Below are 72,089 nucleotides of genomic sequence, written 5' to 3'. Positions count from 1 at the left end.
TCATCTATTAATTAACTTTTAATTAATTTATTAAATCTTGTAAGGATTATCTAATTAAATTAAACAATTAATTTAATCCTAATCCATATCCCTTCTAGATTTCGAAAATATGGGGATAGGATAATTTCCTTATTTTTCTCAATTATCCAATAAGGCAACTATTATCCAAAACAAAGAAACCCTAATCTTTATAGCATATTTCGAAATTTCCAAGGGAGGAGGCTAGGGTTTTCAAAACCCTAACCCTAATTTCGATTAGGGTTCTTTGGAGGCTAGGGTTTTCAAAAACCCTTTGATCCACAACCCTAAAAATCGAAAAAATGGCCTTTAGGGTTTAATAGCTATAAACCCTAATTTGCAATTCAACAATTATAACAATTCAATTTAAAACAAACAAAGGCTCTGATACCACTGATGGGTTTTAGGTAAAACAAATAAACTAGAAAACAATTCCTAAGTTCACATGCAACCTACTTTGGATCTATGTTTTATCTATTGAACATACAAATTTGAATTGCAAAACAAGAACCCTAGAGGAGAGAGGCTATAATCGAAATTTACAAACTAGGGTTTAGTAATTACATACCTTTCAATTGTTATAGTAAACAATTGATAATTCCCTTGATCTTGATCTTGATCTTCTTAGAAGCTTAGCACCCCAAGTGTAATGCCTCTAATGGAATCACACCCAAACTAGCAAGAAGGAAAGTAGAGGAGAGAGGGGAGAGGGAGTATGCAAAATTTCGGCCCTTAGGGTTTCTTCAAAAGAAAGAGTGGCCAAAACATGAACCAGGAGGCTCCTTATATAGCTGAGGGATCTAGGGTTTAGGGGAAACCCTAGTTATCCTTTGCTTAGGGCCTAAGCAAACCCAAGGGCCTTATCCAAGCCCCTATGGACGAAATTATTAGGGTTTCCCCTAAAGATTTCGTCCACCCTTATCCAAGGGGGTTCTAGAGCCTTCCACTCAACTATTAGATAATTGCAAACTAGTCCCTGCACCTTATAATTAATTCTTTTAACCCCAAAATTAATTCTAATTAATTTCTGGCTAACAATTAATTAAACAAAATGATTTCTTATTAATATATTAATCTTTTAACATATTAATAAATTCATTTATATTAATTTATTAATCTTATAATAAATTAATATCTCTCCTTTCATAATTTCCTTGTCTGGTTGCTAGGTTTGAGGGCAACCCAAAAGGACTGTGCTGCTATCAATTCAAATACATACCAATTATAGTTATGGGCTTAGACACCTAATCCAAAAATATATTCATTTATGAATATTACACAGTATATTCACATATGAATATTACAATGTATTTTCACAAATATATAATTTTTATATGTTATTCACATATGAATAACATACAGACTTGCATATTTGTTTTCTTTTTTTAATAATCATATACTGAGAAAACATATTCATATATGAATATAACGTGGTAATTTAGTTCATATATTTTATTAAACAGTTGGAGTGTATACAATTTAACTGTTTTTAAAAATGTTAAAAACATGATAGTTTGACTATTTAAATCTTACAAAAGAGTAGATTGATAGAGAATTATATGAAATTTTTCAAAAAAAACAATTTGATATTTTTCTAACCTCAATTTTCAAATTTTATTTGATAATCGATGTTGAATGAATGATATGAAGTGGATTTTTGTTGATTATCGATGATGTTGATCTAGTAACGTTGTGAGTATAATTAATCATAGATGTTGAAGATCTGATCGTATTTAAGCACAATTGAAGGTTGAATTAAAAGAACCAAAAACGAATTTTTGTTGTTAACTGTTGAATCGTATTGATTATTGACGAAGATCGATGATTGATTAGCACTGGATGATGTTGATGGTGGTTTAATTGAAGAAATCTGGATGATTGTTGAAAGTTGGAGAAGAAATTTGGATGATGAACGATGAATGGGTTTGAACTACAGATACGTATTTGAGATTGAAGGTTGTTCTCATATTTACAAGTTTGTCACCGTGTCTTTTTATGCTTGAATAAAATGAGTGGCTGAGAATGATTCCCCCATTCTCAACCTTTTTTATTTTCTCAATTGAACCCACATATATATATATATATATATATATATATATATATATATATATATATATATAGAGAGAGAGAGAGAGAGAGAGAGACGTAAGTTCAATTGAGAAAATAAAAAAGGTTGAGAATAGAAGAATCATTCTTACTCACTCATTTATTTTTGCCACAAAAACCTCCATCCTGCAGGTGGAAATGAGAAAGGAATACACATGTGTTTTCCAACAAAACATGTTTCCTTAAACTATGTTAATCATTATCTTAATATATACAAAAACATCATTTTTTTTTCGTTTTTTTAATTTTTAAAGAGCTATTTTTATCGAAAAATAATTTTAAATATATCAAAATTCATAATTTTTTATTCTCTATAAATAGACATCCATATTGTTATAGTTTTAAGATAAATTAAAAAAATTATTTTTTTAAGTTTTAGCTATCGTTATTTATAAGTGAATAAAAATTCATCAGATTTTTACTACAGTACATTCGTTATTCACTTATAAATAAATAAATATGATTAATTTTTTTACTTTTAAGTATCATTTATAATACTTATTCATATATGAATAGCAAATTAACTGTAACAAAAATCTGATAAATATTTTATTCATCTATGAATATAAAATATGATGATAGCTAATACACGTTTTATTCGTATATAAATATAATATACGACGAAAGATGATGTCAAAAAATATATTTTAAGTAACAAAACTTTATTACGTGTTATATTCATATATGAACGATATTCAAACTATAAAACAAGTTAAACATACGTTTTATTCATAAGTGAATAACGAATGTACTGTAATATATTCACTTATAAATAACGAGAGCTAAAACTCTAAAAAAATATAAATTTTTTATTTTATCTTAAAACTATATCAATATGGATGTCTATTTATAGAGAATAAAAAATTATGAATTTTAATATATTTAAAATAATTTTTTGATAAAAATAGCTTTCAAAAAACAAAAAAAAATGTTTTTTGTGTATATTAAGGTAATGATTAACATAGTTTAAAGAAACATATTTGGTTGGAAAACATATGTTTATCCGTTATTCATTTCCGCCATGTGGGTGAGAATGATTCCCTCATTCTCAACCTTTATTTTTCTTAGTTATATATATATATATATATATATATATATATATATATATATATATATATATATATATATATATATATATATATATATATATATTCTTCAAAATCTATAAATTCACGTATATATACTTAACTTAATGATAATTAATCTATATATATATATATATATATATATATATATATATATATATATATATATATATATATATATATATATATATTCTTCAAAATCTATAAATTCACGTATATATACTTAACTTAATGATAATTAATCTATTTAACAATTAAAAACATTATTTTTAAAATAGACTATAAATAAATTACTAAAATACCCATATGCAATCCTTCGCATAACCGATATCCTTATTCACAATATAATTGTTCATGACCTATAATGTTTTTGCTATTTTTTTTTTAAATAAGCATGAGATGATTCATTACCAAATTCAAAAGAAAGATTTACATAGACGTTGCAGGTAAACGAGCAACAAGTTGTGTTGCAACCCCCTTTTTAGATGGCAAAACTAATTATTTTAAAAACAACATCTATAGATCTTGGAGTCATAACATTACTATGCATAACACGTTAGACTCTATTGAGTAGTTCCACAGCTTTTGGCGTAATCACCAGCTTTTGTTAATTGAATTTGCAATCACTAGGTTTTACTCTAGTTTTGCTAATTTATCGAGTATGTAGTCACTATGTTTCGCCACTAAAATCAATTGGTAATATGCAATCACCAGGTTTTGCTAATCGATTATATAACATACAAAGCGACAAAGAATCAAGTCATAAATAATCATATCGCGAATAAGGAGATCGTTTAAACGAGGGATTGCAAATGAGTAGTTTAGTAATTTAGTAATAATATAATTTAAAGATAATGTTTTAACTTTTTAAATAGATTAGTTATATTAAATCAAGTGTTAGGTGTTTACACCCTATTTCGAGTCATTTCATAATCTGGGGCTGTGACTCGAAGATCAATTATAATAAGGCTTTGGACATTGGGGAAAGAGTGGATTAGACCCTTTTGGATGATGCTAATTTAGAGAGTTCGGTTTGCACTTTGGAGCCCAAGGGTATAATAGTAAAAGTGATGGTTCGGGCCTTTCATGAATTAAAGATTTTAGTTCGATGAATTTTAAGTCAAAAGTAAACAGATAGGGTTGTAAAGATCCTCAATACCTTTTTGTGGATATAAGGATCATCGAAAACGGAGTTGGAACGAAGAAGTTATGATCATTTGAAGTTATGAGGATTTTGGGCCAAGCCGAGTACACTGGGCGTACAGGGCGTACGCTAGGCGTATTGGGCTGGGATGATCGCAGAGTGATATCCAGTATGTTGGGCGTACCTGGAGTATGGTGGGCATACTCCAGTCAGATGCAAAACCTAATATAACGTCCCAAAACTTAAGACTAAAACTTTTTATTTTTAAATTAATAAAGCTATTATCCAAAACATCATCATAGAAATCATGGTGAAACAAAGTGTATCAATAACATCCTAATACATCAGAGTAATCATAAAATATGGAACGAGGTGGTGTGTGTACTGCAATCATCCCAGGATCTTCTCCTTTACACTAAAAGTACCTAAAAACATAAACGGAAAACCGTAAGCACAAAGCTTAGTGAGTTCCCAAGATAATACATACCATACATAACAAACATATAATGGGCCCCGCCCGACATTGAGCCCCGCTCGGTATACAAATATGTCAGTCATCGGGCCCTGCCTGGTATACATATAACATATAAGCATATAGATACATAACACATGCAATAATCTCAAAGATAAATAGTATACATAATGGTCATCAGGCCCCGCCCAGTAAACATATAAACACATAACATATGCAAGAGTCACGCAGACATCTAGCATCCTAAACATATCAACCATGGGTCGACATTGGTGCCTTCGACCCGCTAAACAAAGTGAGGAAACTCACCTCTAGCTGCTAAAACACTCAAATGAATCTCGGTCTGCTGGTCCGAAAAGTCCCCGCGCTAACATCATCAAATAATATCCAATTAATAATTGTATCTTGACCCATAATCAATAATCTAAGCTACTTGACCCATATCTCAAGTAAAAGACCAATTTACCCTTTTTCTTACTTGGCCCAAAACCAAGGCCCAATCCAACTAATCAAAAGGCCCAAAATCCTAAATGGCAACCTTAAGCCCAATATGGCCCAATCTTCCAAATTCGGCCCAAAACCTTGTAACGCCCATAGATTAGGTCTAGTCAATTTAGAGACAATAAGCATCAAAAATGACTTTTTGATGGAAGATTATTTAGAAGGATTAATCTTAACCAAGTTGTAGTATATGTCTCAAGGTTTCCGAAAATATAAAGAACGCCGAAATTCGAGTTATAACGAAGAAGTTATGACTTGTCGAAGTTTCGCGACATAACCGGCACGACACAGCGCGATGTAAATAGTGAATTTACGTTAGAGAGATATTTATCCAAAACAATCTAAATGAGAATTGAAGATCTCATCGATAGTAGTGCAACGACGGAAAGACGGACGAAAACGGAGTTCAGATGAAGGAGTTATGAATTTCGAACGAAGTTTTCCTGTCCCAGCCTACTAAAAATAATATATAAGTAATATATTAAAAATAAAGTCAAAATTAGCCAATGGAGTCTAAACGAGAGTTGTAGAGCATAATCTCACCTTCGCATCAATATAAAAACGTCGAAAACCGAGTTCGTATGCGAAAGTTATGAATTTCTGAAGTTCAGGTACAAACCCCAAAGTTGTGTCAGAGACCACAACATGGAAAGCAGTGCCACGACGTGGCAAGTCTCCTGACACCTCCGGGAGTCCCCCAGATGCAACTTGCAATGACGTATGCAGTGAATACCAAGCCCACGACGTGGAAAAAGGGTGCCACGACGTAGCAAGGGCCAAATTTGTCCTATAAATAGATTTGAAGGGCCATCCGACTATGGTTGCTCCATCCCTTCTCTCCCACTCCCGATACACCCTCTAAGCCTTATTTTAACCCCCCGAAGCTCCGGTATCAACCCCGAGACCCGAAGCAATTCCCGAAGCCCGAAGATCCTAAGAAGAAAAGAGTTTCCGAGTCGAAGCTCTGCCCGCGAGAAGCCCGGTGTGCGAAGTAATCCTGATATCACCGAAGAATACTACTCTTAGAGCTGTAGGGCAGTCCGAGCATCGTCTAACCAAGTGAGTGTGTGGTTACTTTCTTCTAACACATAGATATGAAGTATTTGCTATGAAATACGTGTTATGTGTTTATATATTGTTTGTTTATTTTAGATGCATGTTGGATGAATGTTTTATACAAGTTTGTATATAATTTAAACTATATATGTAAATTATATCTACAAATATGTTGGGTAGAACATGGGTAGATGGAATACTTGGTGGGTGATGAGAGATGGTATGAGTAAACCCTGGTGACTATGGAGTTAGCGCCTACTATTGAGTAAACCCTGGTGACTATGGAGTTAGCGCCTACTATTAAGTAAACCCTGGCGACTATGCGACTTAGTGCCTATCGAGTAAACCTTGGTGACGATGTAACTTCGTGCCTATTAATTAAACCCTGGCGACTATGCGACTTAGTGCCTATCGAGTAAACCTTGGTGACGATGTGACTTCGTGCCTATTGAGTAAACCCTGGCGACTATGCGACTTAGTGCCTATCGAGTAAACCTTGGTAACGATGTGACTTCGTGCCTATTGTATAAACCTTGGTGACTATGGAGTTAGCGCTTGTTGAGTAAACCTTGGTGACTATGGAGTTAGCACCTGATAGCTATGGAATTAGTACTTGAGAGATAAACTTTAGCAGCAGTGGACTTCGTGCCAGTTCCTTAGGTCAATCCTTAGGAATGATTGAATGAATGATAGTTGATTCTTAGGGTAAAACCTTAAGAGTAAAGAAGATAATGGGGAAGGGTAGTTGGGTTAATTGTTAGATAATTGAATATAATAATAATATTATTGTGGGTTGAAAACCCTATATGCTCACCAGGCTCCCAAGCCTGACCCACTCAGTTTTCTTTGCATTACAGGTAATGGCACAAGGGTATAAGTTGATGGACTTGACGAGAGAATTTGGATTATAGATCAGTAGTTATAAATAACTTTTGTAAGGTCTATTATATATTGTTTATGCTTTTGGTCTGTATCGGAACATGACATCCCGAGGTTTTATTATTTAATGAAAATTACATTCTCTTTGAGAAACGTTTTGATAAATTTTATCATATTTTGTTTTTGAGACAAATTACGCAACTATTTTCCTTAAAAAAGATTACTCTTATTTTAAAACAAAGCATAAACAAATTGGTCTTTTCTGGCCGCGAAATTGGGGGTGTCACAAACCCAGCATGGGCCTAAATCCAAGAGAGCCCAAAATACTAGAAATAACTCAAAATTAGAAGTTTGGTGGCCCAACAAGGCCCAACCTTAAAAGTCCAAAGCATGGCCTAATTTTGAGAACGTCAAGCCCAAGAGCCCATTTGCAGAGTATGCGAAGTGTACTCAGCTCGTACGCCCAACATACTCCCCAAACTACCAATCCACTCCATTAAGGACTTAATCAGTTAAGACCTCTTACCAAACTCTTAGATCTAGTCCTAAAGAGTGAATTAATACGTAAATTTGGCAACTTTACACCCATGGATGACTTAATGGGACCCAACACTCAAAAAGAAGCTTAATAAAGCTCTTAACACTTGCATGGACCAATATCTTTCATAAAGTTTGCATTTTTATGAACAAGGGACCTCCATGGAGCTAAGATCTAACATCCATGGCTTCTAGAGTAGATCAAAAGCTTAACTTTAGCTAAAAAGACCCAAAAATGCATAACGAAGTCCGAAAACTAGATCTACCATAATGAACCATCAAGTAGAGAGCTTTATACCTCAAATGGCTTACAATGATGATGATGTTAAAGTTGGATCTACAAGCCCAAGCTACTCCTAAGCAACCACCAAGAGTTCTTTTTCTCTCACTAAAACACCACAAAAATCTCACTTTCAAGCTCAAAACTCACAAGAGGCGCTTAGGATTTCGTTTTTAGGGCATAAGGTGATGGAGACTGATCAATGGTGTGTCCAAGACTGAGATAAGTTGTTTAAATAGGGTGAAAACCCTAAATTAGGGTTTTCCCCTGCACCACGTACGCCATGCGTACTCCAAGTACGCCCCGCGTACGTGGGTGAAACCCACGATTAGCTAAAGGGCTAGTACGCTAAGTGTATTCATAGAGTACGCCCCGCGTACTAGATAGGGACCAAAATATTAACAATTTGCATTAAAGGCGATAAAATGAAACTTACCAAATTACAAATGTTACACCTAATTTGGGGTCTTAGACCCTATTTAAATCTCTTAATCATTTCCAACCCTTCTTATCTTCATCCTCCATCCCTTTTAACCCTATGTTCGAAACCCTAGCCCCATTTGGAAGGATTTTGAGCCTTGGAGTAATTTTGGGTGGATTTTTGGTGCATTTGGAATAAGAAGAAAAATCCTTGGAAAAGTGTTGGTTGTCTTGGAGTTTGTAGATCTAGGCTTTCTCCATCTTGATATAGCTTCTGGAGGTAAAAAAAAAATCATCTTGATGGCTTTCTCATGTAGATCTAGTTTGGGTTATGATTTCTCATGTTTTGGTCCCATGGTTCTGGTCCTTATGAGTAGAAGTTACTCCAGAACCTTTGAGAATCATATTTGGTCTTTGTTGAGGTCATTAAATCATAAAAATCAGATCTTGATGAGTATAGTCCTTCCATGCATGATTTGGTGGTCTTTTGATGAAGTTTGAGACTTATGGATTTCTTTTGGACCCCATTAAGCCACGAAAAGTCATAAAGTTAGGAACTTTATGACTTAAGACATCCCTTAGTGGTTAGATCTGTGTTTTGGATGTTTCGGTCTTAAGCATTAAGTCCTAAAAGTGGGAATTGGTCACCTATCGAGTATGTTGGGCATACTTATGCGTACGCTCAGCGTAATGCATGGATTTCCCCGATTCCTCCCTGTGATAGGTTGTATGTTTGGCTTTAGGAAGCAGTACGTGGGGCACACCAGCCCGGTACATGTGGCATACTCGAGAGATACCCTTATTGGGCCTTAGGTCTTTTGGGAATTGGTCCATGAGTTATTGGGTCAGTTATGGGAATGGTGTGACATTCCCAAATTCACGGTCATTTTAAAAATTTTATTTATGCTTATTTAAAAATCAAAGTATTCTTTTTGAAGAATATTATTACAGAATTTGTCCCAAAAATATGACAAATTTATTATCAACGCATTTTTGAAGAAATGTATTTTATTTATATTAAAACATTGGGATGTCATCATCAATATAGAAACATAAGCATAAATAGACCTTACATTCATTTACACTAGTTATGTAGATCTCCTTTAATCTCTCATTGTAATATATCTTCGCACCGATATCTATGATACAAATAGACTGAGTGGGTCGGGTTGGCAAACCTGGTGACTACATAGGGATTTCAATCCCATAATGTTATATATATATATATATATATATATATATATATATATAATAACTTGAAATATACTATTTTCGCCTCATATAATCAATTTTACCCCACCCCGTCGATCCTTACAAAGAAACGGTCCATACTCTCAGATCTAAAATTAACAATTGTACCTAATCCATACTCTCGGATCAAATATGTCTAATCAATGCTCTCAAATTAATGACAAATGACTATGCCCACTCCATACTCTCGAACTAGGGACAAATAACTATGTCTAATCCATGCTCTCGGATCAATGACACATTTTAAAGTTCTACCCTCAGATATATCACACCCGTATTCATAAGAAGATTCTACCCGATATTCATCTTAATTAATTTAGGTTTATTGTAAATCATCATATATTATCAGAAATGCTCTTAACACGTAATTCAGGGAATATCAAATATTTCACACATAAACATATATTTATTACTTTAATTAATACTTGTATTAAAATCATGTTCATGAAAGGGACTATGCACTGACTTGTTAAAGTGATGACTCATAATCCGAACGATAGCGCTTCGCTTTTAGCAATTGTCTTTTCCGTCGACGTAACCTAGTATTATTGTCACTAAGTTTTAGTCTAATATTTATTGAGACTAATTATTAGTATAGATTTATCGTTAACACAAAGTCTACATTCAAGATCTATCAAGTAAGGAACAACCAGGTAGGATCATATCGGAGGTAGGTTCTGTTTCGTATACGAAGTAGATTGTTTGGAAATCTCACTTTAAACACCTCACTAAATTACAGCCTAGACATCATCCCCGTAAGTAGATCAATAAATATAAAGACTTGGAATCACTGATAAATCTTGTTTATAGGTTCATAATAACGACTTATGACTATAGATATAAGTTACACTAAAACCAAAATAGTGTAGCTTAACTTACAGGGCTTTTAACGAAAACCGAGAAATTACGCGGGCAGAACTCCGACTCTAAAAACTTCTTTTCGTTGGCTTTTTGACGACTCAGAGTTTCTTTATAGCACCCTAAAACTAGGAGAAATCTAACAAGAAAGAAAGAAGGATTCTAGAGAGAGTTTAGAGGAATAGAGTAAGAAAATATGAAGAATCCATCCTCTATTTATAGGGGTTTGATCATAGAGTAGGCCCTAAGTTTCGTCCCTATCTTCTGCGTACGAGCTCTATTTTCTATGTTTTTATATCCACGCTTTGGTATTTACAATTACTACAACTTTCATTTAGACTTGTCGGCTAATTCTCATTCTATATCAGATTTACAAATCTGTATCGAATTCATCACGCTCAAAGAGTAGGGACTAAGTTTCATCCATATCTTTAACATACAAGATCTATTCTCAACGTTCATTATATCCACGTATTGGTATTTTCGAGTGCTACAACTTTCATTTAGACTCCATCGGCTAATGCTCATTCTATCTCAGATTTACAAATCTGTATCGAATTTGTCGCGCTCGAAGAGTAGGGACTAAGTTTCGTCCATATCTTTCACAAACGAGCTCCATTTTTTACTGTCGTTTTATCTTTGAGCTCCTATTAACGAGATATTAATTCTCTTTTAGATTGTTTTGGCTAAAAGTCGATCAATCTAAAATTCGATTTTTGGGTTGTATATTGTATGCTAAATCTTAGAAAATTCATAACTTCCTCAAATGAAGTCAGATTTGGACGTTCTCTATATGAACGATCTCGGATTAACGTCTACTACGACTTTCGTTTAGTTCGCTAAGGCTAAAAAGTATTACGTCAAAATTCACTTTTTACGATACACAGTGTCGTGTCAGTTTAGTCGCAAAACTTCGATGGGTCATAACATCTTCGTTATAAGTCGGATTTCAGCGTTCTTTATATGTACAGAATCCTTGTGACATATACTATAACTTTGGTTAAGATTATTTATTCTAAATACTCTTCTATGACAAAGTCATTTTTAACGTTTATTATCTCTAAATTTACTAGCCCGAATCTGCGATCGTTACAAATGGTAAAATGGTATTTTACCCTTTGGAATGATAGAATATGAATTAGACCTTGGATTATGGGACATTACCATAGTTATTGAATAGGAATAATTTGGTTGTGTTCTGTGTGAGGAACCCGGTAGCAGCACGTGTGTTTCAGTTATCTCAGATCGAGGTGAGTCTCCTCGCTATACCTGTGGGTCAAAAGAATCAATGCCGGCCCACTAGTATTTGTATATGCTAGCTGTCTTTATGACTCGTGCGTGGTATGTTGGGCTAGGCCCATTGTATGACGGGATAGGCCCATTATATGACGGGGTAGGACCATTTTTATGCTAAATTGGGCCCATGGAACAGGAAGGGCTTGGACCAATGTATGTTATGTAGGATTCTAGTTGTGTTTGTGACTCTTGCATTATATGTTGGGATAGGCCCATTGGTTAAGAAGGGCTATGCCCATTATTGTGGGTCGACCCCAATGTGAGGGCTAGGCCTAAGTATATGTATGGTATGTGGTATTTTAGGGAACTTACTAAGTTTTGTGCTTACATTTTATGGTTATGATTTTAGGTACATCGAGTTCGAAAGGGAAGGGTACGACTTGGTCTCAGTGCATACACCCATGTTTCTGTACTTTATGATTTTGGGAATTGTACTCTGATAAACATTTTTACTTTGACGTACTTCTGAATGGTTGATAAGATTAAATGATGTTTTCTGTTGAACTAAAAATGAAATTTTTTACGTTATAACTTTTAGGACGTTACATTAGGGTATATATGTGAGTTTATTAGTTTTATAAGGATATATATATATATATATATATATATATATATATATAATTTGAAGTTTTATAAGGATATATGCGTAATTATGAAATTTACTAGGAAATAGACAAAATTTTCTATTTTTTTATCATTTATTTTGTTTTGGTCAAAAATATGCAAAAAGAAATCAACCAAATTCGTAAAAGTTGTGGTGTTGTATTCAAAATATTAACCAAGATTTCGAGGTGCTAGACACAAGAATTATGAGGAAAACCCTTGAACCCGGGTGAGATCGCCGACATAAAACCTCAGGAGCCGAAATATCTGGGTTGCCTTGGTAATTTCATTGAATCGAATGAGTACAATTAGTATGTTTTTAGTTGTAGAATACAAGTGATAAAGAGAGTGATTTTGTGTATGATTTTGAGACATAATTTGCCTATTTATACATAATGCACTAATGACTATAAGCCGAATTCCTATAATCTCAACATAATCTTCTTCCCTAAAAGTCCTCTTGATCAGGTCATCGTCATCCTGAAAATCTTGAAGACCAATTATTTTATTCATGTTTTTCACAGTAATTATGTGACATCCCTTATTTTCCAGAACTGAAAAAAAAAACTTTTTCTTTACGCTTTGAAAAACCATAACATCATTATTTGCTGAAAACCTCAGTATAATAAACAATTTTGTGTAAATTGTTTCCTTTTATAAAAAAAACTATCTTTGAATAAAGATGTTGTTTCGAGATAAAAAAATCTAAGGATGCCACTATCAATACACAACATAGTTACAACATAAAGACCTACAATCTTAAACTCTATTACAATTCTTATCTTTAATCACTCATCGTCCTATTCAAATCAGTCTTAACACCGCTACCTATGATGCATGTAAGTGGAGTGGGTCAGGTTGGGAAACCTGGTGAGTCACATAATGTTTTCAATCCCACAACATTATTATAATAATAATTTATAATTATCAAACCTGCAAAACCAACTATTACCAAACCATATCATATATCCTAGATATCTTATAAGGTAATATCTCCTTAGTTAGCCATCTCATTGATCCTCACATACTAACCCTATGTAACAGCCTCATGGATTTTATCAAAAGGATAATTGTGAACAACAAGTTGCTTTGGGGATTCCTTGGCAGCAAACGAGGATAAAAAGTACAACAAATGAGAGGAATGAAGTGCTCAAATGAGCATATGATCCAGTCTCCTCAAATCGGTATAATTCATTAACACCACAAGACAGTTAAATCGGGGATGGTTATCAACACCCGTTATATGGCTTAGACTATCCTAGTAGTGGTCCTCCGATGCATCATATCCACCAGTTAATTAGATGACTCTGACATACATAGTAGTGGTCTGAGTCTCGAAGCTCGTCCAAACATCACGAAAAGGGAAACGCTCACACACGAAGCTTATAAAAAGAAAGCAATGTAGGATACTAACATAGTACTCTAGTACGCTCATGTACCCTGAAACATTGTAACATCCCGATTTTCAACATAAATTTTTCATTTTTATTAATTCAAATATATTAGAGTATAATTACAATACGTGGAAAACATGATACGAATGCGCATATGTACAGTCGAGCCTTGCCTTTCTCATGATCCGAAGAGATACATAAAACATTTGTAATAAAATAGGTAAGCACAAAGCTTAGTGAGTTCCCCAAAATACCATATATATCACAATACATATACATGCATACAAATAAAGACTCATGATTGTTTGCCGATCCACCGTTTAGCTCCCGACCTTTCGCCGATCCACCAATTTTATGCATATTTAGACCTACGGTCTTCCTGGCATTTCTTCGTCAATACATGGGTCTATAGGCTCCTAACATGTCGTTGTTTCTCCTTCAAACCCTATTCTAGCCGTAATTAATAATTCAAATACAATAACACTTTATCACATAGAGGCTATACTTCGGCTCTTCTAGTACAGGCACATGGGAACTATCGGTCTCTACTCTACTAGCTCATATATCCTAACATACATCGATATATTTTGTAACACACAATATAGTGAGATAACTCACATGGAAAATTACTCAGACGACTAACAACTATCCTTCTAACGATCCAACTGGTGGGTAACACGGCTATGAAGTATTAAACTATAATGCTATAACTTATTAACATTTATGAAAATCCGGTAGAAATTAGATTCTTTAAAAATTCCAAATATACTTTCATGGGTATCAAATCAGGATCATGTAATGTCCCTAAAATACCGAGTAACATTTTTATCTTCATTAAGTTAAATTCCATTCATTCATTGTTCCAAAAGACGATCAAAGTTAAAGTATTCTAAAAACATTAGAGTAATTTGTAAACATTTAGTACAGAATAAAACTCCAAGGGATGCAGTACGATCAAGTCAGACCCTTCCATTTGAAAACGGAAGTACCTGAACATAACTGTAAGCACAAAGCTTAGTGAGTTCCCCAAAATACCACATATAACACATATGAAATATAATAGCACGTGGCTGTGTCGGGTCCGTATCGTCCCTGAGTCCATAATGACTCCATGTAACAACATGTAGCTGTGTCGGGTCCGTATCAACCCCGAGTCCATAATGACTCCGAGCCCAGATTGGCTCTATACATATAACATACAATCATACTAGTAATAGTTACAAAGATAGAAAGCATATACAAGCATATTAGTAAGTTTCACAAAGACCACAACCATCATACAACATAATCCAGTGGGTTGACATTAGTGCCTTCGACCCACAAGTATAGTGAGGAGACTCACCCCACACTCTAAAAGAATAGTTGCACCGATCACTACTCCAAAAGCTATTTCTACCGGTTACCTATACGATTAACAGGGTCCCAAATCTCAACTACTATTCAAATTACCCAAAATGACCTTAGGTCAAAATCATTCAAATTCATGGTCAAAGTCAAAAACTCAAAGGTGGTCAACACAGACTGAGTATGTCTAGCATACTCGGTCACTACGCTCAGCATAGTAGATCCCTTCCTGATTATGGGGCTCTATCCTGGTACGCTCAGTGTACTACCAGGTACGCACAACGTACTTGACCAATTCCATTTACCTTCATTAAGTGCTTATTTCATTAAGATCTTACGTCTAAAGATCAAATCTAGTCCCAAATAACATTCTAAGTCATAAAGTTTCCAACTTGATGGCATCCTATGGCTAGAAGGAGTCCATACACCAAAATCCTAACTTAATACACAAACCAAAGCATCATGACTCTTGCATGCAGGGAAGAAAGGGACCAAGATCACATTTTTTATTACTCCTAATAGCTCCATAATGAATAAAGTTTCCAATTTTATCCATTAGGATGGTCCAAACAACCAAGATCTAGTCTTTAAGTCTCAGAGGGACAAAAAATGCATCTTTCTCAACTTAATCCATTAAGTCCAAGTCTCCAACCTTTAGATCTGAATCAATATGATGTTTAGATGGACAAAGTTTCCAACTTTATCCATAAAAAGGTCACAAAATTTCAAGATCTAAACTTTATGCACTAAAGTGACCAAAAGCTCATAAAACCAAATAGCTTTTGGTAATTGTATTGTGTATATCATCACGTAACATGTACAGGAGATAAATATATAATAGATATAATTACAATTTAGCCCCTATAGTAATATTATGTTGTCTAATATTCCCCCGCAAGCTTATGTCGGTTAAGGACATTGAGCTTGGATCGTAACCCCTCAAATCTTTGTGAAGATAATGGTTTAGTGAATATATCAGCGATCTGATCATCTGTGGATATGAATTGAACTGAGAGACGCTTTGCTGAAACCTTCTCCCTAACAAAGTGGAAGTCAATCTCAACATGTTTTTTGCAAGCATGAAATACAGGATTAGCAAACATATAGGTGGCACCAAGATTGTCATACCAAAGAACCGGGGTTGTCATGACTAGAATGCAACAGTATCGGCAAGAGCTTTGTATTCCGCCTCGGTGGATGACCGAGAGACAGTATTCTGTTTCCTTGCTGACCAGGAAACAAGGTTCTTCCCAAGATATATAGCATAGCCCCCGGTGGATCGACGGTCATCCGGGCACCCAGCCCAATCAGCATCAGAATAAGCAGTGAGCATACGATTATGCCCATCACCATAGGCATGAAGGGTAGTATCTCGTGAGGGCGTGAGACATAATCCAAAGGTGCTGGTGCCTTTAAGGTATCGGAGAATCCGTTTAACCGCTGACCAATGATTAACGGTAGGAGAATGCATGAACTGGCACACTTTGTTGACTACATAAGAATTATCTGGCCTAGATAAGGTGACATATTATAGAGCCCTAACTGTCTGACGATATCGAATAGGGTTATCAAAGGGAGCACTGTCACCAAGAGTAAGAGAAGTGCCGGTAGGAAGGGGAGTGCTTACAGGCTTGGCATCAGTAAGCCCTGCATGTTGAAGAATATCCAACACATATTGTTGCTGAGATAAGAAAAGATCAGTGCCACAAGTTGTAACAGAAACACCAAGAAAATAAGAGAGAGCCCCCATGTCTTGAATAGCAAAGGTCTCACTAAGATTTCGAACAATATGATCAATAGCCCCTGATTATTACCAGTAATAATAATATCATCAATATAAACTAACATGAAAACTTGTATAGCCTTAGCCGAGAGGATGAAAAGAGAAGGATCAGTGTGAGATCCTCTAAAGCCGAGAGTATTGAGAGCACGAGACAGGCAGTGGAACCAGGCGTGATGAGCTTGTTTCAGCCCATACAAAGACTTATGAAGCAAGCAAACATGATTAGGTCTGTGTGAGTCAACAAACCCTGGTGGTTCGTGCAGGTAAACGGTCTCATGAAGGTCACCATGAAGGAAGGCATTTTTAACATCGAGTTGTCTGAGGGGCCATTTGTTGGATACTGCAAGAGAGAGAACAACTCGAACCATGGTAAATTTGACAACCGGGCTAAAGGTGTCATGATAGTCAATCCCGGGTTGTTGATGAAAGCCTTTAGCAACAAGACGAGCTTTGTAGGACGAAACTGAACCAGTCTGGTCCTATTTGATTTTGTAGACCCACTTGCAATCAACAATGTTAATGTTAGGTTTAGGAGGAACAAGAGTCCAAGTGCCATTCCGAATAAGAACCCCATATTCATCCGCCATTGCTTGTTGCCATTTGGGATGTTTAACTGCAACGGAAAAGGTTGTTGGTTCCTGTTCATGGTTAGTAGTGGCATGAAAGGCCGAGGGGTCAAATGGTTGAGTTTTTTTTCGGGTGTTGACGCAGATTAGTTGGGCGTGGCCGAGCATTGTATGGGGCCTCGGCAGGGGACGATTGGGCGACGGAAGGAGCTGTCGGAGGGTCAACAGGAGCGTTTTGGGTGTCAGTAGTGGTCGGTGGTGCATCGGTTAGAACAGGGAGGCGGCGTCTCCGGCGTTCATAGGTACGAAAAGGTATGTTGTCATCAACAACGGAACTTCCTAAAGGCTCGGTGGAAATGGGTGCTTCAGGTATAGTAGGTGAAGGATAGGTTGACACATAAGGGTCGTGTGAGGTTGTCTGAAGTGGTACGGGTTTAGGTGCCAATAATGGAAAGGATGTTTCATGAAACCGGACATGTCGAGAAATGTATATCTTGTCGGTGGTAGGGTCAAGGCACCGATACCCATGATGAGAGGAGTTGTACCGAAGAAAGATACATGTAATGGACCGAAAATCCATTTTGTGTTGATTGTAGGGTCGGAGATTAGGGAAACATTGGCACCCAAAAACTTTAAGAAATGAGAAATCCAGTTTACGCTTAAAGATAGTTTCAAATGGAGAGACATGAGAAGTGGTACGAGAGGGCATCCGGATTATGAGATAGACCGCCGTATCAAAGGCAAAATGCCAATAAGTAGTCGGGACCCCCGATTTAGCAAGTAAAGTCAAGCCGATTTCAACAACATGACGGTGACATCTCTCAACGAGACCATTTTGCTCACTGGTATGAGGACAAGAGAGACGATGGATAATGCCCATAGAGGTAAAAAAATTAGGTAAGTTTGCGAAATTCACCACCCCAGTCTGTTTGAACCGACTTAAGTTTAGTAGAGAATTGACGTTCAGTCACAGCAACAAATTGTTTAAACACATCAAAAACATCAGATTTACGTTTTAGAGGGAAAATCCACATAAAGCGAGAGAAATCATCAACACGTAATAAAAAATAGTTGTGACCATCAATGGAGTTAACAGGGGCCGGACCCCAGACATCACAAACAACAATATCTAAAAGTTTTTTACTATTAAAACTTGAAGTAGATAAATGAAGTTTTGATGATTTGCCAATATGACACGAGTTACAAAAAGAATCTGAAGATTTGCTAGAAACAGGAAGAAAATACTTAGAAAACATAAAGTTCAAAAGTTGTGTATGAGGATGCCCCAGCCGTTGATGCCAAATGTCAGAAGAAGCTCTAATAGAAGTGTATGCAACTTTGGGAAGGTGCTGGAAGGATGGAAGACGAATGGAGTAAAGACCATTGTCACTTGGACCCGTGAGGAGGGTAGTTTTGGTAATTTTGTCCTTCACAGCAAAAAAAGAAGAGTGAAATTCAAAGAAAACATTATTGTCTAAGCAAAACTTTTGAATAGAAAGGAGATTTTTTTTGATTTCCGGAACATGAAGAATATTGGATAATGAAAACGTTTTAGAGGGTGAGAAAAACGAATAGAACCAATGTGAATAATAGGTAGACCCATACCATTGCCGACGTGAAGAGCATCCTCACCCAAGTAAGGTGTGTGACTGTCAAGGGATGAGAAATCATGAGAGACATGGCTGTTGGAGCCGGTATCGGGGAGCCAGGTAGTAGTGTGATAACGATTTTCAGCAAAATTGGCAGTGGGATATGAATGGGTTCGCATGGTGGTAGGATCTCGGTTAGGACATTGTGAAAGAATGTGTCCAATACCGCAGCGGTTACAGGTGCCAAAGACTGTGTTTTGTGTAGAAGCCCAAGGAAATTGAGTCCGATTTCCCCCAGATGGTTGTGTGTGACTGCCCCGACCTCTTCGTGTGTTGAAACTGCGACCTCGAGACGATGGAGGAAGAGTGGTGTAAAAAGCTTGAGGGTTAGAGGGAGGAGCCTGGTTCTGCTGTAAACCAAGCTAAGATAAGAGTTGTTGGAGAGCTTGTAGTTGATCAGGAGAAGTAGGTAAACTTGTGGGGTTGGACCGGGTGGCGGTGGTAGCTGCAAATGCTTGAACTGGAGGTACACTGGGTATAGACTTCCAAATCATGAAGTCATGATCAGCAAGTAGGCCATGAAGATCTCGGAAAGTGGTGGGGGTTTTCCGAGCAAGGAGGTTAGACTTGAGTCCATTATATTCTTCACGAAGACCTGAAATCACAAGCATAACTAAATCTTTATCTTTAACCGGTTCACCAATGTTGGCAAGAGCATCGGAGTACTCTTGGGCTCGTAAGACATAGGTGGAAGGTGTTTCATCAGGTTTCATCTCGAGTTTGAGGAGTTGCGTTTTGAGTGTGTATTCTCGAGAGGATGATTGAGGAGCATAGGCTCGTTGTAAAGAAAACCAGAGATCTTTGGATGTTGTACCTTTTGCATGAGGATAGGAAGCTTCAGAGATGGTTGATAGAAGAAGCATATGGACATGGGCATCATTGGCGATCCAGGCTGCATGTGACGGGTTTGCTTGGGGTTCGGCTGTAGTGGTTTTTTTCGACACTGGTAGAGATGCATTGGGACATGGAATATTGTCATCAATATATCCATAAAGACCGTTGGTAACAAGAAAAGGTTGGATCATTGTCTTCCAAAAACCATAATTAGTTGGAGATAGGGTAAAAGGGAATTTATGAGAGTTATGTGAAGTCTTCTCGGTTGTGGAGAAGGGTGTGATAATCACCATTGATTTGTGTGGGTGTGTTCTTGAAATTGACGGCTAGGGTTGTAACCCTAAGGAGGCCAAAGTATTTTTGGCTCTGATACCAAAATAGCTTTTGGTAATTGTATTGTGTATATCATCACGTAACATGTACAGGAGATAAATATATAATAGATATAGTTACAATTTAGCCCCTATAGTAATATTATGTTGTCTAATAAAACCAAAAACTAGCTAGATCTAACAAATACATCATCAAGATTCTAGCTTTATACCTTTTGGAGTTGAGAAAAACAATGTAGGCTCTGGATCCACAGCTTGAGATTCAAAAATCAACACGCTCGAACTTCTCTTTCATCCAAAATGCACTTAAAACATATAGAAAGACTCAAGATTTGATGTAGGAGGCTAGGGTTTCGAGTTGGTGACTCAAGAGGGTGGAGGCTGATGTTAGGAAGGACCCCAAGGGGTTCGATTCCTTAAATAGGGCTGAAAACCATGAAAATAGGGTTTTTGAACTGTGACGGTATGCCCATGTACCTAAAGTTACGTCGAGCATAACACCCTAAAAATACGACTTCCTTATTCAATACTTCCAACGTACTCCTGGTGTACGCCCAACGTACTGCCAGAGTCTCTTCTTCCAACTTAACTTCAAATAGTCACAACTTCTTCTTTCCAACTCCATTTTCGACGATCTTTATATCCACGAAAAGGTATCAACGAGCTCTACAATTATATCTTCATACTTATGACTAAAAACATCTCAAACTAAAGTCCTTAATTTATGCAAGAAGTCTGAAACATAACCTTTCCTATTTTACCCTTCAGCTTCCATCAAACAATTCAAGGCTTAACTCACTTGCCCAACATCATACACTTCCAATAGATTCTAAACTTCATTCAATTGAAGCCTAAGGCCTCCATTTGATCCATTTATTATCCACAATCCTGAAATAAGAACTTCTCAAAACAGGATGTTATAGATCAGCCATGCAGGACAGTTAGGAAGCATGATCATTTCGACATATAGCTTTTTTGATTTCCAACAACCAAGTAAATATGCCTATTCTAGACACCTTTCCCGTAAGTAAACTGTAACGCCCGGGTTTCAGGGCTAAGCATTTTTGTCAATGTAATAGTCTAGGTCAACTCTTGTAACTCTTTTTGAAGTAATAAAGATGAAATATTTGAGTATTATGTGAATTATATGTGTTTATTATTTAATTATAAATGTATAATTAATAAAGAATAAAAATGAGCGTCAAAATTAAAGTGTGAGATAATCCCGATATCTCTACATAAAGTTGTAGAATATGTCTCAAGGTTTCCGTGCATATAAGGAACGCCGAAATCCGAGTTATAACGAAGAAGTTATGACCCGTCGAAGTTTCACGACAGAACCGGCACGATACCAGGAAGCGTGAATAGTGAATTTACGATAGAGCAAGATTTAGCCTTAGTGATCTAAACGAAAGTCGTAGAATATGTTAAACTAAGAACATCGATAAAAAGAACGCCCAAATCTGACTTCGTATGAAGAAGTTATGAGATTTTAAACAGACCAATCCTGTCCCGGCTTGTTAAAAATATAACTTTAAAAATAAAGTCAAAATTAGCCGACGGAGTCTAAACGAAAGTTGTAGAGTACGTCTTCACCTAGGTGTGGATATAAAGAACGTCAAAAACGGAGTTCGTATGAACAAGTTACAAATTATAATAGCATATTTACGTATTAAAATAAAGTATAAATCATGTATACGTACACATATATATACATATGTATATATCATTAGAAAGGTATCGACGATGCGGTCATTATAAGACTAATGTTGAGTTCTTTCGACATTAGTTTAGTACAAATATCATTAAATCCATTTATAATAGTATTATAGAGGGGTGTTTAGTTGTTTATATAACTAAAAGGTCATTAAGTAATTATGGAGGGTAGTTTTTGAAAATTCAATTAGTATAGATAAGAGCCTTGGGCTCTCATATTTCTTGCACCATTCTCTTGATTCAAGAGTCTTTCTCTCCTTATCCCCCGAGCATTTCGGTCCCTCGTGATTCGACTTCTCTTTCTGTAGCTTAGTATAGTACGGTGAGCGCTGAAGCGCTGCATGAATCTTTCTTAGAAAGATTCAGCGACGAAGTTCTGCCCCTGCAGAGCCCGACTCCTAGCTAAAACCCCCTTGTAAGTAAGTTATGCTTACCTTATTTTAATATAGCTTATATTTAAAATTAGTATTGTTATTATGAACTTATAATAAATATTTGAGCTATTATTATAACTTATATAAGTGTCGTTATAATATTTTTTTTTAACTACTCGCGGTACGGAGAATCTGGTTTAAAGGGCCGCATAGGGTTGTTGGATTTCAGAAGTGCTATATACCAAAATAGTCCTGTCTTCCGGTGTTTTATGTCTGGTCCCTGTCTGTACATAGTGGTTGGAAAATATTGTTTAACGCTTATATAATAATAATAATAATAATAAGACTAATAGTTGGTCACGGTAAATATTAGACTAAAATTTAGCGATAATAATGCTAGGTTTCGTCGAAGGAAAATAGAATCGTTAGAAGCAAGCGCTGCCCGATTTTGGAATCATCACCTTAACAAGTAAGTGCATAGTTACTTTCAACTTACACATAGATATGAAGTATTTTATATAAATTACGTGCTATGTGTGCATATTATCTGAATACTTGCTATCTATGCTAGATGAACATTGTTATACATGTTTTCAATGATTTAAACTGTATATGTATTTTATATCTACGAAAATGTTGGGGTAAAACATGGGTAGATGCAATAGGTGATGTGTGATAAAATGATGAGAGGCCTCGATGTTGATGTTGTTGATTCTGTCATCTAGCGGAGTATGGATGACGACCACGGACTCTTCTAGACAGTCCAGTGGAACACTAGCAGGCTCGCAACCTGTAGGTGTTTGTGAACGATATGTTCACCAGTGTACTCCATCCCCCACATGGTTGCCTTTAGGACATTTATTGCTGAGGAATCCCCTTAGCAGTAGTGTCCGTCCCGATGATGATCCTTAGGCTAGGTCCCTTATGATAGGTGTTTAGGGACGTAAAGTGAGTATAACGGGAACGGGTAATCTGGTTATTGTTGATCGATGAAATTAATAAACTTATTTATTATGGGTTGAAAACCCTATGTGCTCACCAGGCTCCCAAGCCTGACCCACTCAGTTTTATGTATTACAGGTAGTGGCGCATGAGCATAGGTGTGATGTTTTGGACGAGGGATTACGGATATAGGCTTGTAGATATGAAATAATGTAGTAAGGCTTATATTGTACTGTTTATGCTTTTGATCTGTACGAACATGACATCCCGAGTCTTTTAATGAAATACATTTCTATGGAAATGCTTTTGATAAATCTTTATCATATTTTTGTTTTGGGACAAATTCCGCAACACTTTCATTTAAAATGTAACTCTGATTTTTAAACAAAGCATAAACAAACCGGTCTTTTCTGGCCGTGATTTTGGGGATGTCACATAAACCAATCAAAATATTTAATTGGAATTAATGACTAATCAGGTACTTATAGGTTCCTAACAACAACTATAAACATAATTATAAGTTACCCTAACAGCCTAGTAAACGTAGCTTGACTTATAGATATTTTTAGCGTAAACCGGAAAATTACGTGGGCAACACTCCAACCCAAAAGCTCCTCTTCATTGGGTCCTAGATATCTTAGAGCCCCGCTAAAATTGTCAAAAGTCCAGAAAAAAAGTCGAACTTAAAGAACCAGAGAGAGATGTGAGAATTGGTGTGAGGAATAAGGGAAGACAATGCAACTATTTATAGGAATATATGGGGGCGTCGTGCCTTCTTCTTGGCGCACCACGCTTATGTGTGGTGCTGGCCAATCTGATTTTTGATACATGTCGCCTGCTAATTTGTCTACATGGCCTCCTTCTAGAACATGCCATGTATCTTGCTTACGTGGTGCCATGTCGGCTGGTCGGTGGAAGAGCCGAACTTTCTCTTTGCGACGTGGAGCCTCTCGGTGGTGCCATGTCTTCACATCATGCGTCTTCTCGAAGCATGCATTCCTTTGCAAAGTGATTCTTCCCATGACAATAATTACTGTCATAACCAGAGTCACCCAACAACTTCTTTTCTTTATTCTCCACATCATTCTAAGATTTCTTAAAATCTTCCTCTCTAGGCCTTTCAAACTAGAGTTTCCCTTCTTGTATTTGTTTCTGAAACGAAAGAAATTCTTCTTAAAGAATTTCTTTGGATTAGACACCATTAGAGCCTTTTCTTCTTTATAGAGTTCATTATCCGAAATATTAGATTCGGAATCATCAACTACTGACTTCTTACCTCTAGCAACCAATTCCAGAGATCCAACACCAGAGACAAGTTTAGCTTCCTTAGTGACCTCATCTCTATAAGACTTCAGAATACCTAAGAGTTTTGCCAACGAATAGCTTTTGAATTGCTCGTAGGCTTTAAAACTGGAAACTATAGCCTTCCATTCGGATCTAATATCTTTCATAAATGTGACCTTCTGTTCAATGTCTCTTCGCTCAATATTATATTTAAGCATTCCGCTTAACAAGTGATTGTAGCGATTGGCTGCCTTTTCTAAACTCTCATCTAGTTTTTGCATGAAAGAACCAAATTTTGACAGAAGTGTCGTCTATACAGAATGTTGCAAGTCGTCTTCACCCGAATACAATTCCTTCAATCTATTCCAAATACTTTTTGTTGTATCACATGCAATAACAAGTCGGAATGTGTTAGGTGAAAGAGCAAATCGAATTATTCTCATCGCTTTTAGATTGCACATTAGCTTGATCTTGTCATCAGTATCAGGGTTGTCTGAAATGATTGTATCATAATCCTTTTGGGGTTTGACTTTTTTTCATTACTGAGGACTTGCATGTTTCTTCAATAATTGCATGCGATATTGTTGAGCCATGTTCTTCGATTCCCAGTATGTAGTCTTTAAAGTGAAGCGCCCACCTTATAGTCATCTGGAAAAAGAATAGGAATCCTTATAGTTGAATCGATGCTACTAGGGAGATTAAATGAAAGAGAGTGAAGATCGTCGTTATCCATAATAGCAAGAATTCAAGAAAACAAAATATAGAATCATATGTGTAAACTAGAATTGAGTTCAAGGATAAACTAGAGATCTAGATCTATGGTTTACAATCGATTGAGATGATTGAGACAACAAGAACAAATTTGCAAAAAATGTAAAATCCTAATGCAAAACTCGACATAAGAATAGCGAATTGGTTACACTATCTCCTGCTCTGATACCAATTGTGAGAACAATAAAGATCGATAGATTCTATATTAATGATATGAATTAAAGACAAGAAACAATGATAATCTGAAAAGTAGCGAATGATTAATTATCACAGCTCTAACAGAGATCTTGAAGACGAAACTTTTCTGTGAGAGCTGCCAAAAAGCGTAAGGGTGTTACCCTAAAAGATACATGCATGCTATTTATAGACTAAGACTATCATAGTAATTTTGAACCTGGATAGACCCATTACGGAATAAATAAAACTATAATAGCATACATTTGACACAACATTTATTAGACCTAACAGTTGGTGTTTGCGCGGGCCTAGTAGCAAACAAGGGACACTGAGCCTTCATATGGCCCACCTGCTCACAATGGTAACAAATCATGGATCTTCCAATCCCTATAAATATGGCCCACCCTGCCACATTTGTGGAATCTAGAAGAAGATCGACAAGCACCCTCATGAACCTTGCCGCACTTACCACAAGTACGGCCCCTCTGTCCCCCATATCGTGAATCAGCGGGCTTGAACCACTTTGATGTAGACTTCCCACGTCTAGATCTCTATCTCAATATCTCACCTCCTCGTGGCATCCTGAAGCTCAACGAGGGTACTATAATGCTGGGTAGAAAAAAACTGTCGGGTATTTGTATTGAGCATGCTCAATTACCGCGTCATTTGAGCCTACTCCTAAGCAGCAAACTCGGGACAGAATAAATCCCTCTCGGTGAACATCTTTGTGATATCCGTTATCTGTCTTAGATCCATATACTCCTGAACCAATCTCTCCCTCTTCACTTAGGGAACATATCCTGTGCGAAACATCTCGGAAAACTGCTCCAGAGTAACAACAGTCCTCTGCTCAGGAGTGTAGGGACCAATTACTAGGTTTCACCAGCCCTTCGCACCCAGCCGAAGGAGGTTAAGGGCACACCTGACTTTCCAGTCCTCTGGACAGGAGCAGGTGAAGAAACAACCCTCAACATCTGAAATCCATCTCATAGCCACAAATGGGTCCTTGATCCCATCGAATTCCTGGGGCTTCATGTTGTTGAAGTCCCAGTACTTAAATTAACCCCCCCCCCCCCATCCGCAACAGCAACGACTAAAGTGGCTACAGCAGTAGCAGTCTCAGTGAGGGCATCATAGAGATCATCGAGCAGCTCGATCATAGTTATCTTGATAGACCTAAACAGTCCCGGAGTAGAACTCCGGACAGTAGTAGCCACCTCAATGGCAATCAACTCTCGAATCTGATCATCAGTCAACCCTAGCCTATCATGGCCACCATCTCCAGATCCAGAACCAGATCCTCTCGTGAACACCATACTAAACATGTACCAATAAATACATCATAATTACCATAATTATAATATTACAACCATCACATAGAAGCTAAACCCTAGGGGTGTGTGACTTCCTTGCTACGCGTATGGGTCATGTGCTTCCAGTAGTACGAGCCCATACAACCTTCCACACCTACCTACCTTTGTCACAAAGGATCATCACAAACTACCCTAAAACAAACTGCAACTAGGATACACATTTATCCTATACTCACTCTCTCTATAATGGCTAATCATTCATTAGCTGACTGGCTACTCGCATACTGACTCATGAAACTTCCACCAACCCTGTAGTCACTCGTGCAGGCTAATCATACATAATGTTGATTCCATAGACAGTTGAATACTTGATTCTACCCTAAGCCCACAACCAGATAAGGAACAAGAAATAAGGCTAAACCAAACATTCACAGGCTATAAAATCTTAGTTATGTACAACCATGATGAACACACTAAGCAACTACAGTTATGATTTCAATTTCATATATTATACATAAAGTTCTACTAGGCTATCTGGCATCATACATCAGGCAATTCTATCATGCAATTCCTGAAGTTCCTTAACATATCACTAGCATGCAGTTCTATCATAGAAATCATAAACAAATAATAGTGTCGGTAACTTGGGGTACACTTTCTTTCTCCAGCTGATCGTACACATCTCATTCTTCCTTGGTTACTTTTAAAAACTCTTATAGATCCCTACTTTCATTCCGGAGTCACACAAATGCTCATCCAATTATCTCAAACCAAGGCTCTGATACCAACTAGTAACATCCCATAAATTAAGGTAAAATTTTCATTTTTAAAATCAAACCAAAAACCATAGTTGTTTACAAAACATAGTTCCCAAAGGTAATAATCACGAATCAAAGTATCCCAAAATGAAATATCATAAAATCAGAAAAATGTGCACGATCACGCATTTACTTCACCCCTGTAACATCCAAAAAAATCAAGGTAAATTTTTCATTTTTAAAATTCAACCAAAAACCATAACTGTTTACAAAACATATTTCCTAAAAGTAATAATCACGAATCAGAGTATTGTTAGGTTTTACGCATCAAATACACTCTAAAGTAGGTAGCGGGAAAATCAAAACTACGATATACCTAAGTGTACGTGCAGCCTATGGATCTATGGTTTCATACTAATTTAATCTACCCTAGAAAACCAAAATACAAAGGAAAATCACATACCTATTTTGCAGCCAAAGATCATCGCGCTTGACTCCTCGTGCGTGCCACCTTGTTTGGACGATGAGGACCCAAACCAGAATCCCTCTCTTGCTTCACACCCAATGAACTCAAAAGAGAAGAATAAAAAACAACTAGGAGGGTATGAACTATAAGGAGAGCTCTTCCACAAAGAGGAGAAAGAAGTGGCGAAAAATCAAGCCAAAGAATGAGCAAGAAAGAATGAATCCCTAAGGCCCTATTTATAGCCTTGGATACTTTCCAGGGTTTTATCCTCAAGCCCATGTGGGACGGATAACCCTATGAACGAAATTCTCCTTATCCAAAGGGAATGTTCATCCCTCGCCCTTCTTCTTAGGGTTCTGGAATATTCTTGATTAACCAACTATTGATTAATTGATATTCAACCCTTCTATTAATTAAACTGTTAATTAATTCTCAAATTGTTTTCCAATTAGTTTCTAATTAATTATTAAACCATAATAACTAATAAATTAATTCCTCCTTTATTTATTCCACTTAATTTCAATCTTGAGGGAAACCCAAGAGGACCCTATTATTATTAGAAATATTACCAATAGTTAATGACATTTGACACACTTTCCAACATGTATCCTAAAATCAAGTATCATAAAATCAGAAGAATGTGCATGATCATGCCTTAGCTTTCCTCTGATCATCTGAAGTACCTAAAACATAAAACTTAAATTGTAAGCCAAAATTTAGTTAGTTTCCCCCAAACACCACACAACAAAACATATACGAATAATACATGTTGGGTCGACAACCACCTGGTTGGATTACTCATGGCCCACAACCTTCCGGTTGGATTGTCCGGCCTACAACCTCAGGGTTGGATTGCTCCCTTCTAGCCCATAACCTCAATGTTGGATTGCCATCGGCCCACAACCTTTCGATTGGACTGCCTGACATTGTTGACTGGCAACACAAAGCATTACAGTCTCAATTCAACCACACTATGTCGACATGTAAAACAAATAAAAACATAACAACAACTAGATAATCATGCAGATCTTAACAGTTCACTACAAAGTAGCAACATTCCAAACCAGAATACACAATCTATTGCCAATATTGGTGCCTTCAACCCATAAGTACAATGAGGAAAACTCACCTTACAGTCTGAAAAGATAGCAAAAAAGAATGTTGCTTCAACTGTCAATTCTACGAGTTCCGATAAATTCTTGTTTAGAAAACAGTGACATAGACTCAATTCACAACTCAAAATACCCAAAACACCCCTAGGTTAAACTTAGTTAAAATCCCAGTCAAAGGTGAAAGGTCACAAGTAAACCAAGTCAGCTCAGGCTAAGTACGATCGGCGTACTCAGCCATTACGCCCTGCGTAGTGTATTCATTTGCCCAAGTTATGGGATCTTTACCAGGTACGCGCAACATACCCTCAAGTACACCTAGCATACTCAGCTGCCACTTTTTGTCCTCTATTAAGTGCTTAATCTATTAAGTCTTTTCATCCAAAGCCCAGATTTAGACTCAAATAACGTTCTAAATCATAAAGTTTCCAACTTTATGATCTTGTATGGCTATTAAGAGCCCAACACCAAAACCCTTACCTATCCTAAGGTTCTAAGCCACGAAAATGGATCCATGGAGGGATGTGAGCAATCAAGATTCCCATTTTATAACTCAAAACACTCTAAAATATCCAAAAGGACAAATCATTTAGTCCAAAGTAACTCCTACCCAAATAGACAAATATTATGAGACTAATAAGCACAAAACTCCACATTTAGCAATATCTAACGAGATAACCAACAAGTTAAGAACTGTATACCTTCTAGAGATTGCTCAAGGAGTGTAAGACTCAGATTTAAAAAGATTGGAGTTCCTTCCTTGCTTTCCAATGGATTCTTTCCTTCAAAAGTGGACACCAAACACCAAAAATGAGCTCAAAACACCATACATGGATATTACGGTTTGTAAGGAAAGAAGTGGGCAATGGAGGCTGATGAGGGAGAACATATTGGGAGTTAATGACTCTTAAATAGGGCTCAAACCCTAAAAATTAGGGTTTGAACATTGACCATGTATGCCTAGCGTATGCACACAGCTCCGTGTTTCTCATTTAAGTGCCAAGGGACCAACTTTGCAAAAAAAATCATACTAAGGGGTCAAAGATGTAAATTACCTGAATGATGAATGTTACACCCTCGGTCATCTAAAGTACTTGAACATAAAACATAAATTGTAAGCCAAAGCTTAGTGAGTTTCCCCTAAATACCACATAACAGAACATATACAAATAATACATACTGCGTCCACAACCTCCCTGTTGGATTACCCCTAGCCCACAACCTTCCGGTTGGATTTCCCCTGGCCCACAACCTTACTGTTGGATCGCCGCCTTCTGGCCCATTACCTCATGGTTGGATTGTCACTGGCCCACAACCGAATTCTACCGTATATCAACGGTTTTACGCTTCAAGGGTGAGTTCACTGCCCTACTTTACTATTTTCAAACATTTTCGAGGGGGGGATACTGTTGGGTTTTGAGCATTCTAACACTCCTATGGTGTACATGCAACCCTATAAACCTTGGATCTATGTTTTCTCTATTATACATGCAAATAAGAACTTTCCAAGGCTTTAATCCTAACTAGCATAATATGAGGCAACTATACTAAAAAGACTAGTTAGATGACATACCTTTTGGGGTAGCTTGATGTCTTCAAGCTTTAAGAGCTTAGCCCTAATAGTGTTGAAGCCTCAAGTGGAATCACAAATCACCAAAACACCTTGGAAGACTTTGAGAATAAGAATACTTTGGTTCTCTCTAGTGAAATCGGCTAGCCCTCTGAGTGTACCCACACTAGTGTCAATTTCACCAACCAAGGACATCTTTATATAGTGTGGAGACTAGGGTTAAACCCATGACCTTTCATTTCATATGATCCATGGGTTAAACACTCCATGGACTATCCATGAAAGCTTAGCCCAACCTAAATGAACTTGGCCCATCACACACATATATCTAAGAGTCCATATTTAATTAGTTCATTTTGATCACTTAATTAATTCATGATCAATACTAATTAAATAATATGATTCCATAATAATATAATAGAACTTATAATATATTAATATACTATTCTTAAAAGATTATCCATATAAATTGTGTCGGTGAAGTGCAACCCATATGGACTATGTTGGGTCAGGTCAAGTACATACACAAATATAGTTATGGACTTAGACATTAATCCAATAGTCTCCCACTTGGATAAGTCTATAACTATTATTGAGTATGACTTCAAAACCTAACTGCAAATCGTAGCTCTTAAATCCGCTATTCAACTCTGACCTTGTAAATGACTTGTCCATTAGATAAGGGATCATATATTCCTCCATTCTAGATATCATATGGACTGAGACATGGATTATAATCATTCTCTCTGTCCATTTGTTGTTTCCCAATTTCTGATTCATGACGACTGACTGATTGAACAAATCAAATCAGTCCTGTCTTGGCCAAGCAATCGCATGTGTCATCATTAAATCATCGAGGGGCCCACAGATATCGCTTTTATCCCGAAGGTAAAAGGAATGGATAAACTTCGACTCATATGGCTTGTTCTGCTACTTGTTGAATCATACACAAAGGCACGTTTTATATATCGAGTTACCAATGTGTTTTCGTGCAATCAATGTACTATCAACTCATAGTAACAAATCATATCTCTAGGTTTGAAAAATATAAGATATTATTGTCTCATGATCACTCGTGATAAAATCCATGAAGTGATTCAAATGAGCGCGGGTTGAATCCAATACTTAGAACTTAAGAGCACTCATGAGTGTTGTAGCACAACTTTGTCCACCAACTTGGACCTCTACAAGCCAACCCATGACAGTCTTGATTCATATCTACTTCCAACATATGACTGGCTGTGGATGGTTTGAATAACTTAGTCATTCCGGAAGAATAACCTAGTTATTATGGAAGTCAAAACATGCAAAAGTAAAACACAAGAATAAATGAATCTAATATGGTATCAAAGCCTAAGAATATAAATAAAACACTTTCTATTTATCACCATATTGATTACTCATTATTCATTGTTTCGGTTTTATCAACTTTATACTTGAATTAAAACACTAGGTATCCCATGCTCCAAGCATGTACATTATGTTTTCTAAACAATAGCTTTGCCATACACCAAGTATGAACTCTATGTTTGTCTATGATCCTTTTTCTTTGTGAATTAGATCAATTGAACATAATTTCAATGATTCTCTTTTCACACTCTCAATTCCTTGTATTAAATGTAAGAATTCCAAATTCCTATCATTTATTGAAATCTATTTAGATTTTAAACTTATATGCACTGTTCCTCTTGTAATGATTATGCACAAAGCCACAAAGGCTTGGCAACAATCATTACAGAGTATCCCAATGGAGAGCAATTCCATGGAAACGATGTCTCAGATTCAAAGCGCATTGCTTTAAGTTTCTTTAACCTTACACAGATTGCTTCCACCTATGAAGACAACTCTATATTCCCATTTTGACTACCACTTCTGAACAAGAGTTGCCTCTTTTCAGACTATGTCAATATGGTCCTCCCAATATTAACAATATACTTCCAACCGTCCTTGAGCAACCAATCTTTGGTAAACCTTAGATTATCCTCGACAATTGCTTAATCACTTTAGTCATATCCAATACTAGACATTTTCCTCCTTAATGCCCCAAGGCATTTGGAAAATTCAGAAAGGATAAATATTATAGCACATGTAGTCGATCTTGTACCCAAAGTACATGGGACACGATTCATGATGTTTCACATAAAGACATGGTTCTAGACCAGTCTTTTGCCATAATAATTTTTTTTTTTGCCATATTCTCAAAATTTGACTATGAAAAGGGATGTCGTAATCATAATCGAATTTTGAGAACGCAATATATAGAATTTTCTTGAGTTGAACCAATCCAACATGAAATTCATATATATATTCTTGACTAAAGGTGATTAAAACCTCAATATAAGCTCTTTAGAATGATTATAAACTCAATCTAAGCTTTTCATAATTGAAATGAATTATAATTTCCTCTCCCTTAATTATAGCAAAACAACTTTTTCAACCCCTGCAACCTCATGAATTGAAACTTTTGTTTTCTATAATTAACATTGCTAACTTGCAATACTTACCATAATTATCATGCTCCCACTAACATGATGATTATTAGCATAACACTTATGCTCCCACTAGCTTTGACATGTACCCAGAAATCAACTGGACTTCAGGAAATCAATACTTTATTGACTTTCTTACCAAAGTTCAGATTTCTGATACTAGATTGCCTTGATAAGAATTTATTAAAATCATACACCTCTCTTAGATAGCTTATAGGTGTGTCTAAACAATTATGAAGAGGGATGTCGTAATCATAATGTTTAGACCTTTTGTCATTCCCACAATTGCTATCTACTCAAAATCTACTTAGTGAAAGAGTTTCCTTACCATTATTTTCATGAATCAAAGAGAAACCTTATGACACTTAGATTTTATGGTGTAAGTGTTCCTATCCATGTGAATTTGTCAAAACCACAATCACAAGACTAGGTTAGTGACAAATCCTAACTCATATGGATTGAACTTGTGCAATCTTAACTTCTTGCCACCTGGCAGCTCAAGGACCTGCCATTTCTTCCAAGTAGCTATGAAAGCAATTGAGAACATGTAGAACTCAAATGTATAACCAACTTAATTGGAATGGGCATAGAAATGTCAACACGATAGGTTATTAACCTCTAGTTGTGTGCTAGTGATGAAATACAGGTTTTTATTCTTGATTATATCTTGAAACCCTTTCAGGATATTTTAGACTCCCACTGTCTCCTTGACCTATAAGACTTCCTTGCCAAAGATTCAAGAGATAGTGTGGATTCTAATCAAGACAGACACTTAACACAATTAGCCTTAGTTGGTCTTTGTTTTATCCAAAACATCACAACTTACCAATTTCAAATGTACAAGAGTAGAAAACTTTTACTCTTACATTTGACAAGTGTTTTAAACCTTCTTTAAGACATGTCACTCAAGTTACAATCTTAGAGTATAACACTATGAATTGTTTTTGGAACGAAATACAAATCATCTTCTTGATTTAACCACTTCAATAATTCATAACTCCTCTTCTTAACTATCAGAATGCACTTAGAGGATGAATTGTGATAAGGTCTCAAAATCATTAAGATGATCTTAAAGCATGATACTAAAGTACTCTCCTATCTTTTCATATTTGAGAAACTTTTATCCTTATGCCTAATTTGATTCTTCTTATTCGTTCTGTCATACATTGTAAGTATAATCATATTTACTAAACCTTAGTAAATCATGACGAATAGTCTTATCCATCTTTTGTGGTGGACTTTGACAAGTGCACAAGAAAGTGTACTTGATCCCTTAGTCCTTCTCTTGACTCACATATACATGTGAACACGGAACTAGACTTAATTTTTTCCAAAGTTGAAAATTCTCACACATCACACTCAACACCTTGTATCATTCCAAGTTTCGGTCCAATTGAAACTTGGGTGATGAGAATATTTCTTTATTTGGTAAATTTAGACACTACCACAAATGAAGGAATCAAATTCATATTTCCAATGTTGCTAGAAACATACAAACATCAAGTTTTCATAAATGTCATTGTAAGGAGATAAAAATAAAGTAAAACAAACTTTTATTTATTTTAAAATGCGAAAAAACTTTTTCCTTACAATGTAACTTGAAATGAAAACCATGCTATTACATGTTTCCTAGCAATCTATCATAACTCCTAAGAAGTAGCTCAAGAATCCGATCTTCAATCAAGCGATAGAAATCCATCTTCGCGGTCAGATTGAGCATACTCTTTCTTTAAGTTTCCTTCACTTTTCCTTTGATTCTTAAAACATCAACATGTGACCTAGTCACATCATGTAATAAGAAACTCAGAATAGAAACTTAACCAAGTTAGATAGTGGACTTTACCTGAAGTAGAGTCAAACTTATTGACTCTACTAGCCTTATGATCTTTCAAGTAAAATTGACAGCTTCGCAACCAATGCCCTTTCCTTTTGGCACTTTAACATACGAACCCTTTGGTAATGGTACATGAGACTATCACAGACTTAGTCTTTCTCTTTACCATTTGGTCAACCGAGTTGACTATGGCTGATCCCTTTCCATTGGGAAGAGAATGCTTTTTCTGGATTTCCAGTGTCACCATTGTCAATGTCCATAAAGTTTTGGGAAGTCGGTCTTCTAATCAAATTTGCTTTACTAGCCTTCCAAATCATTGTTGATTCAGTAGCACCAAGCAAATAGATAAGATCATTAAGGGTCTTTTCATAGTCTGTTTCATATGAGTCCCACAGGAACTCACTATGTGACTTAGAAAGTGATTGAACCACCAACTTTCTCAAGACTTTAACACCCAACTCTCCCGGCTTGTCAATATGTGACTTCATCTTCAAGATGCGACCACACATAGACCTTTCTTGCCAATAGGGCTAGAGTGACCTTGAACTTGTGCGATAGGGAGAATAATTGGAGGAGGTGGAGGAAGTGAAGTTCCAAGAGATTTGGGAAGATCATAGATTTCTGAACTAGACATCTTTTTGGGAGATATTCAAGATAGTTGATTTAAAGTCCTTAATATAACACCTAATATGAAATATTAAGGCTAGGACCCAGCACAATATTTTATAACTTAGAAGAGGGATGTCGTAATCCAAGCTATAGAATATTTGAAGGTAGGTGAATGACGATTCACCAATTTCCACCATGAAAACGAAATAATTTAATTAGATTTTACTTGGATTTGAAACTCCTAGATCTTTTGAGATTCATTGAACTGTTCAATGGCATGTTTCAATCTCGAGTGTGCCCTTCAGGTTTTGTGACTGGGATGCCGGGGATCATAAAACAAGGTGTGAATTAACCATGCAAATTACTTGGTACCCTTAAGTGTTTACCCATCAATCGATATGTTGGTTTACCACACACGCTCCATCGATACTATGATAAACATTAAGTTACCCTTTGTCTACCTTGTTAAATACGAGTTAGTGTGTCGATTAACCACACACGCTCCACTAACCGACTTAAACAAAGTGCAAAGTAGGGGTGAGCGCGGTGCGATTCGATGCGATTATTAGCCAAAACCTCACCACAAACCGCAAATGCGGTTAATCCATTTTCAAAACCGCCTGGTGCGGTTATTTTTGCGGTGCGGTTAGACGATTATTTTTTGCGATGTGTTTTGTTTTTTATGTTATGCGGCTATTAACTGCATGAATTTGGTGCGGTTATTTTGTGTGGTTTTTAACCACAGTTTAGAGCTTAAATGGTTTTAAGAGTTCAAATATATTACTTGTAATAATAAAAAAAAAAAAAACATAATGTATAAGACAATTAACTTAAATCACAAACAATTAATATCTTAAAAACGTCAAATAAGTAGTAATTAACAATAAATTTCTTAAAATTGTGTAATTTAACCATTTTTCAATGTTAAACATAAAAAAAAAAAAAAAAAAAAAAAAAAAAAAAAAAAACCATACGTTTGTCTTTTAGTATTTTATTCATCTTTCATTCATGAAACTTGTCTTATTTTTAATATTTAATATATTAATAATTAATAAAAAAAAAGTTGTATATAATATATATGGTACGGTGCGATTTTTTTTTGCGGTTTTTGAAAACTAATAACCGCACCGCACCGCAAATTTGCGGTTTTTAAAAAACATAAAACCTCACCATCGGTTTTTATTGCGGTTGCGGTTTATGTGGTTTTTCGGTTAATTTTAGTTGCGGTGCGGTTTTTGCACTGCAAAGTGTAATTTCATGGATTAGCACCTTATTCACATTTTCCTAAGTAACTAAGATTGGGTATTTATCTAAGGTTTAGTTACTTAGTATTTATCATTAATACTTTTAATGAAGGGAGAATTTATAGTCTTTGTCCTACCCGTTCGGCTAACGACCCTCCACCAGTCAAGGAAGCGGTGGGTGAGAGTGGACACCCATTAAACTGCCATTTTATAGGCATAAACCTTATACCCCCCTTATAGACCGGCTTCGTGAATGAGGCCTACTAACGGTAAGACTGACTTGCTCTTATACATATATATATATTATTAACTTATAATATTATAAAGTATAAGGGTTGAATTTTAACTTTTAAAATTCTAAGGGCTAAACTTGGAATTAAAGTATTCATAAGAGAAAACTTTTCAAATTCCAAAACTTGAGGGCAAGTTTTGAAAAAATATTCAAAACTAATTAATTCCATAACTTATGTGTTTAAAATATTTTTAATTAAAAAAACTCTTTAAGTTCCATAACTTGAGGACAAGTTATGGAAGACTTTAAACTAATTAAGAAAGTGACTCTTCATAATTCATAACTTATGGAAGCTTTATTAGTTTAACTAAGGTTACACATATTTTATTTAATAAAGAGACTCTTGAACCTCCACAACTTAAGGACAAGTTGTGGAGTCATAAAACCATTCAATGAAAACAAGACTCTTCATTTTGTAACCTTTGTCAATTTTTATGAGTTTTAAGAGACTTTAATGTGACTCTTCATGTAACTTGAGGACAAGTTACACAAACACATTTTAGACTCAACTCTTAGATTAAAATGGATCAAAGACACTTAATCAATCAACCTTTTCTATTAATCTAAGCAACTCATATGAACATAATATTTCAAGTCAAACACTTTTTCATAAAATTAGCCTAACCATTAAACTAATACAAATCATGAATCTATTGACAAATATCTTTGAAATTGTATTAGCATGAACATTACCACATCAAGAACAAGTTGATAAGTCCAAAAACATCTTAGGGTAATGTTCCTAGTCCAATTCCATCCAAAACAGTCGAATTTATGCTGTCTGGGGGTCCAACTCGTCGAGTGCATGAACCAACTCGGCGAGTTGGATCGTTTTGATCACTTTTTAGGCATGGACTCGTCGAGTCTCCTGATGGACTCGCCGAGTCCGTTGTCCAGACAACAACAAAATTCGATTTTTCAGCTAAATTGGCAAGTATAACAAGAAAACAAGCCTATGCTCTGATACTACTGTTGGGTTTTGAGCATTCTAACACTCCTATGGTGTACATGCAACCATATAGACCTTGGATCTATGTTTTCTTTATTATACATGCAAATAAGAACTTTCCAAGGCTTTAATCCTAACTAGCATAATATGAGGCAAGTATACTACAAAGACTAGTTAAATGACATGCCTTTTGGTGTAGCTTGATGTCTTCAAGCTTTAAGAGCTTAGCCCCAATAGTGTGGAAGCCTCAAGTGGAATCACAAATCACCAAAACACCTTAGAAGACTTTGATAATAAGAATACTTTGGTTCTCTCTAGTGAAATCGGCTAGCCCTATTAGTGTACCCACACTAGTGCCAATTTCACCAACCAAGGACATCTTTATATAGTGTGGAGACTAGGGTTAAACCCATGACCTTTCATTTCATATGATCCATGGGTTAAACACTCCATGGACTATCCATGAAAGCTTAGCCCTACCTAAATGAACTTGGCCCATCACACACATATATCTAAGAGTCCATATTTAATTAGTTCATTTTGATCACTTAATTAATTCAAAATTAATTCTTGATCAATACTAATTAAATAATATGATTCTATATTAATATATTAGAACTTATAATATATTAATATACTATTCTAAAAGGATTATCCATATAAATTGTGCCGGTGAAGTGCAACCCAAATGGACCATGCCGGGTCGAGTCAAGTACATACCAAATATAGTTATGGACTTAGACATTAATTCAACAGATACATGTTATAAACTATTGTTTTCATAAATATTGCTAACTGTATAACCTTAGTTATATGATTATGCATAGAACATTAGGATCATATTATACCCGATAGATATCCTGCCCAACTTTTTATGGATAATATTATGCCTAGTTGTTGTGCTAACTTATACTGATAGAAAACATCATACCAAGTTGTTACACTGGCCAGTTTCCAGGAAACACCCTTTATCTACTCATAACTATAGCCAACCTTTAGATAAGCTTAGTACCTAGTGGTTACTCTGCCCAAATACCCGGCTACGCAAAACGCTTTAACTTTTATATATATATATATGTATATATATATATATATATATATATATATATATATATATATATATATATATATAAGTATCTCATGTAAATACAACAAGTAATAACAATGTGATCGGTCGGGAGAGCCCCTCACAACAAGTGTTATATGAGACTGATTCATCACTTAGTTGAGTAACCTTTAGCCGTAAAGCCCCGGACCTATATTCATTAAACCTTAAGAGAGAGGGAAAGATATGTATAGATCCATACGGAGTTGAAACCTCAACCTGTTGTTACTAGCTATAACCTGACAGCAATTCGAATGAGGCATAACTTTGTAAACACCGACGGCGTTTGATGAAGCATCGATATTGTGGGCGGACGACAACAACGATCATAGCTCGATTATAGGAACTCATCCTAACATTTTTAAACTGGTATATCTAAAAATTACTACTAGGAAAGAAACCTAAAAAGGTAACGACAGAACACAACTCAAATATATGAGTCTAGGGAAAACAACAATGGTAACATAACAAACCCTACAAAGCCTTTTAAAGTATACAAAACCTGTGAACTCACCAACATTATGTTGACCTTTCAAACCACATGTATTATCAAGAGAATGAGTCTGGAAGGAGATGGGCAAGATCCTAGTGATCCAGCAGGATGCCTATGTGTTTTATTATTGTACTTTGCTTTTGTATCGTATATATACCTTGAACACCTATGCCACCTAATTTACCTAATGAATAAAAAGTAACGGTTGCATAATATTTATGTACTCTTCAACGTAACTTTGTATCTATGATCCAATGTCCTAACGTCGCACAGCTCAACATTTCCGCCGCTGGTCGGGGGTGTGACATGGTGGTCCTTCAATCCTTTAGGTAAGATTTCTTTATATCATTCTTCAAACTATAATTCAATTCTATCTTTAGTTCCTTCTTCTTAGTATATATTAATGAAAACAATATTTGTTTCAAACTACTATCCTTATATTGAAGGGTATCAAGGAGCTCAAACAGGATCTTAAAGCCTCAAATAGACAAATGGCGGCTAAGTTATCTGAGGATGAGAAAAAATTGAAGAAGAAGGATAAAGATATTGATCTTAAGTTTAAGGATCTTGCAACCAAAAATGAAAGATTGTCCAAGAGATATGTTGAGTTCAAGGGAAATATTGGTGGGATATCAAATGAGGCCAAGATCTTTACTTTGAACTTGGAATTAGAGCCATTGGTTAAGATGATATACAATTTCAAGAATGGTAATAAAGCTTCTTGGTGTTGAGAGAATTGAGTGAAGTCCTTGCAGATGGTACATGGTGATGAGGAGGGTCAAGATGTTTATGACCCGAAGACTGGGGAAGATGTTACTCCTTGAGGATATGGTTGTTCTAATTTTCCGGTGGTGAAAAATATCTTGGTAAGATATATATTAAACAATAATTTAGAAATGAAATATATCACTTACGAAAATAATTTGAAAATATCTCTTTTAGAAAACTTTAACAGTAGGAAAAGTTCAAGATTTGTTAGAAAGATTTCAAGAAAATTTCAAACTTTAAAATTTAATGTCTTTCAAAGAAAACTCTTTTAACAAATGTATCATACTAAATCTTATTTCATAAAAGAATTTCTAGAACAAGTCTAAGAATTTGGAAAAACAAAAGTAGAAGTGATTCAATATTTTCCTTCTTTTTTATCTTTTTTTGCAAATATTCATATAGCAAAATAATATTTTAGAATCTGTTATAATGGTTAAAAATGGAATGTTTTTAAAGATAATTAATGATATTATACATTATATTTTTGGAGAAATTTTTCTAGGAAATAATGTTTGAATATCTTAATTGTTAAGTTCTTGGAATATTTTGATAAAACTCTTAGGTATCAAATCCTAAGTAGTCAAACAAAAATAGACTTTTAAGGAATGTCCTTTAAAAGTTGTTTAAGAAAATTTTGAAAAAGTTTTATACATATATTAAATAATTTTAAGACTTCAAATTCATGTAATATAGAATTTTTATAAGAGAATGTCATGCTTGAAAAATATTAGTTCAAAATTTGTTTAAGAATAGATCTAAGAAATTTGAAGAGAAGAAATTCTTTGAAAATGATTTTAAAGTAAGTCTCCTAAGGATTTTAAGAAAAGTTCCATATGAAATGCTGTGTACCTTAGAAATAGCTTTAGATGTCTGAAGTATAATCTTGGAATTCTAAAATTTGCGTAGAATCTTAGATTCGTTTAATATCTTGAATTTCTTCAAGGTTCTTGTGCAATGCTTGGAAATTATTATGAAATCTTCAAGATCCTAGACTTGATGAATGTACCTTTATTGTATGTTCAAGATTTTGAACACTAGCTTCTTATATGATATTTCGAGTGAAATTCACCATGGATAATATATTAGGATGTTACCCACTGCTTTAAAACTTTAGTTTTGATATAATATACTTGCATCTTAGTTTTAAGATATTTATGTGTTTTATAATTCTTAGCTTTGTGAACATGGCTTTGGTCAAAACGTAGTCGTTATGTTATGTTATCTGATTTTTGTTAGAAAAGTTTGATATATTTTTTAAACAATAAATGATTATAAAGTCTAAAAAAACTTTTTAATATAAGGTTGAAGACCCGTATCTACATTTTGAACAAGTTGAACTCGGTGAACGAATGATAGTCAAATAAACTTTTTAACTAAAAATTTGGACTTAAATGCACACATACTTATAGATCTGTAAACTCGGGAATAAGTATATGAGTGGTTTATTCTTTAACTAAGGATAAAAACTTAGTAAAGCTCTCCGTGCTATAACGGTTAATCTTTATGAGCGAAAACATTGTGTATAGATTTATACGAGTTGACAACCTCATCCGTGGTTGCTAGTTAAAACCCTTTGACTGACGAGTCATGTCGGATGAAAACTGTTTATTTTGTGTTTTTAACGACAATAATAAAGTGTTATTGATGTTTTTGGTACGCCACTTGTAGTGTCATACGTCCAGTATCTCGGTTATAGGTTCATAGAAAAATCTTAGAGTACACTCTAAAAGCAATAAAGTTAAGTTTGTATGGAACTTATATCGGTTATAGGTTCATAAAAAAATCTCAGAGTACACTCTAAAAGCAATAAAGTTAAGTTTGTATGGAACTTAACTGAACTAATAAACACATGTACGAATTTACAAGCAAATTTAGATTTATATTTGATAAGTTGGTTAAGCACTTTCAAATCTCAATTTTTATACTTCTTGGGTTAGAAAAAGTAATGTTTTTATATAAGTTCAAAACACTTATATATCTTGTTTTGTTTTATACTTTTGGGTTATAAAAAATAACACTTTATATAAGTCTAAAACACTTATATGTTTGTTTTGTTTTATACATTTTGGGTTAGAAAAATGTAATATTTTATACAATTCCAAGATACTTAGATGTTTGTTTTGTTTTATACTTTTTGGGTTAGAAAAAGTAATATTTTATATAAGTCCAAGACACTTATATGTTTGTTTTATTTTATACTTTTTGGTCAAATGAAGTATACTTTTATAGAAACTGGTCAGCCAATCAAAATTTTATAAAAAACATTTTTTGTTATAAAATTACAGCATGTCAAAATTTTATAAAAACATTCTTTAAAGCGCATGTATTCTTAGGATTGTGAGCAAAACTTTTAGGCCGATATAGTGTTTTGGTGATAGACAACCATAATTTAATTTTATTTCGATAATAATAGAAGATTGCATTTTGTACTATTCAATGTTCAATAATTGTGATCCAACGTTACGTTGCACAACCCGGCGTTCCGCCACCGACCGGGGATGTGACAATAAGAAAATGGTGGCATGTGCTTATAATCTTTCAGAACAAACGTGAGTAATTATATCCTCCAAATACTAAAAATAATGGTGTTTACGATTAGATAAATAACATAATGGAACTCCTACCACCGATCATTTGAATGCACTTTAGGAAATTATAATTAGTTTGCTTATGAGATTTGAATACAAGATACAATTTATCCCAAGATTGACTGATGACGGTATAGTAAATGAAGAGATTGTACTACTACAAAATCACAAATAGAAAATGCTATATAGTATATATAATCTATTTTTAATAAATTTGGTATTCTATTATTGAGACACGTGCTTTGTAGATAAAGATAATACTTCTCATTAACTTATCAATTGTATTTAATTAAGCAAATTATTGCATACAATAGAGTTTCTCATAAGGCTATCCAATATATGGAGACGATTCCATGCATGGAATCCATCGTGGAAGGTCCAATTCATGCGTGAACACCGTCCCATTCTTCTGTAGTCCTCTTGTGGAGTGAGTGGCTTCATGGGTCTTAACGGAGTCTCTCTCTCTCTCTCTCTCTCTCTCTCTCTCTCTCTCTCTCTCTCTCTCTCTCTCTCTCTCTCTCTCCGCGTGACCACCTCCTTTTTGGGTTGTAATGGTGTTATGAAATGGTTTGTGAATTGAGGTAGCACCATCTTCACGCTTAACGATACTGAACAGCCTAATGAGCAACATTCTATTTACTTTATTATGAAAATCAGGGCACCAATTTTACCTCGTATTGAAAACCTTGACTTGACTTTTAGGGATTAACCTCATCGGTTTCATCCAGACACCATGTACTCCACCTCTCATCCTCCTAGGGAAACCCTTATGGTACTTGTGACACCGCATACCATGATATCAAAACCACAACACCATTGAAACACCTCCGCCTCTCCAACATTGCTTTCGCCAACACACTCGCATCCAATATATGTGTTACAAATTGATTTCCACATTCCATTTGTGTTCTGGTAAGTAATTTACATCATAAATTTATATTATTTGATATTTTGATAAATGGTTGTTTATCTCGGTCCTCCTCAAAAACCCTAAATCAATTTTTCATTCTTTATTCTTTCTTCGCCTTTTTAGTTAATATTTTTGTTGACTATGCATCTTAGAGGGTGTTTATGATTGCTTTTTGAAATAGGTAAATGAGTTACTAGTTTTTTCAAAAAGTCAATAAGTTAAAAAAGTGTTTGGATAGGAGAAAAGTGTTTTTCAATTTAACTTCTTGAAAAGCCTAAAAATTAAAAGAGAAATGGAAAAGTAGGGAAATATGAATTTTTGATAGCTTTTGGCTTTTTAAATGACATTTATACCCTCAAAGCTCCCCTGATAACTTATTGACTTATTGGCTTGTTGGTCATTTTATATTTTAAGCTAAGTCAAATACTTTTTAAAATACAGCCTATTTGCTTATTGGCTTTACAAACATAAAAATCTAATCTAAACAATTTTTGTTAAAAACTCATTTTCCTACCACCATAAATCAATAAACACTTTTGCCTACAAACACTTTTGAAGTTAAATAAGTTATCCCAGACACCCTCTTAGGTCAAACTAGTGGATATCAGGTTCTAGTTTAAGAGTATGGTCTCTGATTGTTGATTAGGTAACCTGTAGTACCTATTGTGGATTTTCAAGAGTTGTGTTGTGTCTGCTAGTTTGTGAGGCAAGTTTTCTCACTATACTATGTACTGCAATATATGTCCTAGAGTGTAGGATGTTGTTATGTTGTAGTGTTCTGTTAGTATGGTATATCTGCTATGATTACTTATGTTTGCTTGTTATTGTTGTGGTGCATATGTCAACATAGTGTGGTTGGGTTGAGGTGGTACGACTTCGTGTTATATGCTAACAAACCTAGGGTAATCCAGCCATATGCTACGGTCTAGGGACAATCCGATCTTATGATTGTGGACCGGGGGCAATCCAGCCATGTGTTGTGGGCCAGGGGCAATCCAGCCATGTGTTGTGGGCCGGGGGCAATCCAGTCTTGTTGACTATGCATCTTAGAGGGTGTTTGTGATTGCTTTTTGAAATAGGTAAATGAGTTATTAGTTTTTTCAAAAAGTCAATAAGTTAGAAAAGTGTTTGGATAGGAGAAAAGTGTTTTTCAATTTAACTTCTTGAAAAACCTAAAAATTAAAGGAGAAATGGAAAAGTTGGGAAATATGAACTTTTGAATAGCTTTTGGCTTTTTAAATGACATTTATACCCTCAAAGCTCCCCTCATAGACTTATTGGCTTGTTGGTCATGTTATATTATAAGCAAATACTTTTTAAAATACAGCCTATTCGCTTATTGGCTTTACAAACATAAAAATCTAATCTAAATTTTTTTTGTTAAAATCTCATTTTCCTACCACCATAAATCAATAAACACTTTTGCCTACAAACACTTTTGAAGTTAAATAAGTTAAGCAACATGTGAATTTCATCCCTTGATGTCAGGCTCAGCGGCTCCACTTTCATTTTGGTACTGAAGGTTAAGTTCTTATCTTCTTTAACAAGCATTAGCTATGCAATTTCATTGGGCTTCTTATGTAATCTGGATGATTGTTCATCTTAGTAACCATTTAAAATAAAAATAATAAAAATCTTCAAGTTTTTTCTTTAATAATTTTGATATTTAATAACCATTGAGCAGTTCATTTTTTTATTAAACAGATATCCGAACGGCATTGACTGGATTTTGCGGCTTTTTCTGGTTATTGGGAATCATGTTCTTGGTTGACAAGCATTAATTTTGTTTATCCATGTGGCTATTATATATATTTGCAGGTGAAACTGACAAAAGCAATTTTCACAAGGTAAGCAATTCCTATTTAATTTGAAAACTAAATAAGTAAATATTCACCATGAAAAACAATATATCTATAAGGTTATCAATATACATGTTAAGCAAAAGGTGGTGCTAGCTGAATTTAGAAAATTGGGTGCAATAGTTATCTTTGCAAATTACTCAAAAGTTATACTTGACACTGGAATTTTATTCAACACTCTAAAAACATTTCTCTAATTTTTGACAAGAAATACCAGGTTTGAGCATGTTGTTCTAGCTCTTATCTCTAAATTTGTTTTTTTGCTAGAGACTTATACGAGACATACCTACCGACTCATATATGGAATTGGTGTCAATAATGGTGTCTCTCAACCACAAGAAGTTGGTGGCAAAAGCAAACATACTTAGCTATGGTATATTAGCGACACAATATTCTTTTTTTTTTATTATTATTTTTATTTTGTTATATAATATTGTTGTTTAAAAGGAATTGTATAATTATACAGTATGGTGGTATAAACCGTACTCTATTTAGTCTTTAGAAAAAACAACAAACAAACAAACAACCTATATAACGTGTCAATTTGTAAAAGTGACCTTTTTTATATATTTCTTTTATTTTCAATTTTAAGAGTATATACCACCTTTCTTGTATTCTGTTTCTTTATATAATTTTTGTCCTCTTTTGCACAATTTATCTTCTTGGGGAAACAACTTGAATCTTTGCTGATCCAACATATGAGAGCTTGGCAGTGTGATTCTGTATGAAAGAACCAACGGATCATTCTTGGAACCAAACAAGACATGTAAACAATCTAGTGTCAAAATGATAGCATATATCGAATCAAGAAATACATAAAAAAAAAATTACTCTTGAAAGCCCGATAAATCACTTTAGTTTCAACACTATGAAGAAAAGCTAATCTGATTTAGCTAAAATCTTTTCAATAGATGGTATAATATTATTGGGTTATTGTTCATCATGATGTATATATTTTCTCTTCAACTTTATGATCAAAGATTAAAGCCAAATGTTTGTATTGCCACATAAAAAATCACAATCCAGCAGTACGAAATGTAAGGACATGGTCCATGTAGCATGGCATTTTCTTCTCCACACACAACTTTTACTTATTAGCATGAAGAGTTAGATCTTGGACTTCACATAGTAAGCCCACAGATAATTAATAGTAAGCAGGACCACTATCAAAAGTAATAAAATACATTTTGCCATTATATATATACCATAATTCTATATAGGCTGGGGACCAAATTGATTGATGCCAAAGGGTAAATCGGACATTTTAGATTCTACGACACAAAGTGCCATTGTGTCCCATGAAAATTACAACACTTCTATCCTTAGATCATGTCTCTTTCAAATCATTGTTAAACTTTATGTATTTGTTCGTTATCATCATTGCAAATGATATAGCAATATCGATTTTGGGCGAAGTGAACATTATATTTTAATCATAGCTTGCATACTGCAAAAGTTGGTAGATGGAGGAAGTAGAACCATAGCCATGTTGATATTTTCCCCACTGTTCCTTAATCATTGGCATGTGAATATGTGATGTAGTAATCAAAGGAAACTTCAGTGCACCTGTTACTCTCATATATCAACATTTCACATCGTCAATTGATTTAAATGATTTAAACTGACAGAAAATACACTGATTGATTGAGTGAGATATTTATTAGTAAGAAAAAACTTCAATTTAATCCATTTCAAAACTAACAATCATAGAATACAGATACTAAAAAGCATAACCTTAAGGAAGGAACTGGAAGGAAATGGAATGATCACTTTCTCTCTTAACTTTTCTTCCGATTTGAAAGGATTTTGGAGAGAAAAAACAAAAAGTTTAGGTTGCGTTTAGTTACGAAAAAACATTTTACATTTTCCGTTTTTCGTTTTCCCTTTTAAGTTTTCGTTTTCTGTTTTCATTTTTCATTGGAAAATTTAGAAAACACGTTTAGTTAAAATTTATTCATTATTCATTTTCAGTTTTAGAAAATTAGAAAATATGTTTAGATGTATATTTTTCTATCGGTTTTTATTTTTAGAAAACAGTAGCAGTGGTAGGGTGACGTGGGGGCGGCGATGGTAGCGGGTCGACGGCGTTGATGGCGGCAATTGTGGCAGTGGTGGTGATGGTGGTGGTGGCGGCGGTGGTGGCGGTGATGGGGTAGTGGTAGTGGTGATGGTGATGGTAGGTCGGTGATTGTGGTAGTGGTGTTGGGTGGGTGGGTGTGTCTATGTGTTTGTGGGTGTGGGTGTGTGTTTGTGAGGATGTGTGTGTGTGTGTGTGTTTGTGGGGTGGGGTGGGGTGGGGTGGGGTGGGTAGGTTTGTGCATATGTATGTATGTGCGTGTGTGTGTGTGTGTTTGTGGGGTGGGGGTGGAGTGGAGTTGGGGTAGGGGTGGATTTGTTTGTTTGTGTGTGTGTGTGTGTTTGTATGTGTGTGTTCGTGGGGGTGGGGATGGGGATGGGTGTGTCTGTATGTGTGTGTTTGTGGGGGTAAGGGTAGGGTGGGGATGGGTGTGTATGTGTGTGTTTGTGGGGGTAGGGTGGGGGTGGGGTGGGGATGTGTGTGTGTGTTTGTGAGGGTATGTATGTGTTTGTGGGTGTGTGTGTGTGTGTATGTTTGTGTGTGGGTGGGTGGGTGTGGGTAGGTAGGGTGTGGTGCGTTGGGGGTGTTAAGGTGGGGGGTAGGTAGAAGTGGGAGTGAGTGTGTGTTTATATTTTAGAAAAATTCTAGAATTAGAAAAGTGAGGAAAACAGTGATTATTGGTTTTACAAAAAATTTCAACTTGTAATTTTAGAAAACGGAAAATTTTCTTTTTCGGTGAAAATTTTAGAAAAATAGAGGAACTAAACGCGTTTTCAAAATTTTCATTTTTCTTGGAAAAATTTTCCGGAAATTAAAACGGTCCATTTTTCCACAACTAAACGTAACCTTAGGTTGCGTTTAGTTGCGGAAAAACAGTTTTCATTTTCTGTTTTTCGTTTTCCCTTTTTCAGTTTTCGTTTTTCGTTTCTGGTTTTCATTGAAAATTTTAGAAAAAGCGTTTAGTTAAAATTTATTCATTTTTCATTTTCAGTTTTAGAAAATTAGAAAACGTGTTTATGTAACGCCCCGTTTATTTAAATAAATTAATAAATGTAAGTACCAGACTGATTTGCGAAGAATTTTCGATGTTGAGGGTTAAAAGTGTAAATTCCATATTAGTTTTGTATGTATTTGTGAAGGCAGGGAGTAAATGGTAATTTATGGGACTTCATTTGAAGAGATTATGGGAGATAGGGGACTGTGTGATAATTTTCGTACCTAAGTTGTAATGGATTATGATATTCAGGGTTTAAATTATACCTCCTAGTCGCCGGCCGCTATCACCACTCATCTAGTTCGTGTTTCCGACCAGATTGAGGCAGCCAAGCGAACGTAGAGCCTCCACCATTCTTCTCCTCCTTCTCCGCTGTCAAGGTCATGACCCGTTAGTGCCAAAGAAACCGTTCAATGCTGTTGCTCTGTTGCCAATGACGTCGAGGTCGTCATCTGCTGCTTTGTTGATGATTACCATCGTGTCGTGGTTGTCGGAGGCGTAACCAAACCGTGAGGGAGCCGCCTCCACCACCCTCGTTTCCTGTTGCATCGTCGCATCTACCATTCCCAACGACGTCGGTGGCCTTATGCCGTCAGTGAAGACTAGCGGATGCCCTCCTTCGTGGCTACGTTGCTGATGTTAGTCCTTTCCCGCCGTCCGCAGTTGTTGCTACCGTGAGAGCCGCTGCTGTCGCCGATGGTGTTGTTGTTGCCATCCTCCGCCGCCACCAGCCACCGTGGAAGGTGGCTTTGTGCGTGTCTTACTATGTGTAGTTCGGGAATCTGTCAGCCGGCAGCTGGGATGGAGTCTGCGGGACTTCAGCAGTGTGGGATTGTGTTTACGGGACTTCAGCAGTGTGAGGTGAGTTTCCTTCCAGTAGGAACGGGTCTAAGGCCACAATGTCGGCCCGTTCAGTTAGCAGTAGTTTCCGGACTTCGGTCCGATGCAGTAGATAGTATGTTTGATGCCTTCGTGGCTCAGACAGGATTTATGTGTTATGTGTTATGTCTTCCGCGCAACAGCCCGATGCAGTATGCAGTATATGTGTTTATGCTAGTTGATATGTTATGCTATGCTATGTTCAGTCAGTTTCCGGACTTCGGTCCGATGCAGGGGGCAAGGCCCCAGTTAGTCCGGACTTCGGTCCGATGCAGGGGACAAGGTCCCAGTCAGTTCTGGACTTCGGTCTGATGCAGGGGGCAAGGCCCAAGTTAGTCCGGACCTCAGTCTGATGCAGTGGGCAAGGCCCAGTATGTGCTTTATATGTATTATATGGTATGTGGTAGTTTGGGGGAGCTCACTAAGCTTCGTGCTTACGGTTTTTAGTTTTGGTTTCAGGTACTCAGTTTTCAAAAGAGGAGCTCGGAAAGATTGCAGTGCACACACCGTTTGTTCAGCCTGGGATGTTTATACTCTGATATATTTGACAGTTGTTAAGATATTTTGAGATAAATTCTTTATGACTCTTATATGACGTTTGATGAATATGGTTTTAATTACTAATTTTAAAAGAAATTTTCAGACTGTGTTTTTGGGATGTTTCAAGTTGATATCAGAGCCTTGGTTTGAGGGATTCGGGCGCACTCCCGAGTGTGTCTGAACTCAAACTAAGGAAGTGGTAAAAAAATTTTAAAAAGAAAAGAGTTTTAGAAAAGCAAAAAGAATTTGTAGAAAGAAAAGAACTTTGAAAAGAGAAAAAGGGTGTGATGCATGCAATCAGCCGAGCTCAAGTAAGTACTCCCAAATTACCTATACAAGTTTATGTTATGAATATCAGCTTCAGTTTCGTAGAACAGCATGCTAGAATAGGACTAAGGATCTAGGAAGGATGCCATATGTGCCTATTATATGTGTATCAGCTTTAGGAGAATTGCATGCTAGTTAGGGCTTAGGATCTAGGGAGGATGCCTTATGTTCCTGTTATATGTGTACCCGCTTATTGAGAGTTGCATGCTAGTATAGAGTAGCCAGTATGATAGCCAGAGTATTATATGCTTTAGTATGTGTACTCAACGCCCGAATGCTGCTTGCTTTGTGCTCCTAGTAGTTCTAGTTGTCTTTCACTAACTAGTAGACGAATATGATAAGTTACATATTGCAAGGACTAAATAATTTCAGAAGGTTAGGTCTAGCCCTATTTCGCAGCTCTTGTCTGAGTCCAACCATTGTAGGGTAGGGTCTCTCATTCGAAGAATTATCTAGTCTAAGTAATATGTAATAGTATTCACGAGCTAGTTAGGGGAAGAAAGCAGGAACTTCTTATGCAGCTGATGGCGGGGAGTGAGTTGGTGGAGTCAGAGATTTCCCTAGGGCAAGCCTAGGATGAGAGTAGCAGAGATCAGCAGTAGTAAAAGTGACTTGGTGGAGTCGAGGCAGTACTTGAGGAAAGTACGGATAGATGTGGAAGGTAGTATGGGCCCGTACTACTGAAAGCAGAGGATCCGTACTCGAATCGAGGAAGGCTGAGATGAATCCATGGAACTTGCAGTGTGTGAGATCCCTCGAGTTTGGATGAGTATTGTGATGTTAGTGATGGCATGTTGCCGAGTATAGTGACCCTATGTGGTAGACCAGATGGTAGTTTTGGCGTCGACGAGGGATCAGGCTTGGACTCTGGAGCCGGGCAGATTGATGATCAGATGAGAGAGTTCATTTCATCTGAGAATTTTGCGCAGTATCACTGACCAGGCTCCTGTGATCCTCAGTGTGATCAAGGAGGGCATTATAGAGATTTGTGATGAGAGGCCGAGTGCATTCTGCACTGAGATAGCATTCATGATAGAAACCCGTACGTTGATGTTTCGGGAATTCAGATTTTGTGAGGCTTCAGATTGTCATGGGGGTTAGGGACCCCATTGTGAGCAATAGATGGTTGGCGGATGTCACCAACGCTTTGCGTACCAGGCATTGTCTCGAAAGGAGACAAGATATGACTTACTTCCTGTCTCCTGAGGGATAGAGCACGAGATTGATAGGAAGAGGTTGGTACTGAGTTGAGGGATGATGTGGTTGATGCTATGTCATGGGATGACTTCCAGACCAGATTCTGAGCAAGGTGTGCCCAGGCGATTGAGGCGCAGCAGTTGGCGCAAGAGTTGTTAGATCTCCACCAAAAGACTGAGACTGTGGCAGAGATCACTGCCAAGTCTCGGGAAAGAGCTTATATGGTACCAGTATGCAGCAGATGAGGAAATGAAGAAGGTAAGTTATCAGAACATACTGTAGAATGATAGCGGAGAGATCATGAGTATCTCGGGGTGCAAGACCCTGAATGATATGACTTCTAGAGATTGAGAACGGGATAAGGACTTGGAGCACATTGGTAAGAGGGAACCATATCAGTTGCTCATATTGAAGGGTCTCGAGAGGAGACCCAAGATTTCGGATTAGCTTTCGAGAGACCAGTAGGACCAGATTCGGTGTAGCACTTGCGGGAGTAGGGAGTACAATGTCATCTTGGTTTATTCCAAGACTGAGGAGTAGCACGAGAAGCACCTGAGGGAGGTGCTAGAGACTTTGAAGAGGGAGAGAATTTTCGCAAGGTTCTATAATTGTGAGTTCTGGTTGCGCGGGGTGCAATTTCTTGGGCAGCTTGTCAATCAGAAGGTTATTCTAGTCGATCCGGCTAAGTTAGAGGCCATGATGCAGTGGGAGATTCCGAGGTCTCCAATTGAGATTCGGAGCTTCCTGGGTTTAGCGGGTTATTACCGGAGATTTATTCGAATTTTTAGAGTTGTGTGATCTTTTGAATTAGCTAGTGTTGAAACACTAGCAATGGTAAGTGTGGTTTCTAGCAGATTGGTCATGGGTGGTGAGAAGGATTGGGAATTCTTCCAGTTTTGTGTGCTGTAGGGCATTAACTGAATCAAAGTGGGGGAGAATCGCCCAAGGATTCAAAAGCAAGAGCAGTTTTGAGACTAGGATAAGTTTCGCATCCCTATTGGAAAGGAAGATAGCCCAAGCGGTTGTATGGTTTGAGGATAGTGTGAGATGGAAGTTTGGAAAAGCTTGTCAATAGGGAGATCGTGTTCCCGTGATGTTGCTAGCAAGCCTTAAGGAATCAGGTATGGGATTCCAGTCAGGACACGGGTTCAGCTGAGTGCGGGGAAAGCACGTGTTCAATCCAGTATTAGAGTGTTGTAAGCCTGTGGGTGTAGCCGTAGCATTCACTAGCAGTTAGATAGTACTAGAGTGATGTGAGTCTGTGGGTGTAGCCGCAGCCTTCACTAGGTTGGTAGATAGCGTGATTGCGTTGTTAGGACGCGGAAAGATCAGTAGTACCCACCAGTTCGGGTATAGCAGTGAGGAAATGGAAATCCATGGATTGGATTTCGGAATTTCCCAGACGGATGAGACCTGGTTAAGCCAGTGATAAGATTGTAGAAGCGTCGCTATAGAGATGAGAGCAAGGAAGCAGTGGACTACTTAAGGTCATTTATGACATGAGCCTACCAATGGTCATGTAGCAATCACTTTTAGCCTTGGGTTTGGTGACGTCAGGATTTGACGTATGGACTCGATCAGTTAGATCAGAAAGTTATTAGAGCCTCAGTGGCATGGTAACTAGTGGCATCTAGTTCTAGAGAAGGTACTTGTTCAGAAGTCGTGTTAGGCGACTAAGTAGGGAGTCCTTTGACTCCGCAGTTGGGCTGGAACCCGATATTTCAGATGATTGGTAGAAAATTGAGACCAGGTAGGTCTCGGTAGATATCAGGAAGCAGCCATGTGGCAGCATACAGTTTCAGGCAGTTCAATGTTTCGGGTAGTTCAGTGTTCAGACAGTTCAGTGTTTCGGGCAGTTCAGTGTTCAGGTAGTTCAGTGTTCAGACAGTTCAGTGTTTCAGGCAGTTACAGCTCTTGGGCAATGTTAGTAATTGTGCCCTAAGTTGCAAGTACAGACAGGATAACTGGTTTATTAGGAATTGACAAGTCACTCACAGCAGAAATAACTGAGCATTGGCCAAGTATAAGTGATCTATAGGGATAATTAGGTTTGTGAACCTGTTTTGTAGTGGGAATTTTCGAGCTAGCAGAAGTTGAGTAGTCAGTTGAGAGATAAGCAGGCTGGTTTCATCGATAATAATTTGGTATGAGTGGTCTGTCAGGGAATCAGACCATCTCAAGGCAACAGATATCAGACGGAATAGATGTGATCTTGCCGCGAGGGTTGGTTACAGTTACCCTAGAAAGGCTAGGGTGTGCCCAGGATGGTGACCAGGTTACAAGAGTGGTTTGAAGTGAAAGGAATGATAAGGAATGATTTCGAGGACGAAATTTAATTTAAGTGGGGGAGAGTTGTAACGCCCCGTTTATTTAAATAAATTAATAAATGTAAGTACCAGACTGATTTGCAAAGAATTTTCGATGTTGAGGGTTAAAAGTGTAAATTCCATATTAGTTTTGTATGTATTTGTGAAGGCATGGAGTAAATGGTAATTTATGGGACTTCATTTGAAGAGATTATGGGAGATAGGGGACTGTGTGATAATTTTCGTACCTAAGTTGTAATTGATTATGATATTCAGGGTTTAAATTGTAAATATTGGGTTAGATTGGAAAAGATCCCAAGGGGAGGGACCAGAGTTGTAATTATGGGAAAGATGTTACATGGACTGGGTATATATTCATTAAGTCGACTCATTTGTAACCTAACCCTAAAGAAGTGTCGGCCGCCACCCCTCCAACCTTATACCTCCTAGTCGCCGGCCGCTATCACCACTCATCTAGTTCGTGTTTCCGACCAGATTGAGGAAGCCAAGCGAACGTAGAGCCTCCACCATTCTTCTCCTCCTTCTCCGCTGTCAAGGTCATGACCCGTTAGTGCCAAAGAAACCGTTCAATGCTGCTGCTCTGTTGCCAATGACGTCGAGGTCGTCGTCTGCTGCTTTGTTGATGATTGCCATCGTGTCGTGGTTGTCGGAGGCATAACCAAACCGTGAGGAGCCGCCTCCACCACCCTCGTTTCCTGTTGCATCGTCGCATCTACCATTCCCAACGACGTCGGTGGCCTTATGCCGTCAGTGAAGACTAGCGGATGCCCTCCTTCGTGGCTACGCTGCTGATGTTAGTCCTTTCCCGCCGTCCGCAGTTGTTGCTACCGTGAGAGCCGCTGCTGTCGCCGATGGTGTTGCTGTTGCCATCCTCCGCCGCCACCAGCCACCGTGGAAGGTGGCTTTGTGCGTGTCTTACTATGTGTAGTTCGGGAATCTGTCAGCCGGCAGCTGGGATGGTGTCTGCGGGACTTCAGCAGTGTGGGATTGTGTCTACGGGACTTCAGCAGTGTGAGGTGAGTTTCCTTCCAGTAGGAACGGGTCTAAGGCCACAATGCCGGCCCGTTCAGTTAGCAGTAGTTTCCGGACTTCGGTCTGATGCAGTAGATAGTATGTTTTATGCCTTCGTGGCTCAGACAGGATTTATGTGTTATGTGTTATGTCTTCCGCGCAACAGCCCGATGCAGTATGCAGTATATGTGTTTATGCTAGTTGATATGTTATGCTATGCTATGTTCAGTCAGTTTCCGGACTTCGGTCCGATGCAGGGGCAAGGCCTCAGTTAGTCCGGACTTCGGTCCGATGCAGGGGACAAGGTCCCAGTCAGTTTCCGGACTTCGGTCCGATGCAGGGGGCAAGGCCCCAGTTAGTCCGGACTTCGGTCCGATGCAAGGGACAAGGTCCCAGTCAGTTTCCGGACTTCGGTCCGATGCAGGGGGCAAGGCCCCAGTTAGTCCGGACTTCGGTCCGATGCAGGGGACAAGGTCCCAGTCAGTTCCGGACTTCGGTCCGATGCAGGGGGCAAGGCCCCAGTTAGTCCGGACCTCGGTCCGATGCAGTGGGCAAGGCCCAGTATGTGCTTTATATGTATTGTATGGTATGTGGTAGTTTGAGGGAGCTCACTAAGCTTCGTGCTTACGGTTTTCAGTTTTGGTTTCAGGTACTCAGTTTTCAAAAGAGGAGCTCGGAAAGATTGCAGTGCACACACCGCTTGTTCAGCCTGGGATGTTTATACTCTGATATATTTGACAGTTGTTAAGATATTTTGAGATAAATTCTTTATGACTCTTATATGACGTTTGATGAATATGGTTTTAATTACTAATTTTAAAAGAAATTTTCAGACTGTGTTTTTGGGATGTTTCAGTTTAGATGGGTATTTTTCTATCAGTTTTCATTTTTAGAAAACGGCAACGGTGGTAGGGTGGGCATGGGGACGGTGGCGGTGGTGGAGGAAACGGCGAGGGGCAGTGGTGGTGGTAGTGGTGGCGGTGGCAGTGGGGCGGCGGCGGCGGCGGTGGTGGCGGTAATTGTAGTAGTCGTGGTGATGGCGGCGGCGGTGGTGGTGGTGATGGTAGGTCAGTGATTGTAGTAATGGTATTAGGTGTGTGTGTGTGGGGGGGGTATGAGTTTGTATGTGTGTGTGTGTGTGTTTGTAGGGGTTGGTGTGTGTGTATATATGTGTGTGTTTGTGGGGGTGTGGGTGGGGGTGTGTTTGTGGTGGTCTGGGTGGGGTTGGTGTGTGTTTGTTTGTAGGGTTGGTGTGTCTGTGTGCGTGTGTGTTTGTTTGTTTGTTTGTGAGGGTTGGTGTGTGTGTGTGTGTGTGTGTTTGAGGGGGTGGGCTTGAGAGTGAGTGTAGTTAGGTAGGGATGTGGTGGGTTGGAGGTGTTAAGGTAAGTGTAGGTAGAAGTGGATGGGGTGGGAGCGGGTGTGGGTGTTTATATTTCAGAAAAAAAAAATTAGAATTAGAAAAATGTGGAAAATTTTCCAAAAATTTAGAAAAATAGACAAACTAAATGCGTTTTCAAAGTTCTAATGTTTTTTGGAAAAAATTTCCAAAAAACGGCCCATTTTTCCGCAACTAAACGCAACCTAACTAAGCGCAACCTTAGGTTGCATTTAGTTACGGAAAAACAGTTTTTATTTTCCGTTTTTCATTTTCCCTTTTTAGTTTTCGTTTTCCATTTTCATTTTTAATTGCAAAAATTTAGAAAACACGTTTAGTTAAAACTTATTCATTTTTCATTTTCTCTAGAATTACCACAAATTTGCAATTGTAAACCTAATTCACGTGAAATTGACAAAAAAAAATAGTCATCCTCCCACATTTAGTGTATTTTTTTCAGACATTTTCTATTTTTTCACAAATATATATATATATATATATATATATATATATATATATATATATATATATATATATATATATATATATATATATATATATATATTTCGAAATCTCTTTAACCATAATTTTAAACTTCAATGTGACTTTATTTTTCACAAGCATCATAAGTTTGTGTTATGTGTATTTTGTGTTTAACTTGCACTATAGTGATTTAGTTTGGTGTGTTCACGCCTAAGTTGGTGTCAAACTAAAGGTGTGTTTGGCAAAACTAGTTGTTAGCCAGAAGCTATAGCTTTTGTTTGTATATAAATGTTCAACAAAATAGTTAAAAGCTTTTGAAATATTTAAAATTACATAAATAAACAATTGTTTAGAAACATATATATATATATATATATATATATATATATATATATATATATATATATATATATATATACTAGATGTAAGACTCATGTATTACATGAGTTGATTAAAAAAAATTAAACATAAATGTCTAAATATTTAGAACTTTGGATTTATAGGAAAATTTAAAAAATAATGAATAATTAAAGTTGATTTTTTTATCTTTTAAATTGAAATAAATAAACAAAATAAACTAATGAGGTTTAATTTGGGAATTTTGAAATAAGAAGCTAAGTCTATTAATGAAATTGATATTCATTTATTATTACATTTATTGTAATTACTACATTAAAATGTATTATGTGGAATTTATTAAAATAGAAATACCCATAAAATTACATGTGGAAAAGAAATTAATTCAAAATAACCACAAAATAACATTTGGCAAATTGAATGAGAGTGTTACATGTGGCAAAAAAAAACTTTCATTTATTAGAGTGTATATATATATATATATATATATATATATATATATATATATATATATATATATATATATATCTTCTCCTCTAATAAAAAAACTCTTTAAACTGCCACTTGTTGAATATCTACGCCCTTTGTATGCCACGTGTCCTTTTTAGATGATGTCTCTTTTCTCTTTTCCCGCTCAAAAATTTTAGCCGGCTTTATTTGCCGTAAAATAAAATTTTAACCTTCTTTATTTCCCCTAATTTTCCTCCTCATTTAGTTTCCTTTCTTATTACAAATGCACCCCATAAAATCAGTATGAAATCATCATCAACAAATCAACAATTAATTCGCAAGAAATCACGAAACATAATCATCTCCAAAATTGAATTCGTTTGACTAGATTTTATTCGACTTCATATCTCGTCAGAATTAATCCACGCTTCTTCTCTTCGTTTCTTACCCACCAAGCTCCTCCAATTCCTTCCTGTTCAAGCAACTTTTGACGCAGATAAGTGCAAATACGAAGATTAGATATGTGAGATCTCACTATTCTGCATTGGTTTTGTTTCAATGGAGATTTTCGAAGGTAAAAACAAATCTAATACAAATACTTCATTGTAATTTCAATTTCATGACTAATTCTATTGAACCCCTTTCACGGTTTTGGTAATTTAAACTCTATCGTCTGTTTGTTGATTGTAATCATTTTGAAATTTTTTGAGTTGTGTTCATTTATATTTTGTTCTTAATGCAGGGCCTTCATCGTTGATCTTTGCTCATGGTGGAGATTTAGGTTAATTTTGTAATCCATTAAATGAAACAAAAATCATCCAATCTTTTGTCACGCCAGGAGTTTTGAACTACTGGATCCTCAACTACTTTCATCTATGTATGAAAGGAAGCTGCTAAAACCTTTTCACCTTTTTTAATTTGGGCAGTGAGGTCTTTTAGTTTGGGCCAGTGAGGTCTAGTGTAAGCAAGTGGTTCGTAACCTAATGGTTGGTTTCTTTACTATGTTTATTAAGAGAGTAATAAAACCATAATTTTTCTTTAATATTTTTTATTATAGTTTGTCAAACCTTTACATGAACTGAATTCAATTTATGGTGAAGATTTACACTTTATAAACAACTTTCTAATAGTTCTCTAATAGATAGATTTTGAAATAATCTATTACTTTTTGTTTGTTTCTCCCTTATAACCGTTCTATCATGGTCTCCACGATTTGATGATATTGTATGACTGGCCAGATATTTTGCTTAGATTGAAGTCATATCTAGATGAGAGACTATTCAAAAGCTGTGTGAGAGAAGTTTAACAAGATATGACCTTTTCTTAGTAAAAGAAAATAGAAAGAATTATACTTCAAAGATAGATATCTTTGATGGTTATGTATGATTTATTATTTTATCTTATGCTTACAGGTGATTTTAGGTGTTAATCCCCCATATATTATCAAAGTAATTCCCATGAAGATATTGGTTATTGACATACTCAGAATTGTATAACTTCTTTTTTAATTTCCCTAAAAAGTTACTTGGGAATCCATCAAATATGTATGTTTGCTGATATGGATTGTTTACTTATGAATATCGTGAATTTTTGTCTTTAAGTTTGTTTTATTTGTGGTTTTTGGCAGGAAGAGAAGGGCGGGCGATTCCTAGATGTTTTTTTTTTCTTTTTAGCAGTGCTTTACAGCAGTTGGTTAATGTGGCTACTTCAATCCATTTCAGCTTGATATTGGTCAGCCCCTACCTGATCCCGGGTTGCTTTTGGAGTAAATAATTATTGGACGAAAGATACATTTTTAATATTAAATTGATAACACTATACCATATTTTTGGTTAATTAGCATTTTTCACTTTATGGTGATGTTTCCATGATTTGATAGTAAATGAAAAAGTACAAAATGGATTCAACAACAGTATGGAATTGGAAATCAAGCATAATTATGGACAAACAGGTATGTGTGTGTGTGTGTGTATATATATATATATATATATATATATATATATATATATATATATATATATATAGTGATTTATATGTACTATAATTCTGAAGTATTTGACCTGAAATGGTTAAAAATTCAAATCTATCTCTAATACAAATAAGCAGAGTATTTTATTATTTTTATTTAAAATGTTTAAGAAATTGTCAAAATAGAACCAGGAACACCCCTTTGCCTTTCAAGTTTCAATACAGTGTGTTATGTTAGATATGGAGGGAATGGTTACTTCCACTTAAAATGTTGGAAGATTTTAGTAAGTAAAATAAAGTAAATGAAATTTTAACATTAACTTGAGTACCAAAGGCCCAAAATGTATGTGTACCATCACCATTCATTTCAGATTTCTCATCTGAAGTTTATCCTTGATCGTTGCAATGTTATCTTCTTTTAGGTGGGTTGTTAAAATTTGGAGTTTGGACGTGGCATTGAAACTTGCATATTCGATAAGCTTCATAAATTTTCCACTTCTAAGGTTCAAAACATTAACTTTAATTCATCATTTCAATTTTGTTTTCGTTTTATTTTTAAACAACATGGTTTTCTTTTCAATATGTCAACACATGTTGGTGGGAAATGCAGGCTTGGTTGCTGTTTGGTGTCACTCACTGCCACTGGAGGTGATGATATTGATAAGAACTCTATTTTTACAGAAACTTCAATTTATTTATAAATTTTGCAAATATCTTTAATTTGTGAGCTTTATATCAATATAACACGTTTGCATAAACATCTTGCTGGTTCCACAAACATCCTTTTGAAATCCAATCCTTTTTTTTTTCTAATTTCCTATCAATTTTGGTCTCAGTGTCGTCAAAGTTAACATTTAACTGTCAAAATTATATAATGACCACAGGGACCAAATTTGTTATGTACCCTAATATGTGTTATTTGTTTTCTGTAAATTAACCTTAAGAAAATTTTGAAATTTTAGTCATGGATCATGCTCAAATGATTAGTTATGGATTTATATTCTATGGTCCTTATGAATTGTTGTTATGTTAGGGGAATACTGATGTGCTTCGGTGCTTGTAATGATCTTTCACAATATTACCGACAAAATATCTAATTTTATAAAAAAAAATGAAAATGTAGGATTAATGATTTTGCACGTTGTTAAGTTTTAATATTGTTTTACTTTCCTTTGCAAAACATAGTATTTATTTTTGGACTTTTTTAGTTTTATTTTAACATTGATATTTTATTTTCTACCGATTGTGATCGAGTAACAGATAAGAGCTTTGTATAATTAGACCAAATGAATTAAGCAATGTGAAATAAAACAAAATTTTCAAGCCTAATTTCCTACATAAACCAAAACGTCTTATGATAATAGAACATATCAAACTTTGTAAATAAATTAATGATTTGTAAATTAATGAATAACGATTCTTATTTTTAGTCATACATTATTTTACTTCGTGAACCGTGGTTTCCATATATATATATATATATATATATATATATATATATATATATATATATATATATATATATATATATATATATATATATATATATATATAATTTTACAGGGTAATCTTGGAAGTTGAGGATAACAAAGAATGCAACCATATCCATTTAAAGTGTAAATACAAAATCGTTAAAAATGTAATACAAAATCATTCAAAGTTGAAATTATGTCAACAAAAAGTAGCTAAGATTATTATTTGTGAGGCAACAGGGGCTCCAGTATAAGTTGTGTTTCACCAGATTCCATATCATCGGAAGATAAGTCCTGTTTACGTTTCTCTTTGAGTCTTTGTATAAAGCTTGAACTGTTATGTATAGATGGTTTTGGTGGTGTTTTATTAGGTAAACCATTTGAGATTAATGTCTCTACATTTTGAAGACAAACTTGAACAGCATCATGCACTCTAACAAAACACCACTCTCTACCCACCAGATCTATGAATCCAGATCTTGCTAGAGTCTCAAGAACATCTCCATTTGGATTCGCAATTGCTATCTGCATTTACAAATTTACCCTTGTTTATTTTTTCTCAATATATATATAATTTTTTTTTTTTTTAAAAATTCAAAAGTTTGCACCTGGATGTTTCTTGATTTGTATTCCTGATACAACTCTTTTAAAGCTTGAACTGCACTGGAATCCGCATAAGTAACAGCTGAAATGAACACGAGTCAAAAACTCAAAAAAACTTGTATTATCATATAAAATGAGTAAATTACATTTTTGGTCCCTCAGTATAGCTGGTTTTTTCAGTTTTGGTTCCAAAAAGTTTTCTCTTTCAGTTTTGGTCCTTATCAATAGAAGATCCAAATTTGCAAAAAAATCAGCCATACTCAAGACCAAAAATAGTCATTTTTACTTGAAACATGGATGAGAAGAACCTTAAATAAAGACCAAAATTGAAATAATTTGCTTTACTCAGGGAGCAAAATGTAATTTAGTCTAGTAAAAAGATATGATGTTTAAAATGATGAGTACATACGTGCCATCTCTAGAATTAAAAAATATATTCTTTCAACTTCTGGTCCACGCCTGCTCCCAGATTGGTCAACCGCAATTTCATACTCCCGCAGCCTGAAACACATTAAAAAAAAAAAAAAACGTAACCACTATAGTTTTTTTGTTATATCTTTAGTCATTGAAAGGATTCTTTTTTTTTTCTAATTGAAAGGGCAGATTAGTAATTTAGTATTGACCTGTCTTTTATAAAGCTTGTATTGGCAAAATACAAAGGTGCATCTATACGAACAATGACAATCCCGTTGTATGTATATGCTTCTGGATACTGTTGGATGTTTCTATAAACAGTCGTGCCAGGTAGACGCCCCAACACAGCTGGAAATACATTTATATAAAATAAAAAAAAATTAAAAATTAAACATGAATATTAGTCACATGTGGTAATTGTTGTAATTGTAAATTACAAAAATATATCTTTTCTCACCAATATGTGGATTTGCTGATTCATGGATCACAAAAGCAAGAGAAAACCCCACCTATAAATTCATTCATTCCCAACAACCAGATTAACTACTAATTTAAGAAAAATAATAAATGAAGAAATAAATGATTGCAAATGCAAATGTAAAATACCCCAACAAGGACCCCAATCTCTATCCCAAAGAACAAAGTCGTTGTACTAGTAACTGTCCAAAGAAAAAAATCCTTTTTATCTACTCGCCATAAAAAGATTGCCTCTTCATAGTCTACCTGTAATTATTATTATTAAATAATAATTAAAACTTAGGATGTGAGCAATAATATATATATCCATGGGTCCTACACAAGATGAAATAAGGAAACTTACTAGCCCAATTACAGCAGAGACTACAATAGCTGCTAGAGCACACTGTAAAAAAAAGTCAACAAGAAGTGAAGTGAAGTCAAGATAGAAATTAAAAAGTTTTAATAACTGTATTATATGTACCTGAGGTATAAATTCAAACAATGGTGTCATGAATAACAAAGCAGAGCAGATGATAATGCCCATGACAAATCCTGACAAACCGGTTTTTGCCCCACTTTCATTATTAACTGCTGACCTTGAAAACGAACCTATAAAACATATTTAATTCCAAACTGGTCCTTTTAGAAGCATTTCAATATTTATAAAGCCTACCATGTATTACTATTATTAAGTTATATCACTTGTTCCTTTCTTACCTGTTGCAGGGTATGCTGAGAAAAAGGACCCAAAAATATTAGCTACTCCTAGGCCAAATAACTGTTTAAAAAAAAAAAATTGAATGAGTCAGAAAAGATTTATGATTTGGTTTCTTTTTTACAAATAAAATTATATAAATAAAATACCTCTTGATTTGAATCCAATTCATATCCATTCTTTGCTGCCAGAGCTTTGGCAATCCCCACAGATTCCTGAAGTGAGTGGATGGTTAAATATTAAGTCAAAGGACTAATTGTGTAAATAATGAAAAGATAATTAAAAGATTGCAGCTAATAATAGAATCCTGTTCTCACCAGTATAGCCACTCCAGTGATTAAAAATGTGGTTGGGATTAATGACTTGACATGAGCAAACTCTTTAGGAATGGAAAATGAAGGGAGCCCTTGAGGTATATCTCCCACCTAAATTTCTCACAGTGGTTATATTTATATAACAGAACAGATCAACAGAAACAGTAATTTCTATTAAAAAGTTGAATTTTAAAGATTCTATTGTTATTATTATTCTCTCACCAAAGAAATGGAAGATGGATGAAATATTTTTACAAAAGTTGTACCCAGAACAACTGCAGTGAGGGGCCCACCTGCTCGCAAAAACCGTAAATTTTTCCTTGTTTTACCCTGTAAACAGAATACAAGTGTAAAAAATTAGTGAGCTCAAAGTGTGACACATGAAATTTTAACTTACTTGGAAGAACTACTTCACCAATTGCTTCATGGTCAACATGATTGCAAGAATAGTCAACCCCATCACGAAAGGAGGCCAAGAAAACTACAAACAGAAACCATTGACAATGGTTACCACAGTAATTAATAAGATATAAGCAAAATCCCCATTTTTCTGCCTAATGTAGTATTGAAGAGATTTGTAAAATATATAAATATTGAGATACCTTATCTGCACCTGATATTATACTCTTAACCAGTGGGATTATTTCACTGCTTCTCACTATACTATATCCCAAGAAATATTTTGCTTGAGATAGGGCAATAACAATGGCAGAAGCAGTTGTAAAACCAGAAATGACAGAGTGGCTGATAAAGCGGATGAGCCATCCTAGCCTATAATGAATTAAAAAAAACATCCATCAGTGAAATTGAAGAGTTAATATGATATTAAAAAGAGAAGTTATTGAGGCAAAAGTACCTCAATAGCCCCATTGTGCATTCCAGAATCCCAACCATGAGTGATAATAATATAGCAAGTTCTGTATATAATTCACCAGATGAGTCAATATTGCCTAGAACATTAGAGACCAATAAAGAAACCAGTGCTACTGGACCAACAGCCAGCTGTCGTGATGACCCGAATATGCAGTAGACAAATATAGGCACTAATCCTGTATCTGTGATGAAATATTTGTTAATAAAGTTATCTGAATTTGGAGAAAATTATCATATGTGAAGAGCAGATAGTCAGCTTACAAAGTCCATATATTGGTTGAAGTCCAGCTAGCTTTGCATATGACATAGACTGTTTACATGAAAATATGATAAAGTGAACAAGAAAAGAATTTGAATGTTTGCTAGTAGTATATGAGATCAAAATAACCCACAGCAATGAAACGATATGATAACAAACAAGTTGGAAGAATGGAATATATTTTAAAGAGGAACTGTTCCAAGGATTCAGAAATGCAATGCCATTCTTGCACACTTTCCTCTCTAAGGATCAATTTGTTGAAAAATACAATCTGTTCACAAAAAATCAATGGAAATCATCTAAATTCCATGAAAACCCCAGAATTTAACTCACTATTAGGTTTGTCTAAGGAGTAAGGAGTAAGGACTAAGGAGTTTCACATTGGCTACTGAATAGTGAATTCTAATGGGAACGACTTTCACATCCAGAATTTATACGAATTCTAATCAAATTCAACTTAGATCTATCTAACTTGTAGTATTTATACGAATTGTTAACAAATTGCAAGTAGAGAAGTTGGTGAGGATGTGAGATGTTTGTATTCTATCTAACTAACTGGAATATCTGATATGTACCTGTGGGACGAGCATGATACCGACGGTGACACCGGAGACTAGATCAGGCTGGAGATATTCTCGCCAATTGTATGTCCGAATCCAACGTGAGCAAGGGAGAAAAAGCTCAATCCAATCAATCATCTTCATCCGATTCAACTTCGCACTCCATCTCGACATCGAAGAGGAAGACGAAGATGTCGCCGGTGTAGTACTATCTCCGCCAGTATACGAGTGTTGAAACGGTATGACTTTCACAGTTCGATTCGTTGGCGTCCTCATGATTGACGACTGTGGTGTTGAAGAAAGCTGAAAGCAAATAGTTCTGTACTGCTGCTCAGTGTGAAGAAATAGCCATAAATGGAGATCTCCGGTGATAGATGACTTTTGGAATTGGTGAGAGGGCGTCTCAGCCACTGAGACGCCTTTTGATTGTGGACGACCACCAGTTTCTGGTATTTTGAATTTTGATCCATTCCGGGGTTTGTCAAGTTCGTTACGTCAACGATTCTTGGGTCCCTGAAACAACATCAATGCTCCCCTCGAGTCAAACAGAAGATGACAACCCACTTTTTAGGGATGCTTCTGTCCAATATTTGGAGTGAATGACAAATTCTTTGTGTAATTATAACTACTTCATAATATTCGAATTCAAAAAATATAATTTTATTAAGAAAAATGTGCTACCACTTTCATTCATTCTCATTATCGGTAATTTTTAGGTTAAAAATATTTTAATCAATACTTACCATACAATATTATCACTTTGGTTTTAGTTAGATATATATTATATGTTTTATTTGGCTCTAAATATTTACCATGTATTTGTCAGGTGTAGTTAGTTTTCTTAAAAACATGTTGCGCATGTATGTCTAATTTAATCTATTTATTTTTGTAGTGATGATAATGAGATACTCCAATTTAGGATTTCTAATTTACTATATAATGACACATTCATTGCTTACGTTTCTTTCTTTGATTAATGATTCTTTCAGCTTAATATTGGACATATTTTTGTTTGACTTTTGATTTTTATATAATGATAAATTTTATTGCCTTTTTTGTTTGATCGGCGGAAGGTGGACATATTTTTCGTCTAGGCTATTTCGATAAAATCCAAATATTTTTTAGTAAAGTTTGGATCGGGATTTTTTGCCATTTGATTATTAACAATCAATATAAGAAATTGGTGAATGTAGTTTTGATGAATAAGTTTTCTAAATTATAAAAATCTACAATGGTAGATAAAATATTGTAATTTTTATTTGTTCGTAATAAATTGAAGGGATTAAAAAAAATAAAAAATAAATAAAAAGAAGAAGAAGGAGGAGTTATATGTTAAGTTTTTTCTGATTAAATTTCAATTTTATTTTTTTCCCTTGAAGAAACATTTGTAATTTTTTTATTTTTTATTTTTTTATTTACCTCTTATATTTTCATTTTTTTATTTAGCCCCTACATTTTTTCTGAATTAAGCGTTAGTTTTACTTTATTTTTCTAAAAAAATATTTACATCATTGTTATCTTGAATTTTTTTTTGTCTTCGGTTCCATAATTCTATGACAGATGCTCCCAGGTTCATAATAGTTTGGAGAACGTTGTGATGTAACTTCATTGCTTGACGACTGCATAAATTTCTCTTCCACGTGACATCATCAATGTGGTGAAGAATATTGTAGGCATATGTAATCATCTAGAAAACTTCAACCCAAGATGCTTAACAATCACCAGTTTGATCAAGTGTTATTCTCATTAGGAGTCATAGGATTCGATGATGGAAGAACAACCCCTTCCGTCTTCCTCTTCTTGCCAATGGATGTTATCCCTCTTTTCTTCTTGTCTTTCTCATCTTCCATCATAGAACCATATGGCTCCCTAATGAGAATAAAAAAACCAACAACAACTGTTTTTAACCTTCTTTAGCTATAACCAACATAAAAAAACACAACGTAGATAACGCTTGATTAAAATGATGATCGTTGCGCATCGTTGGTTGAAATTTTCCATATCATCACATGAACTTACAATGTTCTTGGCCAATCGTCAACCGGATGCAAGATTTATTCTAAGAAATATTCCAACAAAGATATTAGATTTTGGGTTTAAGAATATTACTATATACTTGGATAATTCTAGGATCGTGATTATAATCACTTTCCAAAATATGTGATTTTGACCTTATAGCTTAAGGTATCGCAAAATTAGAGTTGGGATAATCCAAGATTGGCCATTAGAAGTCAAGTCACTTTTAAATCTAAAACACAAAAAGTACTTTGTCGTTTTGTGTTCTTGAGAGATAAAGAGAATTTGATGATCAATTTTGAGTATAAGAAAAAAACCCAACCCTTTTTTTGAACATTTTTTATGTTCTTATACATGAGAGAAAAGAGGTTAAATGGTGGTTACATCCATTTTGCGCCAAAAATGGTAGTTAGAAAGGTGGTTATTAGATATAACTGATTCTTACATCATAGAGATGTCATCACTTGTTTTGGCGGGAAAATGCATGTCTAGAGTCTTTCCTGATATAACGAGACCATCGTCAGGGGCTCTGGTCATTGGACATCGCAAGGGGCGCTGCTCTTAGACCCCACCAGGGGCGATGTGATGGGTTATGAGCACTACATCAATCCTATGGTGTACATGCAAACCCTAAAGCTTTGGATCTAGTTTGTCTAATGAACATGCAATAATCATCCAAAGCTCATAAACCCTAGATCTAACATATAATAATCGAATTAACATATGAATTAGGGTTTAGATCTTACCTTGATTGTTATGTAGCAATAACAATCTCAATTCCTTTAGATCTTGACCTTTGAAAGCTTAGTGCCTCAAATGTTGCACCTCTAATGGAGTCACAAACACCATATGCAACAAGATGAACAATGAGAGAGAGGGAGGAGGAGCACCAAAAATGTCCAAGAACCCTTAGGGATTACTTCCACACATTTTTGGGGCCTTAGGGGTTCCTTATATATAGCTAGGCTATTAGGGTTATCAACCATGAAACCCTAATCTGACTGCTTAGGCCCTAAGCAGCCCATGGACTCCCTCCTTAGAAGCCTTGGAAGAATTCTAATGGGTTTCACCATAGATTTCATCCACTCCAACTTCTATGGAGTCCGTTAGCCCAATATTCAACTATCACACAATTGACAGTTCTAGTCCCCTTTATTTAATTAATGTCTTTTAGCCACACAATTAATTCTTATTAATTCTTGACTAATATTAATTAAACAATATGATTTCTCTTTTAATATATTATTCATATAATATATTAATAAATCATAATTAATCCTCTTTCTCCTTAGTTCATCCTATCAGTTGCTATGGTGAAGGCAACCCAAAAGGACCATGCTTACAATCGAGTGAAGTATATACCAAAATAGTAATGGGCTTAGACACCTAATCCAACAGTCTCCCACTTGGATAAGTCTAATAACTATATTGCGTATGACTTCGGAACATGATCAGCAATCGTAGCTTTCAAAAGCCGTTGTCGAACTCTGATCATATCATAAACTTGTCCTTTAGATAAGGGATCATATATTCCTCTATTCTAGATATCATATGAACTGAGACATGGATTTTAATCATACTCTCTGTTCATGTATTGTTTCCCGATTTCCGATTTATGACGACTGACAACAGACTACAATTGAACACATCAACTTAGTCCCGGCTTGGTCAAGCGCTTAGGGTGTCATCACTAATCATCGAGGGGCCCACAGATATCGCTTTTATCCCATTTTGGGTAAAAGGAACGGATAAACTTTGACTTAATGCTCGCTTGTACTTACTCATCAAATCACACACAACAATATCTTTTATAACACCAAGTTACTGGTGCGTTTACATATTATCAATGTGCAAGCAACTTGCAGAATACAACTCACACATCTCGGTTTCAAGAATATAAGATATTATCGTCTCACCAATCATTCTTGATAAAATCCATGAAGCGATCCAAGTGAACGTGGGTTTAATCCAATACTCTAATCTTATAGGAGCACTCATGAACCCTGCAGCAAACTTTTGCTATGTCTGTGTCACACCCCAAAACCGGAACGGTGGAAACGTTCGGGGGTGGAGGATATCATGTTTAGTATCACAAGACATGCATCATAGTAAGCAAAGTAATGAACAACCATTTCATTAGAAAGAAAGTGTTTACAATGTGGGTTTAATCCAAATACTTTTGTTTTTTTTCTATTTATGATATTGTTTCTGGTACGTATGTATACCTGTATACTTCTTATAAAATACTTATATCTTAAAAGTATACTTTTAGTTCAGAGCACTTCAGCCCCTTAGTGTTTATAGTTGTATACCTTGTAAGGTTCGGTATACTAAGTTCACTATAAATAATAGCTCTGATACCAATGTGTCACACCCCCAAACCGGAAACGGCGGAAACATTTGGGGGTGGAGGACGTCATGTATAGTATCACAACAATTGCATCATAGTAATCAAAGTAAACACAAGCATTACAATATAATATGAATATTTTACATCTGTTTGTTTCATTGTTTGTGTACATCAAAAGTAGTGAATATAAAGACGAGACTTTATATGCTCTGTCTTCTCAAAAGCCGACGAGAGTACCTGTCTACTGATGTCCTGAGAATACAAGCGATTTTGAAAACGTGTCAGCATAAAGCTGGTGAGTTCATAAGAATGTTTTTATAGTGAAAACCAATCATTGAATCCTATAAAAATGTATGCATGTTTCCTAATAAAACCCAATATTTTCTAACATGTTTGTTCGTTATTGTGTTTGTTTCGAAAACCCTGGTTACCACCAGTATGTATAGTATGTTCTGTTTGAAAACCCTGGCTACCACCAGTATGTATAGTAGTTTTATTACTTAAATAAAACCATGTATTGTAACCCTGGAAACCCTCCAGTGTAATGTATAGTAGTTCTATTATTTAAAATAAAACTAGTGAATAATGAAAATCTAGTAAACAAAGGTTAGTTTATACTATTGTGAGTTCGTATAACCATGCTTGATATGACTAGCAACCTCAGCGACGTTTCTTCAAGCGTCGTATGGTATGATATTTGTCACCTCAGGCATGTCTGCTTAACTGTAGCTAGCAGTTTAGGTGTGAGATTGTCAGTCCCGAATAGATCTATTCACAAATTTCACGTTGTCCCTCCAGCAGACTCTGGTTATACTAAATGTTGAGGATTTTACCAGTACCCCGAAGGGTACAATAAAGAGATGTCTCACAATCCTATATTAACTAGTTTACGTGTTGTTTTGTATCGTGTTCTCGTAATTGAAACCGTTTGTATACTTGGTAGAAAGGAAATTGGTGGAAATGAGAAGAAAATAAAAGAAATTGGTATTCCCGAGTTTCATTAAAGAATAGAAGTGGAGGGAAATGAGATTATCACTTTCCCTCATAACTTTCCTTCCGATTTGGGAGGATTTTGGAAAGAAAGAACAAAATGATTCATTTTCCTTCCGCTTCTCTTCAACTCAGGAACAAAAAAGAAAATTTATTTTCCTTTCCTTTCTCTTCTTTTCTCTTATGCCTTTATTTTCTCTTCTCTTCTTTTCCTTTGTTAAACTCGGTAATGAGAAGTAACGTCTCATCGGTCTTAATTTATATATTGCGTCACATTCAATATTAGATAATGTGATACACGACGACATTTAATGGAGCCCTTACACCTTTCGCTTTGTATAAATATGGAATCTTAACTTTTAACCTAATAAATTACAAAAATGCTCCTTTAACTTTAGTGGTTTGTTAAGTTAGTCTAAAATTTTATTTCTTTCTACAATTGTAGTCTATAAAGAGATGACCTCCCTCCAAAAACTTGAGTGTTCAAGTCGATTAGAATGTATCGGCCATCATAATAAAAAGAACCATATCAGTCCTTGGACATATCAACATATTTTTTCCTCATATTTATAATTACTTGTGTGGTTAGTCCATAAATTAAGGCTTTATAATTACTTGTGTAGTTAGTCCATAAATTAAGGCTTTCTTACGGATTTAACGAAAATTACAAAAATGATCGGATGATGGCCATATTTTTAACAATATCTAAAATGACCACATATTTATATTTAGACTAAATTACAAATTTGGTCCTTGTGTTTTGCGAAAAACTGTAGATGGTGTCCAAAAAGATTACAACTTGCACCAATGGTCCAAAACAGAAAACTTTTTGGGGATTTAGTCCCTCCTAAATTTGAGATTTTGTGGATTTGGTCCACACCCAATCTAGAATGACAAATATACCCTTGAAATAAAAAATTTAATTACTTTCTTATTTTAATATTATTAAAAAAAATTATATCCATATATATATATATATATATATATATATATATATATATATATATATATATATATATATATATATATATCTTATCGACGTTCATTCCTC

General features: G+C 35.7%; 1 protein-coding gene and 1 long non-coding RNA gene across 2 annotated transcripts; one reads left to right on the top strand and one right to left on the bottom strand.

The window, feature by feature from the left end:
• Nucleotides 1–22,363: 22,363 nt before the first annotated feature.
• Nucleotides 22,364–23,759, top strand: LOC145070326 (uncharacterized). The gene is made up of 3 exons (XR_013689897.1): nt 22,364–22,543; nt 22,899–22,967; nt 23,579–23,759. It is a non-coding gene; the product is annotated as an uncharacterized LOC145070326 (long non-coding RNA).
• Nucleotides 23,760–61,597: 37,838 nt separating this feature from the next.
• LOC145068350 (sulfate transporter 4.1, chloroplastic-like) lies at nt 61,598–66,180 on the bottom strand. Its single transcript, XM_079015307.1, has 17 exons — nt 65,698–66,180; nt 65,125–65,173; nt 64,847–65,045; nt 64,593–64,761; nt 64,406–64,471; nt 64,213–64,320; nt 63,994–64,101; nt 63,826–63,891; nt 63,679–63,739; nt 63,443–63,570; nt 63,323–63,364; nt 63,109–63,225; nt 62,960–63,011; nt 62,712–62,850; nt 62,498–62,589; nt 62,094–62,170; nt 61,598–62,010 (listed from the first exon to the last, which is right to left on the bottom strand). Exons 1-17 carry the CDS (start codon nt 65,956–65,958, stop codon nt 61,708–61,710), a joined length of 2,037 nt encoding a protein of 678 aa, XP_078871433.1. The 5' UTR covers nt 65,959–66,180; the 3' UTR covers nt 61,598–61,707.
• Between the last annotated feature and the right edge of the window lie 5,909 nt (nt 66,181–72,089).

This window comes from Lactuca serriola, chromosome 8 (assembly GCF_051521515.1).
Source record: "Lactuca serriola cultivar US96UC23 chromosome 8, Lser_US96UC23_V15, whole genome shotgun sequence".
Lineage (NCBI taxonomy): Eukaryota > Viridiplantae > Streptophyta > Magnoliopsida > Asterales > Asteraceae > Lactuca > Lactuca serriola.
The sequence above is the reverse complement of the archived record's forward strand: the minus strand, read 5'-3'. Positions and strand labels throughout refer to the sequence as shown.

Coding starts and splice junctions, on each gene's coding strand:
- LOC145068350 (XM_079015307.1), bottom strand. CDS start 65,958: ATGAGGACGCCAACGAATCGAACTGTGAAAGTCATACCGTTTCAACAC. Junction 63,740..63,825: donor AATTGGATTCAAATCAAGAG/GTATTTTATTTA, acceptor TTTTTTAAACAG/TTATTTGGCCTAGGAGTAGC. Junction 62,851..62,959: donor ATCAGCAAATCCACATATTG/GTGAGAAAAGAT, acceptor ATGTATTTCCAG/CTGTGTTGGGGCGTCTACCT.